General features: G+C 53.5%; 6 protein-coding genes across 12 annotated transcripts in view; 2 read left to right on the top strand and 4 right to left on the bottom strand.

The window, feature by feature from the left end:
- LIN37 (lin-37 DREAM MuvB core complex component) overlaps window positions 1-3,678 on the top strand; it is a 9,820-nt gene extending 6,142 nt beyond the window's left edge. For all 3 annotated transcript variants that reach the window (XM_069741738.1, XM_069741740.1, XM_069741739.1), the window contains exons 2-10: window positions 612-680; window positions 964-1,039; window positions 1,352-1,402; window positions 1,721-1,750; window positions 2,084-2,166; window positions 2,247-2,398; window positions 2,491-2,634; window positions 2,999-3,072; window positions 3,157-3,678. In XM_069741738.1, the coding sequence (XP_069597839.1) occupies window positions 647-680; window positions 964-1,039; window positions 1,352-1,402; window positions 1,721-1,750; window positions 2,084-2,166; window positions 2,247-2,398; window positions 2,491-2,634; window positions 2,999-3,072; window positions 3,157-3,238 (726 nt within the window). In that variant the 5' untranslated portion in view covers window positions 612-646 and the 3' untranslated portion in view covers window positions 3,239-3,678. The remainder of the gene's footprint in view (window positions 1-611; window positions 681-963; window positions 1,040-1,351; window positions 1,403-1,720; window positions 1,751-2,083; window positions 2,167-2,246; window positions 2,399-2,490; window positions 2,635-2,998; window positions 3,073-3,156) is intronic.
- A 209-nt stretch (window positions 3,679-3,887) lies between these two features.
- HSPB6 (heat shock protein family B (small) member 6) lies at window positions 3,888-10,451 on the bottom strand. Its single transcript, XM_069741741.1, has 3 exons — window positions 10,127-10,451; window positions 5,076-5,198; window positions 3,888-4,840 (listed from the first exon to the last, which is right to left on the bottom strand). The coding sequence occupies exons 1-3, from the start codon at window positions 10,310-10,312 to the stop codon at window positions 4,667-4,669; spliced, it is 483 nt and encodes a 160-aa protein (XP_069597842.1). The 5' UTR covers window positions 10,313-10,451; the 3' UTR covers window positions 3,888-4,666.
- A 5,088-nt stretch (window positions 10,452-15,539) lies between these two features.
- On the bottom strand, window positions 15,540-20,373 carry PSENEN (presenilin enhancer, gamma-secretase subunit). Its single transcript, XM_069742085.1, has 4 exons — window positions 20,091-20,373; window positions 17,416-17,526; window positions 16,103-16,207; window positions 15,540-15,842 (listed from the first exon to the last, which is right to left on the bottom strand). Exons 2-4 carry the CDS (start codon window positions 17,474-17,476, stop codon window positions 15,703-15,705), a joined length of 306 nt encoding a protein of 101 aa, XP_069598186.1. The 5' UTR covers window positions 17,477-17,526; window positions 20,091-20,373; the 3' UTR covers window positions 15,540-15,702.
- Window positions 20,334-34,841, top strand: U2AF1L4 (U2 small nuclear RNA auxiliary factor 1 like 4). Of its 2 annotated transcripts, none has more exons than XM_069742083.1 (8): window positions 20,334-20,476; window positions 25,633-25,720; window positions 28,714-28,780; window positions 29,126-29,178; window positions 29,675-29,773; window positions 33,120-33,253; window positions 33,337-33,432; window positions 34,246-34,841. In XM_069742083.1, the coding sequence occupies exons 1-8, from the start codon at window positions 20,433-20,435 to the stop codon at window positions 34,373-34,375; spliced, it is 711 nt and encodes a 236-aa protein (XP_069598184.1). In that variant the 5' UTR covers window positions 20,334-20,432; the 3' UTR covers window positions 34,376-34,841. The 2 variants fall into 2 exon arrangements, with proteins under 2 accessions (XP_069598184.1, XP_069598185.1); XM_069742084.1 differs by having other exon boundaries at window positions 20,335-20,476; window positions 29,129-29,178.
- LOC138651686 (G protein-activated inward rectifier potassium channel 3-like) lies at window positions 29,968-32,332 on the bottom strand. The gene is made up of 2 exons (XM_069742082.1): window positions 31,144-32,332; window positions 29,968-30,515 (listed from the first exon to the last, which is right to left on the bottom strand). The coding sequence occupies exons 1-2, from the start codon at window positions 32,258-32,260 to the stop codon at window positions 30,148-30,150; spliced, it is 1,485 nt and encodes a 494-aa protein (XP_069598183.1). The 5' UTR covers window positions 32,261-32,332; the 3' UTR covers window positions 29,968-30,147.
- A 5,994-nt stretch (window positions 34,842-40,835) lies between the features above and the next one.
- KMT2B (lysine methyltransferase 2B) lies at window positions 40,836-68,315 on the bottom strand. Of its 4 annotated transcripts, none has more exons than XM_069742081.1 (37): window positions 68,063-68,315; window positions 60,311-60,383; window positions 57,491-59,919; window positions 57,225-57,275; window positions 56,987-57,149; window positions 56,692-56,908; window positions 56,559-56,614; window positions 55,979-56,227; window positions 55,389-55,480; window positions 55,221-55,295; window positions 54,626-54,739; window positions 54,406-54,552; window positions 54,126-54,221; window positions 53,796-53,913; window positions 53,595-53,708; window positions 53,336-53,520; window positions 52,992-53,087; window positions 52,817-52,915; window positions 51,064-51,140; window positions 50,777-50,898; window positions 50,609-50,697; window positions 48,891-49,028; window positions 48,561-48,719; window positions 46,454-46,571; window positions 46,194-46,272; window positions 45,917-46,110; window positions 45,552-45,731; window positions 43,877-45,464; window positions 43,588-43,677; window positions 43,400-43,488; window positions 43,087-43,227; window positions 42,752-42,826; window positions 42,495-42,672; window positions 42,303-42,410; window positions 42,135-42,218; window positions 41,940-42,069; window positions 40,836-41,822 (listed from the first exon to the last, which is right to left on the bottom strand). In XM_069742081.1, the coding sequence occupies exons 1-37, from the start codon at window positions 68,297-68,299 to the stop codon at window positions 41,547-41,549; spliced, it is 8,526 nt and encodes a 2,841-aa protein (XP_069598182.1). In that variant the 5' UTR covers window positions 68,300-68,315; the 3' UTR covers window positions 40,836-41,546. The 4 variants fall into 4 exon arrangements, with proteins under 4 accessions (XP_069598182.1, XP_069598179.1, XP_069598180.1 ...); XM_069742078.1 differs by having other exon boundaries at window positions 45,552-45,734; window positions 55,389-55,534; window positions 68,063-68,310; XM_069742079.1 differs by having other exon boundaries at window positions 55,389-55,534; window positions 68,063-68,310.
- Window positions 68,316-68,541: the final 226 nt, after the last annotated feature.

Below are 68,541 nucleotides of genomic sequence, written 5' to 3'. Positions count from 1 at the left end.
TGTGATGTATACAGTGAAGCATGGTGGAGGCTCTGTGATGTATACAGTGAAGCATGGTGGAGGCCTTGTGATGTATACAGTGAAGCATGGTGGAGGCTCTGTGATGTATACAGTGAAGCATGGTGGAGGCTCAGCGATACTCAATAGTTTTGCTTCTTTGGATACTGGAAATCTGAATGTGACAATGGATTAGAATGTCAGAAATCCTAGGAGAATGCCTTCCTTGTGTGCGGAGCTGATGCTCTGGGGTAATGGAACTTTCCATCTAGCAATGATTCCAGCGCCTCACAGTCCAGCGATGTTTGGTGCCAGAAGACATCACAGAAGATTCTGGAGTGGGGGCCTAGTGTGGACCTGAAGGAGAAACTTTGGTCAGATGTGAAGAAGGCAGTGGACCTAAGAATATTAGTGACCTGGGGGCCAACGCCATGAGGGCTGGGCTCGGATTCCTCAGGAGCGGCCACAAGCCGGTGTCTGGTGACATCCCGTGTGCAGCAGGTTATAACAGCCAGAGGGGTCTATGCAATCCTGAAGACTCTGCTGCTGACGGGGAACAGTCAGGAGAGACGTTCTCTGCTGAATCTGAATATTTCCATTGTTCTCCTCTGTAGAATCTGACGCCCCAGGACGAGCGCTGCCGGCCGCCATGTCTCTGGCCAAGGTGAAGGTGGAGAAGACAGGTGAGGACGCTGCTCCTTCTTTTCCCCAATTCCCATTCCCTCGGCTGTGACGCCTCCCTATACAATGACACATTGTGACAAGTCTGCAGCTGCGGGACAGAAGATTGTCATTTATTTTTCGTGTCATGCCCCCTCTGAGCTCCGCCATCACCGCCAAAGCCTCGATACATGAGTTAAGAGCAGGACGAGGCTTGGCGATGAGCTGGTAAATTTCTTAAAGGGGATGTCCACCTGTCTCTGGCTTGTTGCTGTAATTGTGATATGTGTCTTCCTCCTCCGTCAGATCTGGAGGCGGCGAGCGCCCGCAGTCGCCTCGATGCCGTCTTAAAGGGGCTCCTGGACAGAAGTGAGGTGGACAGGTAAGGGGGGTGCCTTCATTATAGGATTCTATTACTGTGATATTAAAGGGGTTTACCACATTTATGGCTTTTATCACCTGGATGCTCTGCAGATTAGCTTTTTGGGGGTCCTCATCTTCTGGGGATGACTGATGACAGCACACGTCCTCAATATCTGCCAGGATTATGTAAAACATGGCTGCTACTCTAAAAGAACACAGCGCCCCCTCCCTGTCCGCAGGCCGTGTGCGGTACTGCAGCTCAGCCCCATTCGCTTCTATAGAGCCGAGCGTCATTGTGACGTAAACTTGTGATCTTTTTTGTGATTTGCAGAGAACAGATGGAAGATGAAAGTGGAAAATCATCTGCAGACCCCCAGTGCAAGTAAGCGACGCCATCTACACGCACCGCTGCGTCAGTCAGCGCTGATTGCGGTAAATCGAGCAGCAAAAAGTCACAAATTGGACATTTAAAAAAAAAAAGATATATATATGGTCCGATTCCCTTTAAAGGGTAAATAAAATAGAGCGGTGTGACTCCCCTCCTCCGCTGCGGCTCTCACCCCGGACACTTCTGCTTCTTTTTCCCACCCTCCGCACGGACAGGCGGAGGCGTTCATAGAGTGGCACAGTCGGCGCTTCCTCTTGGCGTTTCACAATTGTCTCGTGATCGGGTTCCTCTTTTGTTTTTTGTCTTTTCCAGAGACTCTTCTCCATCTGCTGCCGGAAAGAGGTAATTCTCCTGCGTCCTTGTGCAGCGTCTGGGGCTCCGTCACTGCGGCCGGCATCCTGCTGGAAAGGACATTAGAGCGGAGAGCTTCTCAGCCAATCCGCAGTGTTCTCCACAGTGCTGATTGGAGGAGAGGAGCTGATGGGCGTGGCTGTGCTCGTAATGTCCTTTTCAGAAGAACCCTAGACCGGGCGGATATATATAATATAGAAGGGTGCGATATATTGGGGTCTAAGCACAGTGTTCTGCCCCCACTATAGCAGGATATTGGGGGGGCCCTCAGTATTAACCCCTCGTGGTTTATGCTCTCTGTTCATTTCGTCCTGTGGTCACCAGGTCGTCCGTGCGCCCCTCGCACCATCGCCGGAAGAAGCGAAAAGAGGAGGACGGACTCCCGGAGGCGACGCTCCCCAGGAGCAGTGAGTCGGGAAGGGCGCCCCCCGGTGGCCAGCGCTGGTAGACGACATTAACCCCTTTATCTCCTCTCTCTCTCTCGCAGACACGTTCGTCATCCGCCTCTTTGACCGTAGCGTGGATTTGGCGCAGTTCTCGGAAGACACGCCGCTGTACCCCGTGTGCCGAGCCTGGCTCCGCAATTCTCCAGGGAGCAAAGTCCCCGAGCCACCGCTGACTCCACCGCCATCAGAGGAGGTACTGGCCGCAGGGGGAGGGGGGGTGGGTGTCTCCCTGCTGGGAGTTGTAGTTCTTCCACAGACTTATCGGATCCTTTCTCAAACCTTCAGGGCGACGTAGTAAACGGCAGCGCTCAGAACATCTACCAGATGCCGGCACCGTCCTCCTGCCCGGTGAAAGAAAGCGGAGAACCCATCAACCTGCGGATACCGTCGCCCCTTCCCTTTCAAGAGGTGCCCCCCATAATGGAACTGGTGAGTGCGGCCAGTATGGCGGGGGTCCGTACACCACACGTCAGGACTCCGTTGTTTCCATACGTAGAGATGGACAGAACTAATGCCCTACCCAAGGAGAGTGGGGGCCCCATTGGTACCCTTCAGGAGAATTACAAGTACTTATTAACTATTTTTGGGGGGCTGATCCTACACAGGCCGGAGTAAGGGGCGTATTGGCGGGCGTTATCAGGACACATATTAGCGGCCAGCAGGGGGAGCTCACGGCACACGCAGGACTCCATAATAATCCCTTCTCCCCGGAGCTCCCTCTAGTGGCGGCTGCAGGAAATGCAGACCAGCGGCAGCGCTCCCACCCGCTTTACTGTCTCCCCTCATATCTCAGAACGAAGATGGGACCCCCAGCATGTCAGCGCTCATCTACCAAAACATGCACCACTGGAAGAAGATCCGGCAGAGGTAAGAGGAGGCGGAAATATCGCTGCGCTCCCCGGACCCCTCCGTCCGTATTCAGAGATAATAAACTTTATTTGTATGCGCCAGGTGGAAGGAAGGGTCCTATCGAAACCAGCAGCGCTACGCCCAGAGCATGAAGATCCTGAAGGAGATGTACGAGCGGCAGTGACGCGGCGGCACCCCCTCCCCCGACGGTCCATCGCTGGCAGAGACGATGTTGGTCTGAATCCGCCGCTGCAGCCATGTGTGGAACTTCTTACCTTTTCTAATCTGCTGCGCCAAACCTAAAATGATTACCCCCTCCGGACCAGCGCTGTGTCTCCCACCACTCAGGTGACCGCTGCAGCCGATCAGATCGTCAGCCCTTCTCTATTCCGTCATTGGGGACGTTCATCTGCCCGAATAGAGAAACCAGACGAGGCCGCGCCGATCCGGGGGGGGTAAAGATGGCGGTTTATTTTATTTAGCGGAGACACTAAGAAGGTAACGGATGACCCCCTTAAAGGGGTAGTCTCAAATTTGGATGTTAGTCCCCTTATCTCTTTCTTTTGTGTTGTTTTGTTGTTTTTCTGCTTCTTTGTACGGAATGTGATAAAATACTGAATCCGACCGTCCTGGAGTCCGCGTTGCTGGCGTCGTTCTCGGCGGTTCTCCTACGTTGTGGATTACGATTTGGCCCAAACACGGATCGTTGGGGTCCGCGGCGGCCCAGATCCTGATGGAGAAACCCTGTAAAGCCGCCTTCATTCCTGCGTTCACCACCGGGGGGCGCCGCCGTCCTTCCCGGAACCAAACCTCAAAGAAGCAAATGACTCCGCCGCGATTAACCCTTTATTTCTGACCACCGTAGCGGTATTTTTTTTACATCTTTATTTCGGACGGCCCACCCGCTAACCTCTTCTGGGATTAAAGAGATCGTCCAGGACTAAGTTTATCTTACACAATTTAACCCCTTAAGTTGAAAGTTTTGCGCTTCCGTTTTTCCCTCCTCTCGTAACTTTATTATTACTGCATATGTTTTGTTTTATTTTCGTGCCCAGATGTAGTTTTTATTGATACCGGTTTGGGGCACATAAGACTTTTTGATCACTTCTTACATTTTTTTTGGGGGGGAGGTGCAGTCGTTTCAATTTTTCTTAATGGCGTTTTTAAGCTTTAATTTAACTTCTATGAGCAAATTTTTGTTTACAAAGTTTGAAAAACTTTTTTTTACATATTTTTATATATTATATATACGGTATATGTTGTTACATTTTATTAATCAATTTCTTTTTATCGCTCTACCTTGATACAGCAGTGTTTGTGAAAGTCACTAAGTCTGTCGGGTGTACCAAGATGGCGGCCGGCGGCTCCATCATCCATCACTAACCATTATTATTATTACAAATTTAGTCCCGGACGACCCCTTTAATTTACTTCTTCACCGGACAGCGGGCAGTAGAGCCTTCTCCGTCGCCTCCGTGTTTGGCGGCTGTGTATGTAAAGCATGCTGGGAATTTCTAGCCTTAAAGCCACAGGCGCGAGGGCATCTGTTAATTTGGGGTGCAGACACACTTTTGACCAGCAGAGGGCGCTGGCGGCGGCGGCGGTGCAGCTCTCACTGCCTGGCGATGGGTATGCTCCTCTCCTCCGTCTTGCTGCTGTCAGTCACGGGGGCCTGGATGGAGAGCAGACCCTCCGCAGAGAGCGCGGAGCTTATGGCCGCAGGGTTGACGGTCGCCGGGACCTTGTAGCGTCGGTGAAACTCCCGGGAGATGAAGCCGTGTTCATCCTGCGAGACAGAAGAGGCATTTAGTGCTCGGGGCTGTGGTATCGTCACAGCTGAAGGTTTGTTACACTGGGTCGGTGTCCAGGAGAGGAGAGAGTTCTGCTCTGGAGGGAATGTCTACAATGTAACAAAGCTCCAGCTGTGAGGTCAGGACGCAATCATCATTGGCCTCCACCAGCCGAGGAGGATGGGGCAACCTGAAAATGGTGGGGATTGTAGTGGTCAGCGGAAATGTTACCTGTCGCTCCTCGTGCCGGGCGTGAACCTCCACGTAATCTCCCACCACCTTCACCGTCAGCTCCTCCGGGGAGAAATGCTTCACATCCAGAAGAACCGAGAACTGGTCCTTGTCCAGCGTCACCTGAGGGAGAAACTGCGTCATCCGTGTACCCCCATAACAGTGCCATCCACAGATCCCCCATAACAGTGCGTCATCCACAGATCCCCCATAACAGTGCGTCATCCACAGATCCCCCATAAGTGCGTTATCCACAGATCCCCATAACAGTGCGTCATCCACAGATCCCCCATAACAGTGCCATCCACAGATCCCCCATAACAGCGCGTCATCCACAGATCCCCCATAACAGTGCGTCATCCACAGATCCCCCATAAGTGCGTTATCCACAGATCCCCATAACAGTGCGTTATCCACAGATCCCCCATAACAGTGTGCCATCCACAGATCCCCATAACAGTGCGTCATCCACAGATCCCCCATAACAGTGCGTCATCCCCAGATCCCCCATAAGTGCGTTATCCACAGATCCCCATAACAGTGCGTCATCCACAGATCCCCCATAACAGTGAGTCATCCACAGATCCCCATAACAGTGCGTCATCCACAGATCCCCCATAACAGTGCGTCATCCACAGATTCCCCATAACAGTGCGTCATCCACAGATCCCCATAACAGTGCGTTATCCACAGATCCCCATAACAGTGCGTCATCCACAGATCCCCCATAACAGTGTGTCATCCACAGATCCCCAATAACAGTGCGTCATCCACAGATCCCCATAACAGTGCCATCCACAGATCCCCCATAACAGTGCGTCATCCACAGATCCCCCATAACAGTGCGTCATCCACAGATCCCCCATAAGTGCGTTATCCACAGATCCCCATAACAGTGCGTCATCCACAGATCCCCCATAACAGTGCCATCCACAGATCCCCCATAACAGCGCGTCATCCACAGATCCCCCATAACAGTGCGTCATCCACAGATCCCCCATAAGTGCGTTATCCACAGATCCCCATAACAGTGCGTTATCCACAGATCCCCCATAACAGTGTGCCATCCACAGATCCCCATAACAGTGCGTCATCCACAGATCCCCCATAACAGTGCGTCATCCCCAGATCCCCCATAAGTGCGTTATCCACAGATCCCCATAACAGTGCGTCATCCACAGATCCCCCATAACAGTGAGTCATCCACAGATTCCCCATAACAGTGCGTCATCCACAGATCCCCCATAACAGTGCGTCATCCACAGATTCCCCATAACAGTGCGTCATCCACAGATCCCCATAACAGTGCGTTATCCACAGATCCCCATAACAGTGCGTCATCCACAGATCCCCCATAACAGTGTGTCATCCACAGATCCCCCATAACAGTGTGTCATCCACAGATCCCCATAACAGTGTGCCATCCACAGATCCCCTATAATGGTGTCATCCACAGATCCCCATAACAGTGTGCCATCCACAGATCCCCTATAATGGTGTCATCCACAGATCCCCATAACAGTGTGCCATCCACAGATCCCCTATAATGGTGTCATCCACAGATCCCCATAACAGTGTGTCATCCACAGATCCCCATAACAGTGCGTTATCCACAGATCCCCATAACAGTGCGTCATCCACAGATCCCCATAACAGTGTGTCATCCACAGATCCCCATAACAGTGCGTTATCCACAGATCCCCATAACAGTGCGTCATCCACAGATCCCCATAACAGTGTGCCATCCACAGATCCCCATAACAGTGTGCCATCCACAGATCCCCCATAACAGTGCGTCATCCACAGATCCCCCATAACAGTGCGTCATCCACAGATCCCCATAACAGTGTGTCATCCACAGATCCCCATAACAGTGCGTTATCCACAGATCCCCATAACAGTGCGTCATCCACAGATCCCCCATAACAGTGTGCCATCCACAGATCCCCCATAACAGTGCGTCATCCACAGATCCCCAATAACAGTGCGTCATCCACAGATCCCCCATAACAGTGAGTCATCCACAGATTCCCCATAACAGTGCGTCATCCACAGATCCCCCATAACAGCGCGTCATCCACAGATCCCCCATAACAGTGCGTCATCCACAGATCCCCCATAACAGCGCGTCATCCACAGATCCCCCATAACAGCGCGTCATCCACAGATCCCCCATAACAGTGAGTCATCCACAGATCCCCCATAACAGTGTGTCATCCACAGATCCCCATAACAGTGCGTCATCCACAGATCCCCCATAACAGTGCGTCATCCACAGATCCCCCATAACAGTGCGTCATCCACAGATCCCCCATAACAGCGCGTCATCCACAGATCCCCCATAACAGCGCGTCATCCACAGATCCCCCATAACAGCGCGTCATCCACAGATCCCCCATAACAGCGCGTCATCCACAGATCCCCATAACCGTGTCATCCACAGATCCCCCATAACGGTGTCATCCACAGATCCCCTATAACTGCGTCATCCACAGATCCCCCATAACAGTGCGTTATCCACAGATCCCCATAACAGTGCGTCATCCACAGATCCCACATAACAGTATCATCCACAGATCCCCCATAGCAGTGCGTCATCCACAGATCCTCCATAACAGTGCGTCATCCACAGATCCCCCATAGCAGTGCGTCATCCACAGATCCTCCATAACAGTGCGTCATCCACAGATCCCCCATAACGGTGTCATCCACAGATCCCCCATAACAGTGCGTCATCCACAGATCCCCCATAACAGTGCGTTATCCACAGATCCCCATAACTGCGTCATCCACAGATCCCCCATAACAGTGTCATCCACAGATCCCCCATAACAGTGCGCCAGCCACAGATCCCCCATAACAGCGCTTCATCCACAGATCCTCCATAACAGTGCCATCCACAGATCCTCCATAACAGTGCGTCATCCACAGATCCCCTATAACAGTGCGTCATCCACAGATCCCCCATAACAGTGCCATCCACAGATCCCCCATAACCGTGCCATCCACAGCTCCCCCATAACAGTGCGTCATCCATAGATCCTCCATAACAGTGTCATCCACAGATCCCCCCCATAACCGTGCGTCATCCACAGATCCTCCATAACAGTGCGTCATCCACAGATCCTCCATAACAGTGCGTCATCCACAGATCCCCCATAACAGTGCGTCATCCACAGATCCCCCATAACAGTGCGTCATCCACAGATCCCCCATAACAGCGCGTCATCCACAGATCCCCCATAACAGCGCGTCATCCACAGATCCCCCATAACAGCGCGTCATCCACAGATCCCCCATAACAGCGCGTCATCCACAGATCCCCATAACCGTGTCATCCACAGATCCCCCATAACGGTGTCATCCACAGATCCCCTATAACTGCGTCATCCACAGATCCCCCATAACAGTGCGTTATCCACAGATCCCCATAACAGTGCGTCATCCACAGATCCCACATAACAGTATCATCCACAGATCCCCCATAGCAGTGCGTCATCCACAGATCCTCCATAACAGTGCGTCATCCACAGATCCCCCATAGCAGTGCATCATCCACAGATCCTCCATAACAGTGCGTCATCCACAGATCCCCCATAACGGTGTCATCCACAGATCCCCCATAACAGTGCGTCATCCACAGATCCCCCATAACAGTGCGTTATCCACAGATCCCCATAACTGCGTCATCCACAGATCCCCCATAACAGTGTCATCCACAGATCCCCCATAACAGTGCGCCAGCCACAGATCCCCCATAACAGCGCTTCATCCACAGATCCTCCATAACAGTGCCATCCACAGATCCTCCATAACAGTGCGTCATCCACAGATCCCCTATAACAGTGCGTCATCCACAGATCCCCCATAACAGTGCGTCATCCACAGATCCCCCATAACCGTGCCATCCACAGCTCCCCCATAACAGTGCGTCATCCATAGATCCTCCATAACAGTGTCATCCACAGATCCCCCCCATAACCGTGCGTCATCCACAGATCCTCCATAACAGTGCGTCATCCACAGATCCTCCATAACAGTGCCATCCACAGATCCCCCATAACTGTGCCATCCACAGATCCCCCATAACAGTGCGTCATCCACAGATCCCCCATAACAGTGCTTCATCCACAGATCCCCCATAACAGTGCATCATCCACAGATTCCCCATAACAGTGCTTCATCCACATATCCCCCATAACAGTGCATCATCCACAGATCCCCCATAACAGTGCTTCACAGATCCCCCATAACAGTGCTTCATCCACATATCCCCCATAACAGTGCGTCATCCACAGATCCCCAATAACAGTGTGTCATCCACAGATCCCCCATAACAGTGCGTCATCCACAGATCCGCCATAACTGCATGATAACCAGATCCCCCATAACAGTACGTCATCCACAGATCCCCCCATAACAGTGCATGATCCCCAGCTCCCCCATAACAGTGCGTCATCCACAGATCCCCCATAACAGTGCGTCATCCACAGATCCCCCATAACAGTGCATCATCCACAGATCCCCCATAAGTGCATGATCCCCAGATCCCCATAACAGTGCGTCATCCACAGATCCCCCATAACAGTGCGTCATCCACAGATCCCCATAACAGTGCGTCACCCACAGATCCCCCATAACAGTGCATCATCCACAGATTCACATAAGTGTCATCCACAGATTCCCCATAACAGTGTGTCATCCACAGATCCCCCATAACAGTGCATCATCCACAGATTCCCATAAGTGTCATCCACAGATTCCCCATAACAGTGTGTCATCCACAGATCCCCCATAACAGTGCGTTATCCACAGATCCCCCATAAGTGTGTCATCCACAGATCCCCAATAACAGTGCGTCATCCACAGATCCCCCATAAAAGTGCGTTATCCACAGATCCCCCATAACAGTGTGTCATCCACAGATCCCCCATAACAGTGTGTCATCCACAGATCACCCATAACAGTGCGTTATCCACAGATCCCCCATAACAGTGTGTCCTCCACTAGAATGGTCGCCGTCGGACCCTGTAGTCAGTGACCCCACTGACCTCGGACAGCCTGGCTTCGGTCGGGGGGACGCTGGGGGAGCGGAGATAATACGGACTGATCATAGAGGTGAACAGATCGGACTCCAGGACGCCTTCCCCGAACCTCTGTCCCAGGATGCGGCTGGGGAAGAGCGGCGCAGCCACGAGGGGCCGGCGCATCCAGGGGTGATGGATGGTGATGTCCATGAGTGCGGTCCAGACTGAGCCCCGGAGACGCCGGCGGCTCTATATATATATATATATACCTGCCCCCCCCCGCGGACACAAAGAACGTGCTGGAATTATCCGGAGCATCACTGACACCGACAGGACCATGGAAAGTATCCAGGAGCCGGGAACGACAACTGCAAAAATAGCCACAGAAACAGTGACTCATCCCCAGCGCAGAGGATCAGACCATCCCGACTGCTGCATCGTCTATTACTCTCTGTTATCAGCTTATTCACAGTGCGGAAAACCCGATCATACCAATATCCTCATAACTGCCACCGTAAAGTGTTACTGGCCCTTTAAATTCTGATTTAGTGAGTGCAGCTCTGGAGTATAATACAGGAGGTAACTCAGGATCAGTAATGTAATGTATGTACACAGTGACTGCACCAGCAGAATAGTGAGTGCAGCTCTGGAGTATAATACAGGATGTAACTCAGGATCAGTAATGTAATGTATGTGCACAGTGACTGCACCAGCAGAATAGTGAGTGCAGCTCTGGGGTATAATACAGGATGTAACTCAGGATCAGTAATGTATGTACACAGTGACTGCACCAGCAGAATAGTGAGCACAGCTCTGGAGGATAATACAGGAGGTAACTCAGGATCAGTAATGTAATGTATGTACACAATGACTGCACCAGCAGAATAGTGAGCACAGCTCTGGAGGATAATACAGGATGTAACTCAGGATCAGTAATGTATGTATACAGTGACTGCACCAGCAGAATAGTGAGTGCAGCTCTGGAGTATAATACAGGATGTAACTCAGGATCAGTAATGTATGTGCACAGTGACTGCACCAACAGAATAGTGAGTGCAGCTCTGGAGTATAATACAGGAGGTAACTCAGGATCAGTAATGTATGTACACAGCGACTGCACCAGCAGAATAGTGAGTGCAGCTCTGGAGAATAATACAGGATGTAACTCCGGATCAGTAATGTAATGTATGTACACAGTGACTGCACCAGCAGAATAGTGAGTGCAGCTCTGGGGTATAATACAGGAGGTAACTCAGGATCAGTAATGTATGTACACAGTGACTGCACCAGCAGAATAGTGAGTGCAGCTCTGGAGTATAATACAGGAGGTAACTCAGGATCAGTAATGTATGTACACAGTGACTGCACCAGCAGAATAGTGAGTGCAGCTCTGGGGTATAATACAGGATGTAACTCAGGATCAGTAATGTAATGTATGTACACAGTGACTGCACCAGCAGAATAGTGAGTGCAGCTCTGGGGTATAATACAGGATGTAACTCAGGATCAGTAATGTATGTACACAGTGACTGCACCAGCAGAATAGTGAGTGCAGCTCTGGAGTATAATACAGGATGTAACTCAGGATCAGTAATGTATGTACACAGTGACTGCACCAGCAGAATAGTGAGTGCAGCTCTGGGGTATAATACAGGAGGTAACTCAGGATCAGTAATGTAATGTATGTACACAGTGACTGCACCAGCAGAATAGTGAGTGCAGCTCTGGAGTATAATACAGGATGTAACTCAGGATCAGTAATGTAATGTATGTACACAGTGACTGCACCAGCAGAATAGTGAGTGCAGCTCTGGGGTATAATACAGGAGGTAACTCAGGATCAGTAATGTAATGTATGTACACAGTGACTGCACCAGCAGAGTAGTGAGTGCAGCTCTGGAGGATAATACAGGATGTAACTCAGGATCAGTAATGTATGTGCACAGTGACTGCACCAGCAGAATAGTGAGTGCAGCTCTGGAGTATAATACAGGATGTAACTCAGGATCAGTAATGTATGTACACAGTGACTGCACCAGCAGAATAGTGAGTGCAGCTCTGGAGGATAATACAGGAGGTAACTCAGGATCAGTAATGTAATGTATGTACACAGTGACTGCACCAGCAGAATAGTGAGTGCAGCTCTGGGGTATAATACAGGAGGTAACTCAGAATCAGCAATGTAATGTATGTGCACAGTGACTGCACCAGCAGAATAGTGAGTGCAGCTCTGTGGTATAATACAGGAGGTAACTCAGGATCAGCAATGTAATGTATGTGCACAGTGACTGCACCAGCAGAATAGTGAGTGCAGCTCTGGGGTATAATACAGGAGGTAACTCAGGATCAGCAATGTAATGTATGTACACAGTGACTGCACCAGCAGAATAGTGAGTGCAGCTCTGGGGTATAATACAGGATGTAACTCAGGATCAGTAATGCAATGTATGTGCACAGTGACTGCACCAGCAGAATAGTGAGTGCAGCTCTGGGGTATAATACAGGATGTAACACAGGATCAGTAATGTATATACACAGTGACTGCACCAGCAGAATAGTGAGTGCCGCTCTGGGGTATAATACAGGATGTAACACAGGATCAGTAATGTATGTACACAGTGACTGCACCAGCAGAATAGTGAGTGCAGCTCTGGGGTATAATACAGGATGTAACTCAGGATCAGTAATGTAATGTATGTACACAGTGACTGCACCAGCAGAATAGTGAGTGCAGCTCTGGGGTATAATACAGGATGTAACTCAGGATCAGTAATGTAATGTATGTACACAGTGACTGCACCAGCAGAATAGTGAGTGCAGCTCTGGAGTATAATACAGGATGTAACTCAGGATCAGTAATGTAATGTATGTACACAGTGACTGCACCAGCAGAATAGTGAGTGCAGCTCTGGGCTATAATACAGGAGGTACCTCAGGATCAGTAATGTAATGTATGTACACAGTGACTGCACCAGCAGAGTAGTGAGTGCAGCTCTGGAGGATAATACAGGATGTAACTCAGGATCAGTAATATAATGTATATACTCAGTCACTGCACCAGCAGAATAGTGAGTGCAGCTCTGGAGGATAATACAGGATGTAACTCAGGATCAGTAATGTATGTGCACAGTGACTGCACCAGCAGAATAGTGAGTGCAGCTCTGGAGGATAATACAGGAGGTAACTCAGGATCAGTAATGTAATGTATGTACACAGTGACTGCACCAGCAGAATAGTGAGTGCAGCTCTGTGGTATAATACAGGAGGTAACTCAGGATCAGTAATGTAATGTATGTACACAGTGACTGCACCAGCAGAATAGTGAGTGCAGCTCTGGGGTATAATACAGGAGGTAACTCAGGATCAGCAATGTAATGTATGTGCACAGTGACTGCACCAGCAGAATAGTGAGTGCAGCCCTGGGTTATAATACAGGATCAGTAATGTAATGTATGTACACAGTGACTGCACCAGCAGAATAGTGAGTGCCGCTCTGGGGTATAATACAGGATGTAACTCAGGATCAGTAATGTAATGTATGTACACAGTGACTGCACCAGCAGAATAGGGAGTGCAGCTCTGGAGGATAATACAGGATGTAACTCAGGATCAGTAATATAATGTATATACTCAGTCACTGCACCAGCAGAATAGTGAGTGCAGCTCTGGAGGATAATACAGGATGTAACTCAGGATCAGTAATGTATGTGCACAGTGACTGCACCAGCAGAATAGTGAGAGCAGCTCTGGAGTATAATACTGGATGTAACTCAGGATCAGTAATGTAATGTATGTACACAGCGACTGCACCAGCAGAATAGTGAGTGCAGCTCTAGAGTATAATACAGGATGTAACTCAGGATCAGTAATGTAATGTATGTACACAGTGACTGCACCAGCAGAATAGTGAGTGCAGCTCTGGTGTATAATACAGGATGTAACTCAGGATCAGTAATGTAATGTATGTACACAGTGACTGCACCAGCAGAATAGTGAGTGCAGCTCTGGGGTATAATACAGGATGTAACTCAGGATCAGTAATGTAATGTATGTACACAGTGACTGCACCAGCAGAATAGTGAGTGCCGCTCTGGGGTATAATACAGGATGTAACACAGGATCAGTAATGTATGTACACAGTGACTGCACCAGCAGAATAGTGAGTGCAGCTCTGGGGTATAATACAGGATGTAACTCAGGATCAGTAATGTATGTACACAGTGACTGCACCAGAATAGTGAGTGCCGCTCTGGGGTATAATACAGGATGTAACTCAGGATCAGTAATGTAATGTATGTACACAGTGACTGCACCAGCAGAATAGTGAGTGCAGCTCTGGGGTATAATACAGGATGTAACTCAGGATCAGTAATGTATGTACACAGTGACTGCACCAGCAGAATAGTGAGTGCCGCTCTGGGGTATAATACAGGATGTAACTCAGGATCAGTAATGTAATGTATGTACACAGTGACTGCACCAGCAGAATAGTGAGTGCAGCTCTGGGGTATAATACAGGATGTAACTCAGGATCAGTAATGTATGTACACAGTGACTGCACCAGCAGAATAGTGAGTGCCGCTCTGGGGTATAATACAGGATGTAACTCAGGATCAGTAATGTAATGTATGTATACAGTGACTGCACCAGCAGAATAGTGAGTGCAGCTCTGGGGTATAATACAGGATGTAACTCAGGATCAGTAATGTAATGTATGTACACAGTGACTGCACCAGCAGAATAGTGAGTGCAGCTCTGGGGTATAATACAGGATGTAACTCAGGATCAGTAATGTAATGTATGTACACAGTGACTGCACCAGCAGAATAGTGAGTGCAGCTCTGGAGTATAATACAGGATGTAACTCAGGATCAGTAATGTAATGTATGTACACAGTGACTGCACCAGCAGAATAGTGAGTGCAGCTCTGGGGTATAATACAGGAGGTAACTCAGGATCAGTAATGTAATGTATGTACACAGTGACTGCACCAGCAGAATAGTGAGTGCAGCTCTGGGGTATAATGTCAGGTGATGTATATAGTGACTCCGCTGTTTAGATGTCTGTGTTGTCACCTTCAGAGCAGCTGTGAGATCTGTGTATCTTTTCCGCTTTGTGACCTATCAGATATCATGGACCCCGGAGGACGCTGCAGATTATTTATAGCCGTTGACGATGTTTCCATTGCCAGTCACATTTCATGAGCCCCTTCTCCTGAGCTGCGATTCTGCCTGTAGGGGGCAGTACAGGCACAGACATATGGGGGATTAGCGATAATCTGCAGTGACCTCTCCTGTGGTCATTTATAGGATCTGAGCTGATCGCTGCCTCCAGAGCGGCACCTGTGGGGGGAGCGCGAGTAGAGACCCTTCCAGAATGTATAAAGCCCCCCGCGTCCTCCGCTCACTGCTACAAACATTATGAAGAACACCGACCATCGGACTGAACATTTTATTGGAGAAATATAACAGATTGGCTCCGGGGAAGGTCAAGCCCCGGGTCCGGAGCTGCTTCATTGGTCTCTGTTAATGCAGTGGAGAGCGAGGTCCGGAGCAGGAGAGAGTAGATCCGCGTGGTTCCGGTGGTCCCGGGTGTGGACGTCAGGGGATGCCCAGGGGTATAGTGAAGGACAGGTAGTCACCGGTGGCGCCCCAGCTGGCCCGATGTGTCTGGTAGATGCTGATCCATGTGGTGAGGATGGCCACCCACACCATGAGGCCAAAGGCCGAGCGCTTCACATCTGCAGGGGGAACAGAGGATAAGCGGGGAGACCACCAGTACAGCCAACACTAAACCCCCCGCAGGAGTGAACACCGGCCCCCCAGGGTCCTGGATGGTGCATCTACCTAATCATTCCGCAATTCCTTAATATTACTGGATACATCAGAGGATTTGCCGCTCATTCAAAAGTGAAGTGACAACATCTGGGGGAGCGATAATGGACCCCCAGGAAATAGTTACTAAAAAACAGCCCCCTTATGGTCACAGCCCGACACTCACAGCTCTGGATCTGCGGCTGCTCCGTGTACTCCGGCTTCAAGAACGCTTCCTTAAAGAACCACGTGACGTTAACGAGCCACAGGAACGGCAGCAGAGCAAAGCCCCCTGCAGAGACAAGGTGAAAGGGTTAACAGTGTCCGTCAGTACCAGGACCCCGCTGGAGGCATGTGATGGTGCCAAGGGGAGAAAGCAGAGAATAGACCACCTGACACCTGGTCCCAGGACAAAGAGGACCAAGCACCAAGAACTGGACGCTCAACCTCCGGCCGCCAGGGACTGGACGCTCAACCTCTGGCCGCCGGAGACTAGACTCTCAACCTCCAGCCACCGGAGACTGGACCCTCAACCTCCGGCCGCCAGGGACTATACCCTCAACCTCCAGCTGCCGGTGACTGGACGCTTAACCTCCGGCCACCGGGGACTGGACTCTCAACTTCCGGCCGCCGGAGACTAGACTCTCAACCTCAGCCACCGGAGACTGGACCCTCAACCTCTGGCCACCGGGGACTGGACCCTCAACTTCCGGCCGCCGGCTTCTGGACGCTCAACCTCCGGCCGCCGGGGACTGAACGCTCAACCTCTGGCCGCTCAACTTCCGGCCATCGGATGCTCAACCTCCAGCTACTGGACCCTCAACCTCCGGCCGCCGGGGACTGGACGCTCAACCTCTGGCCGCCGGAGACTAGACTCTCAACCTCCAGCCACCGGAGACTGGACTCTCAACTTCCGGCGGCCGGCTACTGGACGCTCAACCTCTGGCCGCCGGAGACTGGACCCTCAACCTCCGGCCGCCAGGGACTAGACTCTCAACCTCTAGCTGCCGGAGACTGGACGCTTAACCTCCGGGCGCCGGCTACTGGACGCTCAACCTCTGGCCGCCGGGGACTGGACCCTCAACTTCCAACTACTGGACACTCAACCTAAGGCTGCTGGGGACTGGACGCTCAACCTCCAGCTACAGGACTGAACCCTCAACCTTCGGCAGCCGGGGACTTGACGCTCAACCTCCAGCTACAGGACACTTACCTGCTGGCCGCCAGGGACTGGACGGTCAACCTCCGGCCACTGGGGACTAGACGCTCACCCTCCAGCCACCTGGGACTGGACGCTCAACCTCCGGCTGCCGGGAACTAGACCCTCAACCTTCAGCTGCCAGGGACTGGACCCTCACTCTCTGGCCACAGGGGACGGGACGCTCAACCTCCGGCCGCCGAAGACTAGACCCTCAACCTCCGGCAGCCGGGGACTGAACAGTAAACCAAAGGCCACCAGGAAAACGTATAGACTTGTGTATTGTGCAGCTTTGATCTCACCCAGGTAATATTTTCGGCACAGCTGCAGCTTCTCCTCGTTGGGGACGCGCTCCAGGTTCATTGTGCTGTCGGAGAGATCGGATCTTCACACGTTTGGTCACGATGTCGCCTCTAAAGGGAAGAGATGAGAACATGGGCACTTATATCTATACAGATTTGTATTCTATTTCTGCTGGGCCTCCCACAAGTCCATGATGCCTCAGGATTCGGTACAAACTGCTCATCCTGAGCCACCTGGTTCATAAACTGAAATCTCGAACTGTCCAGCCATAATAAGGCCGTCTCTCGTGCCTTTGGGCTTGTAGAAGCCGGGTGGTGGCCGGTAGAAGTTCATCTCCGAGAAATAGATCTGAATATTCCTCAGCGTCGCCTGCAATAATGGACCTGAGACACAAGGGGTTAAAAGCGTCTGAGACCACCCAGATATGAAAGGCCGGTAATGATTTAGCGCAGAGTGGATGAGGAAGAGGCCGCGTCTGTGCACTGAGGTATTTGCCGCTCGGTCCCCCGTTCTTCCCAGGGCCGTATTTGGCAATGTTTAAGATACGGTTCAATGTCGGAGAATCTCGGGCACAGCGCGCCTGCGGGATTAACCCTTCTGTCATCGATACTCATCTCCACTGTCAAGATCAGTCTGGCGAAATGTATCAGATAGAATTGGAGGAAGTTGGAGGATGCAATAGAAAGTAGACGACCACAATTCGGGCCAATGGTGCAGCAATGCCGCCAGCGGCCCCCAGGACGCAGCCCGTCGACAGGTGCATCGGGCAGATATCCCAGCCCTTTAAGGGGAACTGTCAACAATATCAACCTCTCTCCTCTTCTCAGAAACCGTACAGCTGTAAAGGGGATGCCAAAATGCATCCATCATAACGAGATCTAATGCTGTGTGTTCTGGGCGCCCGCCGATGGGCTGAATTCTAGTGGTCCACTGACGAGCTGTCGGCATGGCTGCACCATTGGTCCGAACTGTGCGCGCTCTGAACCTGCAACAGCAGCTTTACCTCTGCAGTATCGGAGGAGCGCAGGGACCCAGAAGCCGGCCAGATCTCCTGAACAGCGTTTATAAACTCTATAATAGATTGTAAGCGCACTGCTCCTCTGCCTCCTGCTTGCTGGAGAACTGTGCCTTTGATGACTGACGGTTTGTGGCCGGCAGCATGGTTAACCTGGTCCGGACACTGTTGCAGTATCGGAGGAGCGCAGGGGCCCAGAAACCGGCCGGATCTTCAGAACAGCGTTTATAAAGTCTATAATAAACATTGTAAGCTCACTGCTCCTCTGCCTCCTGCTTGCTGGAGAACTGTGCCTTTGATAACTGATGGTTTGTGGCCGGCAGCACAGTTAACCGGGTCCGGACACTGTTGCAGTATCGGAGGAGCGCAGGGGCCCAGAAGCTGTCCGGATCTTCAGAACAGCGTTTATAAAGTCTATAATAAACATTGTAAGCGCACTGCTCCTCTGCCTCCTGCTTGTTGGAGAACTGTGTCTCTGATGACTGACGGTTTTGGCTGGCAGCACGGTTGACCTGGTCCGGACACTGTTGCAGTATCGGAGGATCGCAGGGGCCCAGAAGCCGGCTGGATCTTCAGAACAGCGTTTGTAAACTCTATAATAAACAGTTTGTAAGCGCTCTGCTCCTCTGCCTCCTGCTTGCTGGAGAACTCTGATTCTGATGACTGATGGTTTGTGGCCGGCAGCACGGTTAACCTGGTCCTGACACTGTTGCAGTATCGGAGGAGCGCAGGGGCCCAGAAGCCGGCCGGATCTTCAGAACAGCGTTTGTAAACTCTATAATAAACAGATTGTAAGCGCACTGCTCCTCTGCCTCCTGCTTGCTGGAGGAGAACTGTGCCTCTGATGACTGATGGTTTGTGGCCGGCAGCACGGTTGAGCTGTTGATCACATTGTTGATCACATTCTGCAGCATCGGAGGAGCGCATGGGCTCAGAACCTGTCGGGATGGGTAGGGGACCTTCAGAGCAGCACTTTCAAGCTTTAGAGCAAATAGCTGGTAAGCTCTACCCTATTACCTTGGAAACCGACCTCTTTTGATAGACCGCAGCGGTGGCTGGTAACCTGGGCAACGAGCAGTAAATTATAGAATTAAAATTCCTTCTGTTCTTGAGAATGGAGAAACTTTGTAGTTTTTCCAAGCACTTTGCAATTTTAACCCCTGTAACCCCGGAGTACAGCAGTTTGAGGCAGCGGTAGGGACCGGCGAGTCCCCGCGTCCCTCAGTGGAGCCGCATTCATCGATGGCCGGTCCTGGAGCGCAGGATGGGGGGATTCGGGGGTCCTGGACGGTGAATAGTTACAATGGGCTCGTCTGTGCCCTGCGCTCAGCGTCACCACGGACGGACGCACAAAACGTGTCCCTGGGGGTCACATCACCTCGAGAGACGCGGCCCAGCGCAATCCGGGAGGCTGCCACTCACTGACAGCAAGCAGCGGTACAACGAGGGCTGTGGACACAATAACAGGGAGAGACCGGCACATGGCCCCATAGAAGGCAGCAGTGAACTGTCAGCTCCTGGGACAAGCGTTACCACGGCAACAATGACCCATAAGGTGCCAACAGCTAATGTGGACACTGTCTGCTGGGGCATGCTGGGAACTGTAGTCCCCCCCCCCCCGCGATTATCGTCGATATTACACGATAGCTCTCCGCTCACCCTCCTATTATCCTCTTTCTCCAGACCCAGGCCTCGAGAATGTCGGGAAATGTAGTCTCGGAAAGCGTCAGAATTGAGTGCGCATGCGCAACCGGAAAACAGCTGCAAAGCCTATCGGGAGTTGTAGTTTTATCCAGATATTATGAAGTGGAGTGAAGATATTCAGAGCGCAGCGCGAGGGAGCGGTACACGGAGTCCGCGGAGGGAAAATGTGAAATGTTCCGTATCTAAGCGGAATCCGCGGACGGCGGCGGAGAAAGAGGCGGGAAGCGGAAGCGGAAGTGACGTCTCCATAAACAGGAAGTCGGTGGGTGAGAAGGGGGAGGAGACAATCCGTGGAAGATGGCGGAATACTTGGCCTCGATTTTCGGGACTGAGAAGGATAAGTAAGCATGGGGCCCCAGAGGAGGGCGAGAGTGGGCTGCAGAGGGGCCACTGGGGGCGAGAGTGAGCTGCACGGGGGCCACTTAGTGCACGGGAGCCCGGAGGAGGGCGAGAATGAGCTGCACGGGGCCACTGATGACACGGGGCCCCGGAGGAGGGAGGGAGCGGCCTACAGAGGGGCCACTGAGGACACGGGACCCCTGAGGAGGGAGAGAGTGGGCTACAGAGGGGCCACTGAGGACACGGGACCCCTGAGGAGGGAGAGAGTGGGCTACAGAGGGGCCACTGAGGACACGGGACCCCTGAGGAGGGAGGGAGCGGCCTACAGAGGGGCCACTGAGGACACGGGACCCCTGAGGAGGGAGAGAGTGGCCTACAGAGGGGCCACTGAGGACACGGGACCCCTGAGGAGGGAGGGAGCGGCCTACAGAGGGGCCACTGAGGACACGGGACCCCTGAGGAGGGAGAGAGCGGCCTACAGAGGGGCCACTGAGGACACGGGACCCCTGAGGAGGGAGAGAGTGGCCTACAGAGGGGCCACTGAGGACACGGGACCCCTGAGGAGGGAGGGAGCGGCCTACAGAGGGGCCACTGAGGACACGGGACCCCTGAGGAGGGAGGGAGCGGCCTACAGAGGGGCCACTGATGACACGGGGCCCCTGAGGAGGGAGAGAGTGGGCTACAGAGGGGCCACTGAGGACACGGGGCCCCGGAGGAGGGAGGGAGCGGCCTACAGAGGGGCCACTGAGGACACGGGGCCCCGGAGGAGGGAGGGAGCGGCCTACAGAGGGGCCACTGATGACACGGGGCCCCTGAGGAGGGAGGGAGCGGCCTACAGAGGGGCCACTGATGACACGGGGCCCCTGAGGAGGGAGAGAGTGGGCTACAGAGGGGCCACTGAGGACACGGGACCCCTGAGGAGGGAGAGAGTGGGCTACAGAGGGGCCACTGATGACACGGGACCCCAGAGGAGGGAGAGAGTGGGCTACAGAGGGGCCACTGATGACACGGGACCCCTGAGGAGGGAGAGAGTGGGCTACAGAGGGGCCACTGATGACACGGGACCCCAGAGGAGGGAGAGAGTGGGCTACAGAGGGGCCACTGATGACACGGGACCCCAGAGGAGGGAGAGAGTGGGCTACAGAGGGGCCACTGATGACACGGGACCCCTGAGGAGGGAGAGAGTGGGCTACAGAGGGGCCACTGATGACACGGGACCCCGGAGGAGGGAGGGAGCGGCCTACAGAGGGGCCACTGATGACACGGGGCCCCGGAGGAGGGAGGGAGCGGCCTACAGAGGGGCCACTGAGGACACGGGACCCCTGAGGAGGGAGAGAGTGGGCTACAGAGGGGCCACTGAGAACACGGGACCCCTGAGGAGGGAGAGAGTGGGCTACAGAGGGGCCACTGAGAACACGGGGCCCCGGAGGAGGGAGAGAGTGGGCTACAGAGGGGCCACTGATGGCACGGGACCCCTGAGGAGGGAGAGAGTGGGCTACAGAGGGGCCACTGAGGACACGGGACCCCTGAGGAGGGAGGGAGCGGCCTACAGAGGGGCCACTGAGGACACGGGACCCCTGAGGAGGGAGAGAGTGGGCTACAGAGGGGCCACTGATGGCACGGGACCCCTGAGGAGGGAGAGAGTGGGCTACAGAGGGGCCACTGATGGCACGGGACCCCTGAGGAGGGAGAGAGTGGGCTACAGAGGGGCCACTGAGGACACGGGACCCCTGAGGAGGGAGGGAGCGGCCTACAGAGGGGCCACTGAGGACACGGGACCCCTGAGGAGGGAGAGAGTGGGCTACAGAGGGGCCACTGATGACACGGGGCCCCGGAGGAGGGAGGGAGCGGCCTACAGAGGGGCCACTGAGGACACGGGACCCCTGAGGAGGGAGGGAGCGGCCTACAGAGGGGCCACTGAGGACACGGGACCCCTGAGGAGGGAGAGAGTGGGCTACAGAGGGGCCACTGAGGACACGGGACCCCTGAGGAGGGAGAGAGTGGGCTACAGAGGGGCCACTGATGACACGGGACCCCTGAGGAGGGAGAGAGTGGGCTACAGAGGGGCCACTGATGACACGGGACCCCAGAGGAGGGAGAGAGCGGGCTACAGAGGGGCCACTGATGACACGGGACCCCGGAGGAGGGAGGGAGCGGCCTACAGAGGGGCCACTGATGACACGGGGCCCCGGAGGAGGGAGGGAGCGGCCTACAGAGGGGCCACTGAGGACACGGGACCCCTGAGGAGGGAGAGAGTGGGCTACAGAGGGGCCACTGAGAACACGGGACCCCTGAGGAGGGAGAGAGTGGGCTACAGAGGGGCCACTGAGAACACGGGGCCCCGGAGGAGGGAGAGAGTGGGCTACAGAGGGGCCACTGATGGCACGGGACCCCTGAGGAGGGAGAGAGCGGGCTACAGAGGGGCCACTGATGACACGGGACCCCAGAGGAGGGAGAGAGTGGGCTACAGAGGGGCCACTGATGACACGGGACCCCAGAGGAGGGAGAGAGTGGGCTACAGAGGGGCCACTGAGAACACGGGACCCCTGAGGAGGGAGAGAGTGGGCTACAGAGGGGCCACTGAGAACACGGGGCCCCGGAGGAGGGAGAGAGTGGGCTACAGAGGGGCCACTGATGGCACGGGACCCCTGAGCAGGGAGAGAGCGGGCTACAGAGGGGCCACTGATGACACGGGACCCCTGAGGAGGGAGGGAGCGGCCTACAGAGGGGCCACTGAGGACACGGGACCCCTGAGAAGGGAGAGAGTGGGCTACAGAGGGGCCACTGAGGACACGGGACCCCTGAGGAGGGAGGGAGCGGCCTACAGAGGGGCCACTGAGGACACGGGACCCCTGAGGAGGGAGGGAGCGGCCTACAGAGGGGCCACTGAGGACACGGGACCCCTGAGGAGGGAGGGAGCGGCCTACAGAGGGGCCACTGAGGACACGGGACCCCTGAGGAGGGAGAGAGTGGGCTACAGAGGGGCCACTGAGGAGGGAGGGAGCGGCCTACAGAGGAGCCACTGAGGACACGGGACCCCTGAGGAGGGAGGGAGCGGCCTACAGAGGGGCCACTGAGGACACGGGACCCCTGAGGAGGGAGGGAGCGGCCTACAGAGGGGCCACTGAGGACACGGGACCCCTGAGGAGGGAGAGAGTGGGCTACAGAGGGGCCACTGAGGACACGGGACCCCTGAGGAGGGAGAGAGTGGGCTACAGAGGGGCCACTAATGACACTGGACCCCTGAGGAGGGAGAGAGTGGGCTACAGAGGGGCCACTGAGGACACGGGACCCCTGAGGAGGGAGAGAGTGGGCTACAGAGGGGCCACTGATGACACGGGACCCCTGAGGAGGGAGAGAGTGGGCTACAGAGGGGCCACTGATGACACGGGACCCCAGAGGAGGGAGAGAGTGGGCTACAGAGGGGCCACTGAGGACAAGGGACCCCTGAGGAGGGAGAGAGTGGGCTACAGAGGGGCCACTGATGACACGGGACCCCTGAGGAGGGAGAGAGTGGGCTACAGAGGGGCCACTGATGACACGGGACCCCAGAGGAGGGAGAGAGTGGGCTACAGAGGGGCCACTGATGACACGGGACCCCTGAGGAGGGAGAGAGTGGGCTACAGAGGGGCCACTGATGACACGGGACCCCTGAGGAGGGAGGGAGCGGCCTACAGAGGGGCCACTGAGGACACGGGACCCCTGAGGAGGGAGAGAGTGGGCTACAGAGGGGCCACTGAGGACACGGGACCCCTGAGGAGGGAGAGAGTGGGCTACAGAGGGGCCACTGATGACACGGGACCCCTGAGGAGGGAGAGAGTGGGCTACAGAGGGGCCACTGATGACACGGGGCCCCGGAGGAGGGAGAGAGTGGGCTACAGAGGGGCCACTGATGACACGGGACCCCAGAGGAGGGCGAGAGTGGGCTGCAGAGGGGCCACTGTGGGCGAGAGTGAGCTGCACGGGGGCCACTTAGTGCACGGGAGCCCGGAGGGCGGCGAGAATGAGCTGCACGGGGGCCACTGATGACACGGGGCCCCGGAGGAGGGAGGGAGCGGCCTACAGAGGGGCCACTGAGAACACGGGACCCCTGAGGAGGGAGAGAGTGGGCTACAGAGGGGCCACTGATGACACGGGACCCCGGAGGAGGGAGGGAGCGGCCTACAGAGGGGCCACTGAGAACACGGGACCCCTGAGGAGGGAGAGAGTGGGCTACAGAGGGGCCACTGATGACACGGGACCCCAGAGGAGGGAGAGAGTGGGCTACAGAGGGGCCACTGAGGACACGGGGCCCCGGAGGAGGGAGAGAGTGGGCTACAGAGGGGCCACTGAGGACACGGGGCCCCGGAGGAGGGAGAGAGTGGGCTACAGAGGGGCCACTGATGACACGGGACCCCAGAGGAGGGAGAGAGTGGGCTACAGAGGGGCCACTGAGGACACGGGACCCCGGAGGAGGGAGAGAGTGGGCTACAGAGGGGCCACTGAGGACACGGGACCCCAGAGGAGGGAGAGAGTGGGCTACAGAGGGGCCACTGATGGCACGGGGCCCCTGAGGAGGGAGGGAGCGGCCTACAGAGGGGCCACTGATGGCACGGGACCCCAGAGGAGGGAGAAAGTGGGCTACAGAGGGGCCACTGATGACACGGGGCCCTGAGAAGGGAGAGAGTGGGCTACAGAGGGGCCACTGATGACACGGGGCCCCGGAGGAGGGAGGGAGCGGCCTACAGAGGGGCCACTGATGGCACGGGGCCCTGAGAAGGGAGAGAGCGGCCTACAGAGGGGCCACTGATGGCACGTGGCCCTGAGAAGGGAGAGAGTGGGCTACAGAGGGGCCACTGATGACACGGGGCCCTGAGGAGGGAGAGAGTGGGCTACAGAGGGGCCACTGATGACACGGGGCCCTGAGGAGGGAGAGAGTGGGCTACAGAGAGGCCACTGAGGACACGGGACCCCAGAGGAGGGCAAGAATGAGCTGCACGGGGGCCACTGCTGGCACGGGGCCCCTGAGGAGCGAGGGAGTGGGCTACAGAGAGGCCACTGATGACACGGGGCCCAGGACAAGACTCAGTATATGGAGCGCCTGTGTGTTGTGGCCAGTGATGGATTAGTTGGATATTTGGGCCTTTTTATAACCGTCTCCCCTTTGTCTGTTCTTCAGGGTCAACTGTTCCTTTTACTTCAAGATCGGAGCGTGTCGCCACGGAGACCGCTGTTCCCGCCTCCACAACAAACCCACCTTCAGCCAGGTGAGGACCCTGGGGGCCGCACACTTTCTTCTGGAGGTGACCTGCGGGCCCCATACACAGCAGATAGCAGTCAAGCGATCGCTCGGCTCCTGTGTTCTGTACGAGAGCCAACAACGGACATTTCTTGTCTCCTGGAGAGCAGCAGGATCGTCACTCAGAGATTGGAGACATCTGATCCTTCTCTCCCCGACCTCACCATGCGGCCCCCCACATTGGGGCTTTAGGCTCCAGTCATGTCTGCAGCAGGGAATTAGGCTTTGTGTTTGTTCCTAGGCAACAGATATCACAGATGCACCTGATGGACCCTACTGACTATTATGGGGTCATAATCGTGGCGTCCAATGCTTTACTGGGTGAATTTCTCCTCTGGCTTCATCCTATAGAACAGACTGGAAAGAAATTTATTGCATCCAGTCAGCGTGCCGCCGTGTGACCGCCGGTGTGACGGTGGCAAGCGTGCCGCCGTGTGACCGCCGGTGTGACGGTGGCAAGCGTGCCGCCGTGTGACCGCCGGTGTGACGGTGGCAGGCGTGCCGCCATGTGACCGCCGGTGTGACGGTGGCAAGCGTGCCGCCGTGTGACCGCCGGTGTGACGGTGGCAAGCGTGCCGCCGTGTGACCGCCGGTGTGACGGTGGCAGGCGTGCCGCCATGTGACCGCCGGTGTGACGGTGGCAGGCGTGCCGCCATGTGACTGCCGGTGTGACGGTGGCTGGTGTTACCGCCGGTTTGACAGTGATTGCGGACCCTGCTCTCATACCTGGACAATCCCCCTGAATTTGGGGGGGGGGGGGTGCTATATATGTGGTGGGTTTCTATAGGTGTCTCTATAGTACATTTAAAATTAAAAACTCTAAAATTCAGAAATCTCTGCTCTTCTGAGGTCGGTCTCACTCACCCGATTACGGATCGGTCCCAGGTCTCCTCCTGAGGTTGTGATGTTCAGGTCGGACGACCTGCGGACGCTCTGTGCATCGTGGGGCGGCTGAGATCATGTGATCACTTTCATGCATACTTAGCAGTGTATTAGTCAGGGTTGTACAGGTCCTTCTCAAAAAATTAGCATATAGTGTTAAATTTCATTATTTCCCATAATGTAATGATTACAATTAAACTTTCATATATTATAGATTCATTATCCACCAACTGAAATTTGTCAGGTCTTTTATTGTTTTAATACTGATGATTTTGGCATACAACTCCTGATAACCCAAAAAACCTGTCTCAATAAATTAGCATATTTCACCCATCCAATCAAATAAAAGTGTTTTTTAATAACAAACAAAAAACCCATCAAATAATAATGTTCAGTTATGCACTCAATACTTGGTGGGGAATCCTTTGGCAGAAATGACTGCTTCAATGCGGCGTGGCATGGAGGCAATCAGCCTGTGACACTGCTGAGATGTTATGGAGGCCCAGGATGCTTCAATAGCGGCCTTAAGCTCATCCAGAGTGTTGGGTCTTGCGTCTCTCAACTTTCTCTTCACAATATCCCACAGATTCTCTATGGGGTTCAGGTCAGGAGAGTTGGCAGGCCAATTGAGCACAGTAATACCATGGTCAGTAAACCATTTACCAGTGGTTTTGGCACTGTGAGCAGGTGCCAGGTCGTGCTGAAAAATGAAATCTTCATCTCCATAAAGCATTTCAGCCGATGGAAGCATGAAGTGCTCCAAAATCTCCTGATAGCTAGCTGCATTGACCCTGCCCTTGATGAAACACAGTGGACCAACACCAGCAGCTGACATGGCACCCCACACCATCACTGACTGTGGGTACTTGACACTGGACTTCAGGCATTTTGGCATTTCCTTCTCCCCAGTCTTCCTCCAGACTCTGGCACCTTGATTTCCGAATGACATGCAAAATTTGCTTTCATCAGAAAAAAGTACTTGGGACCACTTAGCACCAGTCCAGTGCTGCTTCTCTGTAGCCCAGGTCAGGCGCCTCTGCCGCTGTTTATGGTTCAAAAGTGGCTTTACCTGGGGAATGCGGCACCTGTAGCCCATTTCCTGCACACGCCTGTGCACGGTGGCTCTGGATGTTTCCACACCAGACTCAGTCCACTGCTTCCTCAGGTTCCCCAAGGTCTGGAATCGCTCCTTCTCCACAATCTTCCTCAGGGTCCGGTCTCCTCTTCTCGTTGTACAGCGTTTTCTGCCACATTGTTTCCTTCCAACAGACTTACCATTGAGGTGCCTTGATACAGCACTCTGGGAACAGCCTATTTGTTGAGAAATTTCTTTCTGGGTCTTACCCTCTTGCTTGAGGGTGTCAATGATGGCCTTCTTGACATCTGTCAGGTCGCTAGTCTTACCCATGATGGGGGTTTTGAGTTATGAACCAGGCAGGGAGTTTATAAAAGCCTCAGGTATCTTTTGCATGTGTTTAGAGTTAATTAGTTGATTCAGAAGATTAGGGTAATAGGTCGTTTAGAGAACCTTTTCTTGATATGCTAATTTTTTGAGACAGGTTTTTTGGGTTATCAGGAGTTGTATTCCAAAATCATCAGTATTAAAACAATAAAAGACCTGACAAATTTCAGTTGGTGGATAATGAATCTATAATATATGAAAGTTTAATTGTAATCATTACATTATGGTAAATAATGAAATTTAACACTATATGCTAATTTTTTGAGAAGGACCTGTATATAGCAGGGTGGCATCTGTGGTAGTTTTGGGGTCTTTGTTTGGTAACATCCGGTCACATTTGAGCTGAGATTCCCCCTCGACAGTGAAGACGTCGGTCAGAATGAAGAACAATCCCAGGACTCAGAAAGCTCCGAGCAGCAACAAAGGAGCTCGGGCGTCTTACACAGCGCAGTGGTTGCTTCATTTTAGGACCCCAGCAATAGTGTGTATAGACTTCCCCTTTAATAAGTAGTGCCTTAAGATGAGGTAGCGGGGGCATTCTGGCCCCTCATCGGCATAAGGATGTGATTTCAGACACAATGCATCTTCTCGGCTGACTGTTTAGTTTTGTCTTTCAGACGATCGTCCTCTTGAACCTTTACCGGAACCCGCAGAACACGGCACAGAGCGCCAACGGCTCCCACTGTGAGTCCCGCCATCATAATACTAATGTACCTGCTCTGAAAGGGGCCACAAGAATTGCCTCTCCCAGCAACCAATGCGGCTGGGACCGACCACGTGGGCTCCAATAATGCTGACGTAGAGGGGGCAATTGCAGCCACGACTACGAGGGACAAGCAGAATAGTGTTGCATCTACCCCACTAACTGGGGGTCACTTAGTTTATATTCTGCAGGCCTGACTCTTAAAGGGGTCTCCCAATATTAATTATCCTGTGGATAGATCGGTGATGGTCGTCCATCTGTGTAGTCTCTGGGTGTGTCGTCCCCTTGTGTGCAGTGACAATGATTTCCATCTCTTCTCTCTTAAGCAGCGCTCGTCAGTGATGTGGAGGTGCAGGAACATTACGATGACTTCTTTGAGGTGAGTGGGACCTTCTTAAGGCTTTATACCCACTGAGTTATGGCTGAGGAGGACTCCTGTGGGCATGCCGGCAACTTTTCATTGTTTTGGGTTTTTTAACACTAGGACTACTGGACTCGTGAACCCTGACTAGAACTACTGCAAGTAAGTAGTCAAAATCACTATACCAGTAGTCCTAGTGTTAATCATAAACTATTGGGGTCTGAAGCCGCCTGAACATCGGTCCGATCACTTATTCACTGGAAGCCTGGACATATGAGCAGCGGGCCGTTCTTACGTCGCAGTGCACATGTCCATTTTTTTTAGCATTTTTTTTTTTTAATGCGCGTTTTCAGGCAGGTTACACAGTAGAACAGCCTGAAAAAGCCTTTGTGTGTGCATGTAATCTAAGGCTGGTGACACTACTGCTCCCAGCATGTCCGGTCAGCGACTATCTGTATAAGCCAGGGGAGTTGCAGCTTCGTGACCTTGTCTGATTATTTCTCCACTCTCGCAGGAAGTGTTCACCGAAGTGGAGCAGAAATACGGAGAGATCGAGGAGATGAATATCTGCGACAACCTCGGCGATCACCTGGTGGGAAACGTCTACGTCAAGGTAACGTCTCGCTGCTGCTTGGGAAGGGACTGGAGGGGGGACTAGGCATGCAAATGGGACGGTGGAGACCCAATACAAAAAAAAAGTAAGGGACCTAGTGAGCGCTGTGGCATGGGACACCCCCAGATTCTGCTGCACAAATGTTGATGTCGGGATCTACACTGCACTCCTGCTAGAAATTTAAGAGTTAATTAAAAAATATTCTTTATTTTTCCTTTTGATGCTAACCAGTCCATGTATATCGCAGTCCGCGGCGGTGTCTCCGTCCTCTGCTGCTCACAATCTACATAGCGCAGCCCGGTCTATAGCGGAGCTGCGCTCATTACACCCTATGTAATTACTGACGCCGAGCGTTCGTCGCTGGGGAGGGTGACTCACAGGTTGTAGTCGCTGCCGTTGAACTCGGAGCTGTGCTCTTCGGTGATGTTTCCGATGAGTCTTCCGCTGCGTTCCTCCCGGGTTTCCTCATCTTCCTCGTCGTCGCCCTTGTCCGTCATCGTGTGTCTGCGGCCGGTTAAGAAGTCTCCGTTCTCCCAGTAGAAGCTGACCTCCGAGCCCTCCAGCTCCTTTATCTCCTCCATCTCCTTAGCGCTGCAGCGAGGAAGCTGAACCTCGAACGTCTTGTGGAAGCGCTTGTAGTCCACCCGGAAGGCCCCCTTCTCCAGGGTCATGCAGGGCTCGAAGCGATGGCCCCAGATGATCTCATTTTCCAAGTAGGAGCTTTTCGCTTGACAAGTCATCCCTGCGATGGGATAGGGAGAAGGATTCGTGTGAAACGGGGGGGTCCTAACAAAGTACAACTACAATACTGGGGCCCCTGAACTGACCCTCAGAGATCTCAATGGTGATCTACATTGGGATCATTTAAAGGGGATGATATTGATGGCCTGTTATTGTGATGGATCATCCACATCAGATCAGTAGGGGTCAGGAACCAGATGCTCCCACCAATCTCCTGTTAGGGGTCACATGATACTCGAAAAACACCATCTCATACCCTGTGTAGTGCCCGTTGCTGCGACAGCAGTACAGAAAACACGGTGTACAGACCACCAGACTTCCACCCGTATGATATTGATGACCTATCCGGAGGATGGTTCCTCAAAATGGTCGCCCCGGACAACCCCTTTAAACCATAGTTGGTGGTATCTTTCAGGAATATGTCTATATGAATAACACCCCCAATAACCTGTGAATATAAACTTGCCTGCAGTAATGGGGGTTACCGTTCTGATCTAGTGGGAGGGTTAAAACGAGTTGTTGCCCAGTTTGGAGACTGAGCTGGATGTTGGGGGGTCGCTATATATAATGCATACACCCCAGAGGGCAGGGTTGTATTGGGGGACACATGAGGGGGGTTGTCTACTTGCCTGTGGCCTCCACGATCCCCTCCAATATGACGATGATCTCGAATTGCTCCTGAAGCAGCTCCTGCGGCCCCATCTCCCAGAAGGGGCTATGGTGGTCGATCAGGTGGCAGATGACCTGCGGCTCCACCAGGAACAGTCGGTCTTCTCCGGTGTCGTAGCCGAGGTTGATCTCTGACTGCTCCAGAGGAAGGAATTCCCCTTCGCACGTCTGCCGTGACTTGATGAGCTTGGCCCTTATTTTGGCGTCCACCATGTGGCTGTCCCGGAGGTCGCCGATGCGGAACATGAGACAAAGCTTTTCATCTCGCGGGCAGACCACGCAGTTCCGGCTGAAGATCAGCGTCTGCGCGCGTTTCTTTGGTCGCGAGATCTTGACAAACATGCAGCCCACCATGAGGGCATCGATCATGGAGCCCACGATGGACTGGGCCATTATGAGATAGACGCCTTCCTGGCAGTTGGTGGTCACCATTCGGGAGCCGTAGCCAATGGTGCGCTGGGTTTCTACGGAGAAGAGGAGCGCTGCTGTGAAGCTGTCCACGTTCTGGAAGCAAGGAGCCCAGTTCTTGTCATCCGGGTGGAGCAAATCTTGGCGCAAGAGCGCGTCCAGGTAGTAGATGGTGGCGAAGAGCAGCCACGTGACGACGTAGCACATCATGAAGACGAACAAGAACCAGCGGTACTTCAGGTCCACGATCGTGGTGAAAATGTCCGATAGGAAACGAGCCTTTTCGTGAATGCGGCCCAAGTTGACCTGGCACTTGCCATCTTTGGCCACGTACCTCTGCCGCTCCCGCCGGGTGGATGTCTTGCCTTGGTGGAGTTCTGCTTCCATCAGCTTACGCCGTTGTTTAGCCGGTCGCTCGGGTCCTGTCAGGGGGGCAGAAAACGACCCACGTGGTTGAATGTTAATGTATCGAGGTTCATGGGTGATATCGGGCACACTGGTGGCTTGCTGAGGGTACCAGCGAGCGCTGGCTGCTCCGCCATCTCTCAGGGACGATCGGCGGTACTTGGGAAGATCCTCCGATATGCAGACGCTTTGTCGCGGCAGCATCGGGTAGGAATGTCCGACGGCGGCAGTGCTCACGTGACGTTTGTAGGCGCTGCGTGGCATTATATCTGGGAGTGTCAGCGGAGAGGCCGGCGGTGCTATCGGCTCTGCTGCACATGTTGGTGCCACCACACATTCTGGCTGCAGAGAGAGACAATTAACATTTATGATCTTGTAGGATTTCTGAGGTCTCTCGCTTTGTAATATTTTAGGCTTCTCACCTTCTGGGGAAAGCTTCGGTACCGACCGGTGTCTGTGGCGGGTCGGGGAAGGAAAACCAGAACTTGCTTGGGGGGCTGCCCCATTCCAGAACGCAGCCCGTTAGCTTCCCGGCCGCCTCCTTTGTCTGTGTCGCAGCCCTCCGCATCGGCCATTGTGATGCTGACTGTGGAGTTGGGCAATGGTGGAGTGTGAACACCGCACTGATATTCTGTCCGTGTCATTGAGCCTGTGGGTATAAGAGAAATGTATATGTATGGTGGCATGTAGACAGGAATAACGGCTTCTGGCAATAGTGGGGGGTCCTGTTGGCGGGTCTGAGTGTCAGTGATGGGCTGGGACTAGTCAGTTTCCTTGAAGGCCTGTAGCCGCCCCTGGTCGGGGTGTATATTCCCTGTGTCCAGTGTGCCCCCCACCCCTGGTCAGTGTATACGGTATGTGTGTGCCCCCCACTACTAGCATTATATATTCTATATATCAGCGATTTGTATTCGGGGGCTTCAGTACCTGTTTGTGTCCAGCGTCTCCTTCGTCCATCTGCCCCAGATCTCGGTGTCCAATCCTATTTACCATAAACCGGATTAGGCACGGCTATATTAAGCTGCCGGCGGGGAGGTGACGCTCGTCCACCTCTTCTATTTCCCACAGTTCCTCACTTCGCTCCTTCATTGATTCTTTCGCCCTTTTTTTTTTTATCTGACAGTTTCGCCGAGAGGAAGACGCAGAACGTGCCCTGGTGGAGCTGAACAACCGCTGGTTCAACGGGCAGGCGATCCACGCCGAGCTGTCGCCGGTCACAGACTTCAGGGAGTCCTGCTGCCGGCAGTATGAGATGGGGTGAGTGCCGCCAGCTCCTCGAGTCTCCTGCTTCACCTCCGACGTTCTGACCCGTAACGTTTTGTCCTTCTCTCCCCCGACAGTGAATGTAACCGCGGCGGATTCTGCAACTTTATGCATTTGAAGCCGATCTCCAGCGCGCTCCGGAGGCAGCTGTACGGCCGAGCCCGTAACCGACAGTGAGTACCTGGATGGACCCGAGGCTCCGTCCTGTGTGATGGACGTCTGCGGATAGATGGGAGCGGAGCTCCTATATACGGTCACTGGCTGCGAGGGGTCCCCCGACCATCTTTGTGGGGAGATCCCTAAAAGGACACATCATAGCAGGGAAAGTCTATTTTCCTCCCTGCCCTTAGAGGGCTCCCCGGTGCCTCTCCATTCATCGGGCGGTGAGAGTCACTGATGATGGTGTTGGCAAGCGCCTGCCTGGACGTGCGCACGTCAGATTCTGGTCAACAGGGCAGATACACAACACGTCATGGCTGGCACCTGTTGTCTCCCGAGGTCATGTGGCTGGAAAACTAATATACATTTGGGGGTAACACCTTTTATGTAATCAGCTGCTGATCCCCAGGACCCCGCCTGCCATAACAACCACCCCCATCAGCACCCTGCGATACCAGCACAATGATTGCCCAGTGCAGATGCCTAAGGACTGAACGTAGGGTGTAATGTCACACATGAGGAAGGGGTTAATGTCAATGTGTGAGCGAGCGGATGTAGACAACCCCTTTAAGGCTACGTGCACACTGAGGTTTGGGGTTGTTTTTGTTTTTTTTATAAAAACTCTTCCAAGTCCCCCCTCAAAAACTTGTGTGTTTCACTTCTGATGCCTTAGTGTGCACGTACTCCTGGGATTATTGATGGCCGATGTCTTTGGACCCTGTGGTCAGGATTGCTCCCCAGTCGCAGGATTCGGCAGATAATTCTGAGATTTGTTGCAGATAACCTAATTCGTGACCTCACGCCTCTGTACGTGTTCTCCATTACAGGGCCAGGGCCGGATCTCCGCCCAGACATCACTCGCCAAAGCGCTTCCCCGACAGGCCTCGGCACAACAACAGAGATGCTGGTGGCCGCCGCCGCTCGCGCTCACCGAGGCACCGACACGGCCGCTTCTAAAGGGTCAAGAAGATGAAGAGGAGCCACAGTCTCCTGGCACCAAACTGTCCGTAGTCCTCACCTTCCAGCAGACGGGGTCAGGCCCGGTGTGGGGGGTTTAGGCAGCGGTGCTTGGTCTCTGCCCAGCAGTTATAGGGGACCAGGAATCGCCCACCATATTGGATAGGACTCCTACATTAAAAATGCCGCCTAGCCAGCAGGGAGGCCCCCGGGCTTCTGCAAGGAGGACCCCTATTCCTGACTACTGTCTGTGGCGGCTTTTTAACGTACAGATCCCTTTTATGCCCCCCGTCCCTCTTTTGTATTTGTCTGCCAGTCGTAGTGTCCGAAGCACCGAGCCATCCGAGGTTTCTTTCCTTTGCTGAACTTTCTCTCGGCCTCTGTCCTCCATGATGTCTGTGCTCATTGATGATGCAGCCTCCCTTTTTATTACATTATTGGTTTAATAAATAGTTAATCCCCAGAATCACCGCCATGCGCTTTTCTTTACTGACGCCGGGGGCACCAAGCTTAGATTTCTTTATCAGTCGCTGGATAAAGAGCACGGAATAAGTGAGGAGGGGGCAGATCGGGCACATTTCTGAAAACGGTATGACCCACCGCATTGTGGTTATTAAAGGGGCGCAGTCACTTTCCTCGTCGAGAAAGGTGAGCATGGTAGGCGGCCATTAAACTCTCATCACCACCAGACAAAAATGACATTCACGGAAAGTGACTGCTCCTGTGTCAGCGGCTTCCTAAAGCACAAACCATCAGCTAAGAAAACTGGGAGTTGTAGTTCTGCAGCAGGTGGGGGGTGTAACACTGGAGAGCAACGGTACCACCATCTATTCTATACAAAGCACAAAAAGGTACTTTTTTTTTTTTTTTTTTTTACTAAAGGGTAAAACACAAAAGGGTACTTTTTTACAGTATAGGTGAAGTAATAACTTTTTACAGATCATTATCAGATTTGTCTTCATTCCTATATAATAATTTCCTGGATTTTTTGCAGACCATGCTCCTTTGGAGTACAGATGATGGCAGTGATGGAGGAGCAGCACCTGTGTTTCACTAACGCTGCATTTACAGATTATCGTGATGGAGTAGTTTCATGATTATTTTGCGGTGTAAACAGGCGGCCGCCGCTGTGAGTAAAGCGCTTGTTCATTGGGTTTAATCATTGTTCTCGGCAGTATATAGTCATATAAACAGGACTTGGGCTGCCATAGTTCTCGGCAGCACGTGTGCACAGATCGCTCACTGTACATTGTGTTCCGCGGTCTGCTCTGTGAATAGGCGTGTAACATTTACGGACTGGTGGTCCGTGTAAACAGGCAGACTCCAGGGCTCAGCTGATGCAGAAGATTGTTTTCACAACTATGGGGGATGATACCGTGTCTGACCCATCACTGCACTCCAGTTCGGTATGATATGAAAGCAGCAAATAGGCTGGGGTAAGACCAAGATGGAGCAAGGAAATTACAGGCTCGTGAGCCTTACTTCTATACTAGGAAAGATCTGTGAACACATTAGTACACAGCATGCAGGTTAGAATACAGTAATTAACCAGAGCCAGCATGGCTTTGTACCAAACAAGTCATGCCAGACTAATCTCTCTATGATGGAATCACTGACTGGGTGGATAAAGGAAATGTGGTAGATATAGTATATCTCAATTTCATCAAAGCATATGATAAAGTATCTCATACTATCCTTATTGAAAAAATGACCAAGTGTAGGATTGACAAGGCTACGGTTAGGTGGATTCATAACTGGCTCAGTGATCGTACTCAGAGTGGTAATAAATGGTTGCACATTCAATTGGAAGTGTTTCAAATTGTGACCACAAGGCTCTGTCCTGGCCCCAGCATTACAAGTGGGGTACCACAAGGCTCTGTCCTGGCTCCAGTGTTGTTCAGTTCCCTTATCTAGATCATTTATAAAAATGTTGAAGGTAAACTGATCATATTTGCAGATGATGTAAAGCTAGGAGGGATAGCGAAGACTATTTAGATTTGAGAGTCCTCAGTGGTTGATACCTTTTTTATGGTGAACTGAAAAGATGGTAAATTGCAAGCTTTCGAGACTACTCCGGTCTCTTTATCAGGCAAAGACTAAAAGGAATTCTGAAGAATCACATTTATGCACAAAATAGCACAGAAAAAAAACAACAAACCATGGATAAGACAGGTGACATGAAGCAGAATAACCATGAGTGATAAACAGTTATGTCCATAAATGTTGGACCAGTTCTTAGATAAGGATTGTTTTATCGTCCTCTGATTGGAGTCGGGGTCTGGTTCTGTTGTGATGATCCCTCATAGTCTGAGGGGCAAGTTCCTTAGATGATGTAAAAAGACATAAATCCATGCGACACATTCATTCCTACATTAAGACTGTCAAAGGTCATCATCAGTTTATATTCCCAGACTCTCCTGTCTTTCTGCGATTTGAAGTTACCTTTTAACACAAGTAATTTCATGTCCATAATGTTATGATTTGGGAGACAGAAATGTATTGCCACAGGTAGATCCATTCTTTTTTTCTCTTATTGTGTGGCGGTGAGAATTCATCCTTGTCCTCAGTTTCCGCCCTATCTCCCCCACATACAGACCCCCAGTTGGACATTTAGTACAAATAATTAGGTACACCACATTAGAAGTGTCGCAGCTGAAAGTACCTGGGATCTTGTAGTCTTGATGTGAATTGGGGATCTTTATCTTGTCCGTGGTCATTATAAATGGACAGGTTTTACATTTTTTTCTGATTGCAAGGAAAGGTATCTGCAGCTGTTGGAGAGGACAGGGAGCTCTTGACAATGATGCTTCTTAGATCCCCATTTCACATCAGGACTACAAGATCCCAGGTACTTTCAGCTGCGTCAATTCTAATGTGATGCATCTATTTGTACTAAATGTCCAACTGGGGTCTGTATGTGGGGGAGACAGGGCAGAAACTGAGAACAAGGATGAACTCTCATCGCCATACAATAAGAGAAAAAAGAATGGATCTACCTGTGGCAATACATTTCTGTCTCCCAAATCATAACATTATGGACATGAAATTACTTGTGTTAAAAGGTAGCTTCAAATCTGAGAGACAGTATGGGAATATAAACTGATGACGACCTTTGACAGTCTTACTGCAGGAATGAATGTGTCGCATGGATTTATGTCTTTTTACATCAACTAAGGAACTTGCCCCTTAGACTATGAGGGTCATCACAACAGAGACCCTAATCAGAGGACAAGAAAACATTCCTTATCTAAGAACCGGTCCAACATTTATGGACATAACTGTTTATCACTCATGGTAATTCTGCTTCATGTCACCTGTCTTATCCATGGTTTGTTTTGGGGGTTTTTTCTGTGCTATGTTGTGCATAAATTTGATTCTTCAGAATTTCTTTTAGTCTTTTCCTGATAGAGACCTGTGTTGTCTCGAAAGCTGCAATTTGTTACCATCTTTTCAGTTAGCCATTAAAAGGGAACAACCACTGAGGATTCTCAATTCTATCTACTGGCTAACACGGTGCAAATATATATATCTTTCCCGTAGAGAAGACAGAGGAAGGATCTAGATAATCTTAGACAATAAGCAGCAACTAATAGAATGGTATTTAACAGGGATACATGCAAGATGCTATATCTGAGCAAGAAAAACAAAAAGATCTATAAATTGTGAGGAATAGAACTAAGCAACAGCAGGTGTGAAAAAGACTTGGATATACTAATAGATCACAGACTGCACATGAATCAACAATGTGGTGCAGCAGCAAATAAGGCAAACACAGTTCTAGGATGTATAAGAGAAGCATAGAGTCTAGATCACGTGAAGCATACATGCTAGCCACCTTAGGGAGAGACCCAAGTTGGGCTAAATGTAGCGGGACAAAAGAGACCGAAAAGCCCTCTACTTAAAGGAAATACATAGTGGATGCTTTCCTGAAACGGAAAGTACTTGCAAGCAGCATAATACAAAGAATAGCAGGTTTACCCAGAATCCTTTGCAGTAGGCGGAGCTATGCAAATCATCTTTCCACCCCTGTCTAATCCACAGCGCTTGGAACCGCCAAGCGTGCAATGCTGCAGATTAGTTTCTAAATTTACACAGCCAACCAATTCCTACCTGTGGACACGTGTTTCGGGCTTTAGGCCCTCATCAGCACAGGGCTGGAATTGGTTGGCTGTATGGAGTGGGGCTCGGTGAGCAAGCGATACATACATGCTAGCCACCTTAAAAGGTGGCTTAAAAGGTGGCTAGCATGTATGTATCGCTTGCTCACCGAGCCCCACTCATACAGCCACCCAATTCCAGCCCTGTGCTGATGAGGGCCTAAAGCCCGAAACACGTGTCCACAGGTAGGAATTGGTTGGCTGTGTAAATTTAGAAACTAATCTGCAGCATTGCACGCTTGGCGGTTCCAAGCGCTGTGGATTAGACGGGTGGAAAGAGATGATTTGCATAGCTCCGCCTACTGCAAAGGATTCTGGGTAAACCTGCTATTCTTTGTATTATGCTGCTTGCAAGTACTTTCCGTTTCAGGAAAGCATCCACTATGTAGATCACGTGAAGTAATTCTTCCTCTACTCCTCCTTGGTCAGGCCTCATCTGGATACTGGGTCCAGTTCTGGGCTCCACATTGTAAAAAATACATTGAAAACTGGAGCAAGCTCAGAGAAGAGCGACCAGGATGGTGAACGGACGGCAGAGTATGTCCTATGAGGAACGGTAAAAGGATCTGGGAATATTTAGCTGCAAAAAAAGACGACTAAGAGGAGACTTAATAGCCGTCTACAAATATCTGAAGGGCTGTCACAGTGTAGAGGGATCATCCTGATTTGCACATGGAAGCACGAGAAGCAAAAGGAATGAAACTGAAAGGGAGAAGATACAGATTAGGTATTAGGAGGGTGATCAATGAACGGAGGTGGTGAGTTCTCCTTCAATGGAAGTCTTCGGAGGCTGGACAGACATCTGTCTGAGATGGTTTAGTGACTCCTGCATTGATCCGGGGGTTGGACACGATGACCCCGGAGGTCCCTTCCAACTCTAACATTGTAAGCTTCTAAATTATGAAACCGCAATTACTAGCTGCAGGAGTACAGCTTTATCACAAAATTGTTGAGAATTTGGGTACATGTATTCCCGCGATTATATAGGAGCCTTTGGGGGAGAGGGAGGTTAGGGCAGCTTTTAAACTACTTGATCAAAATTAAACATTTTTTAGATAATTTTTCTTTTTCTTGTAATGGAATTTTTTGGTCTTCTGGATATTGGTTCAAAAATGACTCCAGAATACTCTAGAGCAGAGGCGGGCAAGGGGTCACATGAGAGACTGACTGATCTGAAGGCCAAAATTAAGTCTGCTCAGTATTATTACAATATACAGTTATGTTCAGATCACTTAATATTGAGCCAAATTAAGTATGACCCCCCCATAGCCCTCCTACAGTACACACCGCATGAGCCCCCCACATATCCCTCCTGTATACAGCGCGAGCCCACACACATCCCTCCTGTATACAGCGAGAGCCCACACACATCCCTCCTGTATACAGCACGAGCCCCCACACATCCCTCCTATATACAGCACGAGCCCCAACACATCCCTCCTGTATACAGCGCGAGCCCACACACATCCCTCCTGTATACAGCGAGAGCCCACACACATCCCTCCTGTATACAGCACGAGCCCCCACACATCCCTCCTATATACAGCACGAGCCCCAACACATCCCTCCTGTATACAGCGCGAGCCCACACACATCCCTCCTGTATACAGCGAGAGCCCACACACATCCCTCCTGTATACAGCACGAGCCCCCACACATCCCTCCTATATACAGCACGAGCCCCAACACATCCCTCCTGTATACAGCACGAGCCCCCACACATCCCTCCTATATACAGCACGAGCCCCAACACATCCCTCCTATATATACAGGCACATTTTCTCCATTCCCGTCCCTCTGACTCCACACATTGGACACGATGTAGTGACGTCATCACACTGCCAGCGACCCCGTCCTCCACCGACGTATTCAGCGCTGTCTGCATCCTGAGGACGGTGGTGCCATCAGATGTGGGCAGGCCGTTGGCCGGTGTTTTTAGCCTTTTTGGGGGGGGGGGGGGGGGGGCAGACTGGAGCATGCACACGGCCGGATGTGGTCCGCACTATGCCCAGCTCTGCAGTAAAGCCTCCGCACTGGATACATGTTTACATCACAAGGATGACGCAGTGTCAGGCCGACAAAGCAAGAGATGGCGATCCGACAGGTGGTCTCCGGTATGGTAGCAACGAGTACTGACGCGGTCGCTGGAAGGTCTGGCACCTCCGTACACTCAACTGCTAGATCTGCCGATCCCCCGGCCATGTGTGCGGCGTTCATCCGAAATAACCTGGTGACAAGCGCTATCCCCCCACCTCCATCGCACCGATGGACGCCCCAAAACTTCTTCACCCAAAACACCAAAATGGCAAAATGTTCCTTTTATTTAAAACGCTAAACAGGTGAGACATGAACCATTGTTCTCCAGCAAGTCCTTAAATAAAAAAAAGTGCATAGAAAAAAAAAAACAAAACACCGTCCTTACAAATCTTTATACAAGTATGTACAAGTCTGCGCACGCCGTCCGCAGCTGATATTCTCAGGACGGCGTCACGATCGCCGCTCGTCCCCCCGGAAGAGAGAAAAGAAAAAAAAAAAATCAAGAGAACGCCATGATACAATGCAGATGGGAAAATCGGGGGACGTTAACCTTTTCAGGTCTGGGAAGGTCATTAGCAGCAAAAGGAATAAAAAATGATTGTCACCCCCAAAAAACAGGAACTCGTGTTTGTTCCTTGGCTCCCCGACATTTGGATCGGTCATCATCCGATGGGAGTGATCTAAGAAAAAGCACTGGTTAAAAAGAGAGAGACCACCTACTGCCCCCTAGCTGTGAGACGCCATTCGGGGGAGAGGAGGGCCAACAACCTGGAAGCAGCAGCGAGCGAGGGAGGAATCTAGAGAGGACCCTGAGAGGAAGGAGAGGAGCTGCCCTTCAGGACAGAGGGTAAAGTGCGGTTTCCAGTGCTGCTCGCCTCTGCGCAGAGAGAAGCACCATTGATCTTTCTCAGCCCGGTCAGGGAGGCTCGGTGGTGGTCCGCCATGGGAAGTGCCAGCACCTCCGCAGCCGGCTGGCCTCAGTTGAGGAATCGGCGACACTTCTTGGCACCGCAGTTACAGTGCAGCTTGCTGCTGGCATCCTCGATGGGGAACTTGTAGTCGTAGGTCAGCTCCTCGCCGCGGTAAATGCTCCGGAGGGCGAAGATGACGATGTGCTTCTGGCCTTCCACATGGATCACCCTGGAGTAGCAGTTGGGCTCGCACGAGTGGTTGATGAATCTCGCCGCATTCCCGTGCATCGTGGCGTCCACCACGTCAAAGTCATCGATGCGGAACATGTAACAGCCGATGCCCTGGAACAGAAGGTAGCGGGTCAGTCTCCGCCGCCGCGATCCTCTCGACGTTCGTGAACATTTATGCTTCCATTGACAGGAAACAGGAAAGCCGCCATATTGGCGCTGCTGCTTTACCTTGCTATCGTAGTACTTCTCCCGCTTGTCGGTCAGGACGGCGCGGATCACGTTGCCGGAATACTCAATGACCATTTCGCCGGCATCGATGTTCCTTTTACAAAACAGCCCCCGGCCGTGAATGGCGGACCTGAAGGAGGAGACTGTCAGGACACGGCGAGGTCGCGTGGTGCAGACAGCCGGACCCCCACTTACCTGTAGACCCCCACCGCTTCTTTGGACGTTTTCTTCAGGTGCCTGAACCTCATCGCCATGGGGAGATCCAGACTCGTTGCTCGTCTGAAAATACAGCATTCAAAAGGTTAAGGTGTGCGTACAAAAACAAGTGACCCCCTTCCCGGCAGAGCGGCGCCATCCTAGTACCTGGTGGACTTCAGCTGCACCTCTTCCTCCTCTTCCTCGTTTGCATACAGCTCCGGCAAGTTACGGTGCTGCGACGCCAGGAAATTGAACATGTCAAATGTGCTCTTCCTGTCCGGAAAAAATATAAAATGAGAAAAATCTAAATAGACCAACGCACCAAGTATGGGGGAGATCAGCGGCGCCTGCACGTACCGGACATAGAACTCGCTCCGCGCGCACCCAGACGCGTTGATCAGCAGCTCTTCCTCCTCTACCTCCTGCGGATGGAAGAGGAATTTGTACCCGCGGCAGCGCTCGGCTCCGATGAGCTGCTCCAGGAGGAAGAGGACGGCGTCGTGCTGAACTCCCAGCATCCGTGATCCGCTCAGACCTAGAGGAGGAACGCTCAGTACAAAGGGCACCGCTGGTCCCATGATGGCGACCCCAGCCTGACAACCACCCCCTCTCACCGTAGAATGACAGCTGCCGGAGCCTCCCGACACCTCGCGCCTCCTGCACCTTCTCCACCACCCTCCTCCACGCATCTGAATGGGAAGAAGTCAAATCTGAAAACCAAAATCCTCCATCTCTATTCAGCAGCTCAAACTATGGAGGGGCGCGGGGTCTGACAACTCCCTGCAGGTGTCACCAATGCAATTTATGGAGGAAGTTGTCAGTGACTGAAAATTACAGAACAGTCAGCAGATCACTGCTCAGCCATGGACAGCGGAAGAAGTCTAAGAGGGGGCTGGGCTGGGGACCCCCTTAAGCTCAGCATTATGGGTGGTCTCATCGCTGCCCGTACCTTCAGCGCTGTCGGACTGGGTGTAAAAGCCGTCCTCGCTGATGATCTCGAAGCGCAGGTGCGGGCTGCCTCTCTTCACTAACAGTTTCTCCTTCTCCTCCAGAAATCGGTCCTCAAAGTTGTCAAAATTGGGGGAGAAATCTGTAAAGATGGAGACAGAAGACCCCCAATAACTCCAGCAAAGTGGTGGCAGCGACAACTCTTCTAAGAGAGATGACCTCAGCTATCCTGTCATCCAGCTTTCCCAGAACCAGACTTATCAGTTACAGGAGAGGACGGTGCTGGATATTGGGGACCCCGCACTCCCCGTTACCTTCCGCGTGATCGGAGACCGGAGACTCTCTTGCCGATTCTGACATTGGAAATTCGGTTTTCACATCCACAGTGAGGTCAAGAAGAAGCCTAAACCATGGTGAAAAAAAATAAAAGTTCAGACCCAAACAAGTGGCCCCGACCCGACCCCGAGGCAGCACAACCCCGACCCTGAGCAGCAGGACTCACCCATTCATGATCATAAAGGGATCTTCATTATCCACCAAGTCCAGGTCCACAATCTCCTGCACGAACGCTTCACTCATCTTACGCTTTGGTCTGTAAAAGAAACCAGTAGTGAATGCAAAATATACCTCAAACCTGCTGAAGACTCGTTACAGTGTATCAGTGAAGCCAGGAGGAGATTACCTGCACCGATACACGGTAACAAACCCTCAACTGAAAGTATTCAGGAGCTGAAACCTGAAGAATAGTGAGTGCAGCTCTGGAGTGTAACGCTTTACCATCGGTCACGTACCTTGTGTTTCTCGTCTTCTCAAATGCGCAGTTGTAATTCATGATCACGGCCTGCGTTAACGCCTGCGAGTTCGGTATTTTCAGTTTATCACACCAGTCAACTTTGAGCTTCTTGCTGGCAGAGGTGCTGGCGGCATCGATGGCCGCTCTCTTCATGCAGATGGGTGGTAATTGGACTGGCTTAGGTGGGGCTGGCTGTAGGAGAGGCAGCTGTACCTGCAGCTGGGGTTGGGATGGCTGTAGGAGAGGTAGCTGTACATGCGGCTGGGGTTGGGCCGGCGGGAGGAGAGGCAGCTGTACCTGCGGCTGGGGTTGGCCTTGGGAGGTTGGAGCAACGCTGAGTAGTCCTCCATTCATAGAGAGACCCTGCAGAAGACACGTCTGAGAGATGCCAGAGATTGTGGGGGCCATCATGTTCTGCGGCCCCGCCATCATGTTCTGTGGCCCCAGGGTGAGCTGCCCATTCCCCCCCTGCAACAGGTTTAACATTGGAACAACTCGCAGCGTCCATGTCGGTGCGGGGGCTGTCTGGAATAAAACGGTGCCAAGGTTTGGGTTCGGGGGCTGCACAGGAGGTGGGAGCTTGGCTGCGGCTGGCTGAGGAAGACAAGGGATGGGAACCTTGTTTGTGATCTTCGGGGCCACTTTACTGGGCCGGGCAGGGGCCACCCGTGTGATTGTGACACAGTCGGATTTAGTAAGGTCCTGTAGCAGCGGAGAATTTCCCGCCATGTCCGAGCTGCTGCCCGCCACGTTTATCACCAACGGACCGGCCGGCTTGTTGAATGATATGTTCGATCCAGAGTTATTTCGGGGGCCGGATGCCGGTTCGGTGGTCAGGCACAGTGGGCCATTAGGGGGCATGGCCAGTAGTGGACGACACACTCTTTGCACTTGTGGGGGGTCCCTGAGCGGCGGCGGTCCCTGCTTTACACAGTCTGTGCCATTGGACAGTGAGGGAGCCGTCATCCCGTTGAGGACGATGGCAGAGCTGGTGGCGGCCACCTCCTGCTGCACCGCGGGGAGCCCTCCTGTCCCAGACACTCCTGCTGCTTTCAGCACAAACTCCACCAGATCTGACGGCAGGTGGGTGGGGGTCTTACCGCTGCCCCGAGGACCGCTGCGGCTTTGGGATGTGTCCTCACTGTCCGTACTGTCGTGGATGCCGTCCAGCTGTTCAATATGTCCGGACATCGCAGACAACATCAGTGGGCTTAAAGGTTCGTGGGACACCACCGTCCGAGTCAGCCCATAGTACTGGTCGCCCGCTTCCTCCTCGGTGCTGCTTCCACCCTCAGATTCATCCACCAGCACCTCGGAGCCTGCAGTCAGCGGAGTTCTGCACTGAAGCGGACCGGTACCCACCTCGGACGTGTCGCCCGTCGGCAGCGGAATCTCGCTCTCAGCGGATGACCGGCGGATAGCCGGCACAGAGGAGCTGGAGGGGGGCAAGCTGGGGAGCAGCGCAGAAGACTGACGGGTGGATCTGGGTGACGGTAGCGGGAGGCGCCTGGACCTACGATGAGGCGTCACATCAGGATCGTGGACCTTGAGGATGTGGTGGGATAACGGGGAAGACGACAGACTCCCTGAAAACCGCAAAATAAAGTTATAAGCAATGAGGAAATCCTGGGAAGGGGAGAGGTCAGCCCCACGTAAACTGGGTCAGAGCTCACCTGGGGACGGCAGCGGGCGGGAAGAGCCACCAAGCGGCCGCCGTGTTGGAGAGAAGTTTGGATTCTTCATCCGTGCACCACAGAAGGAACGGGGGGCAACTGCGGAGGTGATGGGCTCTGAAGGGGGCGGCTGAGAAACCAGGGTCCTCTCTGGGGTGGGAGGACTGACGGAGACCACCTCTGCTGGCAGAAAACATAAAGGTCAGGTCTCTGCTCATCATTGTCCTCCACATCAATGGCGGCCCTGCTATCCTCCTCGTTAGGGGGTCCCCCCTCTCGTTACACAGGGCTGGTAATTGGGGGCCGGCAGTGAATGACTCCTACGTACAATGAGACACCGTGTGTTCACCATATCCCTCACTCACCATGACGGTGCTGCCCCCTGCTGGGGCAGTTATCTGGGACCTGTCCTGGGCTGTGGATGATGGTCCTGTTGTCCTCCGGGCCGTCCAGTCCTTCCGGAGGAAGATCCCCCTCTTTAGGCCGATGCTCGACCACCCTGCATTTGTACCAGCAGCGTCGCTGGGCGTCCTGCGTGCTCCAGTACAGGCGAGAACATCTGGGGGAGAAGGACACGATGGATGGAGGCGTCGGACTAAACGACCACAGATCCAACTAGCAGACGAGCCGCAGGACACTTACTGGTAGCCAACGGGGAAAATCTTCCCTTCAGACACGGATAAATCTGACAGCATGCCCAGCGAGTCTATCTTCATGGAGCCTTAGAAGGACAAAGCGGAAAGCAAATAGTTAAATACTTACAAAGACGACATGGGGATACAGGGAGTGGAGCCCCCTAGTGGCGAGGTTACGTAATGCAGAGCATTGCACTTTCTCCGCGCTGACATTGTGTCCCAGTCTCCCGTCACCCTCGGAGCTGCACTCGCAATTCTGCCTCTTACCGATCATCATGTGGATGTCCTCCGTCTCCAGTCCCTGAAGAAACTTCCTCCTAAAGTTGATTCCGTCGAAGTCCACGTAGACCCTGCGCAACACGTCAAAGGAGTCGGGGGCGACAGTCTGAGCGTAAATACAGAGCAGACAGTTAGCGCCAAAGACCTGTGCATCCCCCCTGCCCTCCACCACTGCACCGGGTACACAGGACCCCCATACTCTACACTTCAGGGTCTCATCCACCACCATAGACCTGTACATCCCCCCTGCCCTCCACCAGGTACACAGGACCCCCATAATCTACACTTCAGGGTCCAATCCACCACCACAGACCTGTACATCCCCCCCCCATGCCCTCCACCACTACACCGGGTACACAGGACTCCCATACTCTGCACTTCAGGGTCCAATCCACCACCACAGACCTGTACATCCCCCCCATCCCCTCCACTACAGTACCGGGTACACAGGACCCCCATACTCTGTACTTCAGGGTCTCATCCACCACCACAGACCTGTACATCCCCCCCATGCCCTCCACCACTACACCGGATACACAGGACCCCCATACTCTGCACTTCAGGGTCCAATCCACCACCACAGACCTGTACATCCCCCCCATCCCCTCCACTACTACACCGGGTACACAGGACCCCCATACTCTGCACTTCAGGGTCCAATCCACCACCACAGACCTGTACATCCCCCCCATGCCCTCCACCACTACACCGGGTACACAGGACCCCCATACTCTGCACTTCAGGGTCCAATCCACCACCACAGACCTGTACATCCCCCCCATGCCCTCCACCACTACACCGGGTACACAGGACTCCCATACTCTGCACTTCAGAGTCTTATCCACCACCACAGACCTGTACATCCCCCCCCCCATCCCCTCCACTACAGTACCGGGTACACAGGACTCCCATAATCTACACTTCAGGGTCCAATCCACCACCACAGACCTGTACATCCCCCCCATGCCCTCCACCACTGCACCAGGTACACAGGACCCCCATAATCTACACTTCAGGGTCCAATCCACCACCACAGACCTGTACATCCCCCCCCATCCCCTCCACTACAGTACCGGGTACACAGGACTCCCATAATCTACACTTCAGGGTCCAATCCACCACCACAGACCTGTACATCCCCCCCATGCCCTCCACCACTACACCGGATACACAGGACCCCCATACTCTGCACTTCAGGGTCCAATCCACCACCACAGACCTGTACATCCCCCCCATCCCCTCCACTACAGTACCGGGTACACAGGACTCCCATAATCTACACTTCAGGGTCCAATCCACCACCACAGACCTGTACATCCCCCCCATGCCCTCCACCACTACACCGGGTACACAGGACCCCCATACTCTGCACTTCAGGGTCCAATCCACCACCACAGACCTGTACATCCCCCCCATCCCCTCCACTACAGTACCGGGTACACAGGACTCCCATAATCTACACTTCAGGGTCCAATCCACCACCACAGACCTGTACATCCCCCCCATGCCCTCCACCACTACACCGGGTACACAGGACCCCCATACTCTGCACTTCAGGGTCCAATCCACCACCACAGACCTGTACATCCCCCCCATCCCCTCCACTACAGTACCGGGTACACAGGACCCCCATAATCTACACTTCAGGGTCCAATACACCACCACAGACCTGTACATCCCCCCCATGCCCTCCACCACTGCACCAGGTACACAGGACCCCCATAATCTACACTTCAGGGTCCAATCCACCACCACAGACCTGTACATCCCCCCCATGCCCTCCACCACTGCACCAGGTACACAGGACCCCCATAATCTACACTTCAGGGTCCAATCCACCACCACAGACCTGTACATCCCCCCCCATCCCCTCCACTACAGTACCGGGTACACAGGACTCCCATACTCTGCACTTCAGGGTCCAATCCACCACCACAGACCTGTACATCCCCCCCCATCCCCTCCACTACAGTACCGGGTACACAGGACCCCCATACTCTGTACTTCAGGGTCTCATCCACCACAGACCTGTACATCCCCTTCACTACAGTACCGGATACACAGGACCCCCATACTCTACACTTTAGGGTCTCACCGTCCCGTCCAGCAGACTCTTGTGTTTCTGACAGAACATCTTCTTGTCGTCCTGGAAGCTGCAGTGCGTCGCTCGGGCGCACATGAAGTGGAAGTTACTCTGGCACGTGGACAGGCAGCAGCCGACCGTGGCGCCAATCTTCATGCAGTGCTCGCAACGCTGCAGAAATAAGAGGAGAGTTATGGAAGAACATGGGAAGGAGAGAGGAAAGCGGAGGAGCCGTCCAGCCTCCTGGAAAGAAGCGCAGCCAGTCACTGACAGCAAGCAGAGGAATGGGACGCTTCCATATCTGATGGAATGATCGCGGGGTTATAGTAAATGTGCGCTTACCAGCTGCCGGCCTCTCGCCACGGCGGCATGCACGTTCTTCAGGGAGCCGTCGTCCTCCTCAAACACCTCGGCCGACCAGATGGCGCAGTTGATGTGAGTCCACTCGTTCTGGCCGATATAAAGGAGTCTCCCGGCGTCCTAGGAGGGAAGGGTGGGGAAGATGGGCGACAGCCGCGAGGTACAACGCCCGAGGTGACAGTGGCTGTAATGTCGGGGTCCTGGGTGGCAGCGGCTGTAATGTCGGGGTCCTGGGTGGCAGCGGCTGTAATGTCGGGGTCCTGGGTGGCAGCGGCTGTAATGTCGGGGTCCTGGGTGGCAGCGGCTGTAATGTCGGGGTCCTGGGTGGCAGCGGCTGTAATGTCGGGGTCCTGGGTGGCAGCGGCTGTAATGTCGGGGTCCTGGGTGGCAGCGGCTGTAATGTCGGGGTCCTGGGTGGCAGCGGCTGTAATGTCGGGGTCCTGGGTGGCAGCGGCTGTAATGTCGGGGTCCTGGGTGGCAGCGGCTGTAATGTCGGGGTCCTGGGTGGCAGCGGCTGTAATGTCGGGGTCCTGGGTGGCAGCGGCTGTAATGTCGGGGTCCTGGGTGGCAGCGGCTGTAATGTCGGGGTCCTGGGTGGCAGCGGCTGTAATGTCGGGGTCCTGGGTGGCAGCGGCTGTAATGTCGGGGTCCTGGGTGGCAGCGGCTGTAATGTCGGGGTCCTGGGTGGCAGCGGCTGTAATGTCGGGGTCCTGGGTGGCAGCGGCTGTAATGTCGGGGTGCTGAGTGACGGCGGCTGTAATGTCGGGGTGCTGAGTGACGGTGGCTGTAATGTCGGGGTGCTGAGTGACGGTGGCTGTAATGTCGGGGTGCTGAGTGACGGTGGCTGTAATGTCGGGGTCCTGGGTGACAGCTGCGTGGTACAGCGCCCGGGGTGGCAGTGGCTGTAATGTCGGGGTCCTGGGTGGCAGTGGCTGTTATGTCGAGGTGCTGAGTGACGGCGGCTGTAATGTCGGGGTCCTGGGTGGCAGCGGCTGTAATGTCGGGGTGCTGAGTGACGGTGGCTGTAATGTCGGGGTGCTGAGTGACGGTGGCTGTAATGTCGGGGTGCTGAGTGACGGTGGCTGTAATGTCGGGGTCCTGGGTGACAGCTGCGTGGTACAGCGCCCGGGGTGGCAGTGGCTGTAATATCGGGGTCCTGGGTGGCAGTGGCTGGTATGTCGGGGTGCTGGGTGACAGTGGCTGTAATGTCGGGTCCTTGGTGACAGTGGCCGTAATGTCAGAGCCCTGGGTGGCAGCTGCGTCGTACAGTGCCCGGAGTGACAGTGGCTGTAATGTCGGGGTCCTGGGTGGCAGTAGCTGTAATGTCGGGGTGCTGGGTGGCAGTGGCTGTAATGTCGGGGTGCTGGGTGGCAGTGGCTGTAATGTCGGGGTCCTGAGTGGCAGTGGCTGTAATGTCAGGGTCCTGGGTGGCAGTGGCTGTAATGTCAGGGTCCTGGGTGACAGTGGCTGTAATGTCAGGGTCCTGGGTGGCAGTGGCTGTAATGTCGGGGTCCTGAGTGGCAGTGGCTGTAATGTCGGGGTCCTGAGTGGCAGTGGCTGTAATGTCGGGGTCCTGGGTGGCAGTGGCTGTAATGTCGGGGACCTGGGTGACGACCACAGCGATGCGCTGGGGGCATAATAGAAGACACCCAGCTGTCCCAGAATGACAGCAGAGGATTAATGCGGCCGTGTCTCGTTACCTTGGGGTCGTCGTCCCCGTACTTCGAGCAAAGGGCGCACTGCCGCGAGTCTTTCTCCAGGTCTCGCTCCGTTCCAACGTCTTTCTTGACTGAAAAGAACAAAACCAGGAATAAAAGAAACGAAGGAATGACGAGTGGCGCCCCCGGCGGGAGGTAACGAGGTGGTACCTTTCTCGAGGGATACTGGCTGCGGTTTGATGCCGTTACTCTGGGAGCCATCTTCTCTCTCCCGCCAGTGGGCGTAAGTATGATCCGGATAGGGGGGCACCACTGCGTGAGGAAGGAGCCCCCTGTAAGAGCAGAAGCATGTCAGTGCGGGCCAGGCAGGAAAGGGTTACACAGCGCGGACGCAACGGAGCCGGAAAGCGCAGACGCAGTTTAGGAATGCTCGCTCCATGCTATTACCGCAGAAACTACCTAAATAATGAGAAGGAGCTCAGACAGTAGACACTCACTTGTTTCCAGATTTGTTGTTTTTCTCCCAATATTTAGAGTCCTCGACATTAAACCAAGTAAAATTTTTCTCAATCAGCTACAAAATAAAAATGAAGAGAACATTAAAGAGAATAGTGAATGCAGCTCTGGGGTATAATACAGGATGTAACTCAGGATCAGTAATGTATGTACACAGTGACTGCACCAGCAGAATAGTGAGTGCAGCTCTGGGGTATAATACAGGATGTAACTCAGGATCAGTAATGTAATGTATGTACACAGTGACTGCACCAGCAGAATAGTGAGTGCAGCTCTGGGGTATAATACAGGATGTAACTCAGGATCAGTGATGTAATGTATGTACACAGAGACTGCACCAGCAGAATAGTGAATGCAGCTCTGGGGTATAATACAGGATGTAACTCAGGATCAGTAATGTAATGTATGTACACAGTGACTGCACCAGCAGAATAGTGAGTGCAGCTCTGGGGTATAATACAGGATGTAACTCAGGATCAGTAATGTAATGTATGTACACAGTGACTGCACCAGCAGAATAGTGAGTGCAGCTCTGGGGTATAATACAGGTTGTAACTCAGGATCAGTAATGTAATGTATGTACACAGTGACTGCACCAGCAGAATAGTGAATGCAGCTCTGGAGTATAATACAGGAGGTAACTCAGGATCAGTAATGTATGTACACAGTGACTGCACCAGCAGAATAGTGAATGCAGCTCTGGGGTATAATACAGGAGGTAACTCAGGATCAGTAATGTAATGTATGTACACAGTGACTGCACCAGCAGAATAGTGAGTGCAGCTCTGGAGGATAATACAGGATGTAACTCAGGATCAGTAATGTATGTACATAGTGACTGCACCAGCAGAATAGTGAGTGCAGCTCTGGGGTATAATACAGGATGTAACTCAGGATCAGTAGTGTATGTACACAGTGACTGCACCAGCAGAATAGTGAGTGCAGCTCTGGAGTATAATACAGGATGTAACTCAGGATCAGTAATGTAATGTATGTACACAGAGACTGCACCAGCAGAATAGTGAGTGCAGCTCCGGAGTATAATACAGGATGTAACTCAGGATCAGTAATGTAATGTATGTACACAGTGACTGCACCAGCAGAATAGTGAGTGCAGCTCTGGAGTATAATACAGGATGTAACTCAGGATCAGTAATGTAATGTATGTACACAGAGACTGCACCAGCAGAATAGTGAGTGCAGCTCCGGAGTATAATACAGGATGTAACTCAGGATCAGTAATGTAATGTATATACACAGTGACTGCACCAGCAGAATAGTGAGTGCAGCTCTGGGGTATAATACAGGAGGTAACTCAGGATCAGTAATGTAATGTATGTACACAGTGACTGCACCAGCAGAATAGTGAGTGCAGCTCTGGGGTATAATGCAGGATATAACTCAGGATCAGTAATGTAATGTATGTACACAGTGACTGCACCAGCAGAATAGTGAGTGCAGCTCTGGGGTATAATACAGGATGTAACTCAGGATCAGTAATGTAATGTATGTACACAGTGACTGCACCAGCAGAATAGTGAGTGCAGCTCCGGAGTATAATGCAGGATATAACTCAGGATCAGTAATGTAATGTATGTACACAGTGACTGCACCAGCAGAATAGTGAGTGCAGCTCTGGGGTATAATACAGGATGTAACTCAGGATCAGTAATGTATGTACACAGTGACTGCACCAGCAGAATAGTGAGTGCAGCTCTGGAGTATGATGCTTACCTTGATGTACAAGGCTTTCACAGCTTCCCCATCTTCATCCAATTTGCCGCTTTTCGTGGTTTGCTGGATAATCCACACCAAGTCATCGTTGAACGTGGCCTGAGCAGATGATAATGAGGATGGATTGGCTGCTGAGGGTTTGGGGGCTGGGAGTGACGCACGGCCTGATACTCACTATGGAGTTGTAGTACCCTTCCTCTAGCAGGTGGCTCAGAGACTCGAGGTCGCAGGGATTATGATGGCACTTCCCCTGGTTGTCTCCGGCTTTACACTGTAAGGGGTGAGATGACATGATTACACATGGCGGCCTCCTCTGGATGGCGCTCTCGAGCTGTACACATCTACTGCATCTATTATAACATTTTTTATATCTCTACTCGTTGTCATTCAATGACACTCGGTCCTGGTCGTGCGATGGACGCGTCATAGTGCCGATATCGGACTTTTCGGTGGATCCGTGCCCTTCACATGACCAGGACGGTTCCCGCTACGTGACAGTCAGGACGCAGGAAACCTCACCTGCACGCATTGCATCATTGGGGCGGAAATCTCGGAGGACATTAGTTCCTGCAGAATCTCATGGAGGCCTGCGGTGAGTTCGGAGAGCATGGCCTCCCGCCATATTGCACTTGTGTCGCCCAGGCACGGGGGGCAGGTGTAGACCACGCTGTCCGGCAGGTTAGACAGGATCTCGTATCCCTCATCTGGAATGGTAAGGACATATACGGCAGATGTCACAGAGCAAACCCCAGATCCCTGCACCCAGGGGGGCACTCACCGGAGAGACCCTCACACCTGGAGTGCACCCACTTTACACATTTAACGCACTGGATCATTTTACTCTCGTAGTCGTTTTCTTCGTAGCAGCGATTGCAGATTGGGCAGAAATTTCCTGTAGGGAAAAAAAAATAGGAGACCATGGATTCACCATCCAGATACAGAATCGGAGGAAAGAGAAGCTGGGGGTCCACAATCCCACCTTTATTGTACAGGCTGGAGCATTCGGTGCACAGGTTACCACCTTCTGCTAGTTCCATTTCTGCGTTCACAGCAGGAGACACTCCGCAGCTCTTACAACGAATGCAGGATGAGCAGAGCTGCAACCAAAGAAAAAGCTCAGTGCCGTCATACTGAGCAGCAGGACGCATATGCTGCAGGACGCCACCAGGGAGAGCTAGAGTATAAATCTGTATGTAGTGAGCTCCCCCTAGTGGTGGCTGTACATACATATATGTATTGAGCTCCACCTGGTGGTAGCTGCAGGTAGACACTTATTAACCCTGTGTGTATGCCGGGTTTGGGGACTTACCCAGCGTTTCCTGCTGCGCGGTAGGTTGACAGGATACCTTGGACCCAAACAGTTAAGGTGATAATTTGTCTGACACAGTTCACACTCCAGTAAAGGCTGAAGGGAAAAAAATATATATAAAAACATATGTAGTAATGTTCTATTACAGGGCTGGTCAAAAGAAGACGCAGTGAAAAGCAGAGATCTAGAAAAATGATATGTGAAAGTTGGAAAACTTTTGATTAGACCCATTGTGACGGAGTGATCTGGCGCCAGAGCGCCCGTGACGAGGACCCCGCACCTTTTTGGCCTTCCCCTTGCGTCCGCACACATTGCAGAACTTGCATCGTTGGCAGCACCAGCCGTCCTCCTGCTCGGGTAGAGGCCGCTCGGACTCCTCCAGGCAGAATGTGTGGAAAGGTTCACAGCACACCTGACAGTACAAGAACTGCGGAGAAGGAAGAGTCAGAGGGGAGGCATAGAACCAAGGACAGGGCTCATCGGTGGGGCGGGCACCGTACCTGGTGATGCCCGCGGCTGGCACACAGCAGGCACACGTGAGTCGGAGTTATGGGTACAGAGGTCAGGATGCTGAGTCCCCCCATCAGCCACACGTTCTGCAAGTCACAGTCCTCCTGAAAAACAAGAGCAGCGACATTCAGCCTCATACAGGGGAGCGGGTGCAATGGGGGCGAAGGGACCCCCATACAGAGGAGCGGGCACATTGGGGGGGGTAAAGGGCATCACACAGAGAGGAGTGTCTGCAATGAGGAGAGAAGGGCACCCCATAAAGGGGAGCGGGTGCAATTGGGGGGGGGGGAAGGGTACCCCGAACAGAGGAGAGGGCACATCGTGGTGTAAAGGGCGCCACATAAAGAGGAACAGGCACAATTGGGGGGGGGGGGGGGGGTTGGGGGAAGAGAAGGGCACCCCATAAATGGGAGTAGTCACATCAGGGAGTAAAGGAGGGAGAAGGGCGACCCATACAGGGGAGCAGGCACAATGGGGGGAGAATGGCACCCCATAAAGGGGAGCGGGTGCAATGGGTGATGAAGGGCACCCCATACAGAGGAGCAGGAGCATCAGGGGTCACCATTTCCACATATTGAGCAGCACCTTGAAGTCCACGCGCAGGCGATGCGTTCCATCAGAAGACTTGATCTTCGTTGATGATCCGTTCAGCATAGAGTCCTGGGAGGTGAAAACAGCGGACGGTTAAAGTGACGACGCCGAACCCAGAGAAGAAAAGGCGGCCACGAGCGGCGGAGGCTGCGTGGGACTCACCGGCTTCGGCCCGGACCTGGCTCGGAGGATCAGGGGCTGCTGCGGGGTTCTGCGGGGTTTACTCTGCTCCTCCGAGTCCTGGGGAAGCAAATCTGTGACATGAGAAGAAACAGATTTTTTTCCCCTAGAAATCACGTTGTTACTCTCTATGTGTGGGGGACAAACAGAGCAAATTAGCAGCAGACACTCGCTAACACGTCAGAGGCTCTAACAATACACGGGCCGAGCCAACCGCGCGCCTCCGGGCTTAAAGGGGCACTCCGGCGCCAGCCACGCGATCAATGCTGATGCCTGGAGAGTCCCTTTAAATAGATTTATCCCGAGAACTTTTGCAACTTTCTAAAATACTTTTGAACTGAAACTTTAATAAACTTAGCGCGTCTTGGAATTTGCACAAGTTTTCTGGCACGGATTATAATAAATTGACGCCCCCTCCCCTCCGACTACAAGAACTCACTGACAACAAGCGGAGATCTTGATGAGTAATTTAGGAAGCTGGTTGGGGCCGGGGACGCGTGCGGTCGGCTCCGCCGTGGTTACTAGGTGCAGGACGCGGGCAGTAAGGAGCAGGAGGCGGCGCTCGCTCTTACCAGACTCCCGTCTCTGCTTGCGGGGGATGCTGGGGCTCGGTTCGTAGTCTGATTCTTCGGAGTCGGGGAAGAGGTCGTAACAAGGGCGCTGCTTCACGCAGCGGCGGGTGGATTTGCGTTGGGTCGTCTGTCCGACCTCCAGGCGGTCGGAGGCTTCGGTGTCTTCGTTGCGGATGGAGTCGGTGAAGTAGTCGTCCGATTCGGAGGCGGTGTCGCGGGTCGGCGGGAGGTGTCGGATCGCTTTCCGTCCTGTATTGGGGGGGGGGGGGGGGATGTAGTCATTATCAAGGTCTTCACTGACAACTTATGACGGCACACACCGCCGATGAGTTAACTTTCATATCGATACAGCGCCTCTAAAATTTAATTATTAACCCCTGCTTGCTGTCACTGAATGTAAACCTAATTGTTTGCATCCTAGTCGTGGTGAAACAATGTGTCAGAGGATAGAGTACCGATCCGGGTGATACACTGCTGCAAACTGTCAGAGCAAAAGATAAATAATGACCGAATACAACGATGACAGCCCCTCAGCTAGTCTCTGGCTGGAGCCAGCAGAGATCTTCCCCCCGGCGCTCACCTTTGTGTGCGAGCCTCTGCAGCCGGCGGGCTTCGATCACGTCACACCTCTTGTACCTAGGAGAGAGAGTGCGGACATGAGAACAGGCGGGCGAGATCAGCGGCGTCCGGGGCCGTCTCTCCAGAGCACTTACACGCAGCATTGCTTCTTAGTATTGGGGCCGCCAAATTTGGTTTTGTCCAGGCAGTTGATGCAGGTGCCGCAGTCGTCCACCACCGTGCAGCCCTTGCACTCGCCGCAGCGGGTCATGCGGATCTTGGCCCTGGACATGGCCTTGGGTCTGCGCGAGGGCGGCTGCTTCGCTGGCTTGGATTTCACAACGGTGATGGCCTCCTCATCGGAGGAGTCGTCTGTAATGGCAGATACGAGGGTGAGCGCCTGCGGACATTGGATAAACACTACAGGGTACAAATGAGGGGGGTCCTCACCTTCCGGAGCCGCGGGGGTCACGGTGACCTCCCTCTCACACAGCGGCAGGGCGCTGAGCCGCGGGATGTCCTCGGGAATCATAGCGCGGGGCTGCCCTAGGGCCACGGCGGGGTGTCTGCACACGTGCTTGATGCGGGGTCCTTGCAGAGGGGAATCCTGGCCCTGCGGGGAAAGACCACCGTCAGTCTGCGGCAGAAGCGACCATCAGTCCTGACCTCATGGGGGGCAAAGCGTTACCTGAGCAGCTGGAGACGTCGCGCCATCATCACCCTGAGACGAATCAACAGCCTAAAAAAAAAAAAAAATAAGAACGTCCAGACGTGAGTGTGATCCTGAAATCCTGTGCTGCCAGCTACCCAACCCTTGCACCAAGATCAACATACTCCTCTCCCAAAATACTCTGTGCTGCTTTTTTTTTTTTTTTTTACATTGCAACTTTCACTTCCTGATCTCCCACTATGTAAGCGACTGTAGGTGAGGAGACCCCCGGGTTTGGCCCTTACCAGGTCCACGTTCTTCTGCTTGTCTATCTTGAAGAGTTGTATTTTGGCCTTCTCCAGGAGGCTGATGACCTTCTTATCGGTGCCGGAAAGGCTAATTTCGTTGGGTGGGAATGTGGCGGCGTTTTCCCGAGACCCCACACCGGACATCAGATGGGCCTTCACCACCACCTTGCGCCCTGTGGCCTGGGCGTTGTGCAGAGTCATGGCTCCGATCTCCAGGGCTTTGCTGGATGCATCCAGTAGGTCGCTCTGCTGCAGGCTGCCGCTCGGCTTCTCTGATTTCAAGCTTGAGGCATCTACGGCTTCGGTCTTGTCCAGGTTCACCACCATGTTGCCAGAAAGGGAGTCCACAAACAGAGGGAAAGCCAAATGGTTTGCTCTCCTCCCGGAAGACTGCAAATCACTAGGTTTAGTCAGAGCCGACACCAGGACTTCTGGAGAAGAGGCAAGTGTGGTGGTGGAACCGTGGTCGCTCGCCTGCAGGCGGCTCGTGGTGGCCTCCGTGTCGTGGAGGGAGACAGACTGGTAAATCTTCAGGTGCGCGGCGCTGGGTGTAAACTGCGGAGCGCGGAGGAGAGGAGAACGCTTGGCAGTCTCTAGCTTGGGAAGAACGCTGGATGAAGGAGGTGAAGACGGCGTTGGAGCGGGCGTGCTGTTCTTTAAGGTGTCCTCCGAAGAGGTTGGAGACTGCAGACGAAAGAGAGGTTGAGTAGATATCGGCGCCTCCTGAAGCTCCGAAACGTTGGACGACCTCCAGCAAAACGTCGGAGCTCGGAGGATGTTTTTGCGAACACTTTCAGAAGGAGCGGCGGAAGTAGAGGAGACAGTCTGGGGGGAGTCGGTGTTAGGCAACGTTGGAGGTAGGGAGTTCAGGTGGTCGTCTTCATTAAAAAGACTAAACCGAGGGTCAGAAGGAGGAAGATGAGTGTTGGAGAGCACCTGCTTCTCCAGCTCCGCCATGGTGAGGAGCGGCTTGGACTGGACCTTCTTAGTTGGGTTCTCGGCGCCCGGCAGCTCCGAATCCTCTATGAATCTGCGAGGCATTTTAATGACGCGGGAAGGTCTGCCGCTCGCTGCCGGCTTTAGGAAGCCCTCATCGTCATTACTGGGGGTCTCCACATTGGCAGCAGGAGCTTCTAGTTTAGCCTGGGCCTTGGCCTCTGCTTGCATCATCTTAATCATCAGCCTTTTCTGAGCCATGCGCTGCGCCTTCTGTGCTCGCTTCAACCTTTCCTTCTCCTTTCGCAGAAGCTTAATCTTTAATATCGGAATAGGCGGCTCAGACTTGTCACCTAAAGTGCTCTGCCCGTTCGCTGGGGCTGCAATCAGAGTCGTCACCATTGCCGATGACTCTTCAGCCTCCGATTCAAGACCTTTGTCCTTGGACTCTGCAATCTCTTCCTTCTCGTCGTCGTTGGCGGCTTTGTCTGAGGTTTCGGTGCCATCTTGGCCGTCGTTCTCGGTTTGATCAGTGGTTTCTTCCCTTGTAGGTGCGGTTTCTTCTGCGGAGGACACAGAAGACTGCTTACAGTCAGTTGTTGGATGATCGGGGTCGATCAGTAGTTTTTCTTCCTCCTCAATGTTGTCTTCATACGTTGGCGTTTCTACCATTGCTTCTTCCGATTCCCTTTCCTGTCGACATCCTCGGCGCAGCTTCCACTTCACCTTGGGGACTTCACGGCTCCTCAGTCTTCTCGGTTTCGTTACCTCTTCGGCCACTGGAGCCCCTTCGGACCTCTGCTGTTTGACCTTTCCTCTCCTGGATTTACAAGTTTCCTGACTTCTTGCTTCTCCTGGACTGCTGACAATGGGTGGAGACATCTCATCCAGAGTCTTCATCGAAGAGGAAGTCGACGTCTTCATATTGGCGTCTGCCGGATCTAAGGAGCGTCCTTCAGGAGGTTCGCTGCTACTACTCTCCCCAGCAGATGCATCCGGGAATCTGTCTACTTCTAAGACGCCTGCTTTACATGGACGCGGCGCCGTCTGAGCCTGACGTCTAGGACCGGTCTGCTTTCCGTTGCTCTTCTGAAGCCTGATGCGGACAGGAGGAACGGAGGAGCAATTCACGGTCTTAGTGAGATCGTTGGGAAGTGACTTTCTCTCAGGGTAGATGAAAATGCGAGGAGGTAAAGAGGCGACGCCGTGACCGACGGGGGATTTGGGGGTGTCCTTTGCAGAACACAGTATAGTAGGAGAGTTCAGACTGTACAGAGAGGGGTCCAGTTGTGTCAGATGCACCCGCACGATCTTCTCAGGGGTGTAACTCTGCTTAATATTGTGCAGTGCCAGGCTGGTCTGCGGCCTGACGGGCGTGGTGGTGGGGCCCTCTCGCATCACACACGGTGCAGGGGGACTGGCGGGACTCGCTGGCGTGGAGAGACACTTCACAGATGGAGCGCAGAGGGACGAGGATTTAGATCTTGGACCTAAAAGAGGAAAAAAATAAATGTAATCAATTATCCTAATTGCAGAAATATGAAACGTAACCCCTTCCCGAAATCTGTGGGTGCACGGAGAGCTCTCAGACGTGACCACAGCTGGCTCCGATCGCTGCAGGGAAGAGACCCAGGCAATGCCCCATGGGAAAAGATATGCAAATTAGCCTTCCACAAAAGTCTCCAGCACCACCTACTGGTGGATGCTCCTTGTACATCAATGTCCGACCCACAGAGGAGCCACAAAGACCGGGGTCGCTGCCCCTCGTCAGGACAGAACAGGGGGCTGGCTGACACCAAATCAGCCTCTCCTCAGCCGGAAATGGCCGATAACAGGGAACAGTAGCGGGCCGAGGATTAATAATTCTAAGGGTCTCTTTACCTTTATTTGAGCGCAGGGCGAAGCGCAGAGCACTCTGCTTGGACTCCTCGTCGCTGAACCCCTCAAACTCCCCCTGAAAAGACAAAATAGAGATTCGTTTAGAGAGGCCGCAGTCTCTTTAAGAGAAGCCCCCCCTCCTACTCCATCATCACAGGGGGCCAATAGCCCCCCACGCCATCATCACAGGGGGCCAATAGCCCCCCACGCCATCATCACAGGGGGCCAATAGCCCCCCACGCCGCCATCACAGGGGGCCAATAGCCCCCCACGCCGCCATCACAGGGGGCCAATAGCCCCCCACGCCGCCATCACAGGGGGCCAATAGCCCCCCACGCCATCATCACAGGGGGCCAATAGCCCCCCACGCCGCCATCACAGGGGGCCAATAGCCCCCCACGCCATCATCACAGGGGGCCAATAGCCCCCCACGCCGCCATCACAGGGGGCCAATAGCCCCCCACGCCATCATCACAGGGGGCCAATAGCCCCCCACGCCATCATCACAGGGGGCCAATAGCCCCCCACGCCATCATCACAGGGGGCCAATAGCCCCCCACGCCGCCATCACAGGGGGCCAATAGCCCCCCACGCCATCATCACAGGGGGCCAATAGCCCCCCACGCCATCATCACAGGGGTCCTATAACCCCCCACACCGCCATCACAAGGGGCCAAAAGCCCCCCACGCCGCCATCACAGGGGGCCAATAGCCCCCCACGCCATCATCACAGGGGTCCTATAGCCCCCCACACCGCTATCACAGGGGACAAATACCCCTCCACGCCATCATCACAGGGGACAACTAGCCCCCCACGCCATCATCACAGGGAACCAATACCCCCCGCCATCATCACAGGGAACCATTACCCCCCCACCCCATCATCACAGGGAACCATTACCCCCCCCCACCCCATCATCACAGGGAACCAATACCCCCCCACCCCATCATCACAGGGAACCAATACCCCCCCCCACACCCCATCATCACAGGGAACCAATACCCCCCCCCCACCCCATCATCACAGGGAACCAATACCCCCCGCCATCATCACAAGGGTCCTATAGCCCCCCACACCGCTATCACAGGGAACCAATACCCCCCCCCACCCCATCATCACAGGGAACCAATACCCCCCCCCCACCCCATCATCACAGGGAACCAATACCCCCCCCACCCCATCATCACAGGGAACCAATACCCCCCCCCCCACCCCATCATCACAGGGAACCAATACCCCCCCCCCACCCCATCATCACAGGGAACCAATACCCCCCCCACCCCATCATCACAGGGAACCAATACCCCCCCACCCCATCATCACAGGGAACCAATACCCCCCCACCCCATCATCACAGGGAACCAATACCCCCCCCACCCCATCATCACAGGGAACCAATACCCCCCCACCCCATCATCACAGGGAACCAATACCCCCCCTGCCCATCATCACAGGGCTGCCCCCCTCCCCACCCCATCACAGGGGGCTGCCCCCCTCCCCACCCCATCACAGGGGGCTGCCCCCCTCCCCACCCCATCATCATCATCCCATCCCAGGGTGATGCCCCCCTCCCCACCCCACCCCATCCCAGGGGGCTGCCCCCCTCCCCACCCCATCCCAGGGGGCTGCCCCCCTCCCCACCCCATCACAGGGGGCTGCCCCCCTCCCCACCCCATCACAGGGGGCTGCCCCCCTCCCCACCCCATCACAGGGGGCTGCCCCCCTCCCCACCCCATCACAGGGGGCTGCCCCCCTCCCCACCCCATCACAGGGGGCTGCCCCCCTCCCCACCCCATCATCATCATCCCATCCCAGGGTGATGCCCCCCTCCCCACCCCATCACAGGGGGCTGCCCCCCTCCCCACCCCATCATCATCATCCCATCCCAGGGTGATGCCCCCCTCCCCACCCCATCCCAGGGGGCTGCCCCCCTCCCCACCCCATCACAGGGGGCTGCCCCCCTCCCCACCCCATCACAGGGGGCTGCCCCCCTCCCCACCCCATCACAGGGGGCTGCCCCCCTCCCCACCCCATCACAGGGGGCTGCCCCCCTCCCCACCCCATCACAGGGGGCTGCCCCCCTCCCCACCCCATCACAGGGGGCTGCCCCCCTCCCCACCCCATCACAGGGGGCTGCCCCCCTCCCCACCCCATCACAGGGGGCTGCCCCCCTCCCCACCCCATCACAGGGGGCTGCCCCCCTCCCCACCCCATCACAGGGGGCTGCCCCCCTCCCCACCCCATCACAGGGGGCTGCCCTGTAACGGACCCCCAGGTACAAGGTGCACAGAGACAATACAGGTTCTCTGACCCAGAACACACCTGGTCACTAACAGTAAGAGGTCTCGGAAACTGAACTGAAAACTGCCTTCACTTGACAATTGGTCGGACCCCCGTAGAACCTATATGATGTGGCTGCCGCTCTGGTACTAGGACGCCCCTCTCATTGAGGTGGTACAGTTGGGCTCTGCTGTGCAAAAAGACTAAATGGGGACGTCGCGCAAAATCAGATTTAATTTTTGGAACCATTGGTGGTCCCTGAGGACAGACCCCGGTAGATCCCTAGTATGTAATGGGAACATCCCACTAGGACCAGAAGCCCCCCTAAAGTGAACGCCGCCTACAGTGAGATCAGTCAGGACAATAATCAGATATAACCCTCCCGTCACCAACTACTGGGCCTTAAAGGGGCAGCGCACATTAATACACGGCCCACAGGAGAGCATCATTATTACATGGACCCTTTTACAAGGGGTGACGCTCTATTCTGGAACGATCCACATGAGAAAAACTCCATATAGCGGTCCGATTCACTGACAGCAAGCGGAGGTGGTAGAAAAGCCAAGCAACTGAAAAAGTGGCAGCGACCTCTTTTAGAAGATCTTATTCGATGCTGAACAGATTTAACCCTTTAAGGCCGACAATGGTCATTAATATCATCATCCCATGCTCCATCGGTGTAGAGGACAAAGTGCAAAAAAATAATAAAAATCGATTTGTTAAAATAACAAAAAAATAAAAATAAAATCAAGAAATGGATCTTGATATAAGTGGATTTCTTTTGCAGGCGCAGAATAAAGGCAAATTCCCGAAGAATAAAGCTGCACGATCGACCGTCCTGGAGAACTCGCTCAGTGTGACAGATCACTGGTAAAATAAAAAAAAACTAAAAAAAAAAAAAACCTCTTTCTTCCACATTGACACTGCAAAACAATGCAAGTATTGTGTAATGTGGGTTAAAGGGTCTAAAAAAAATGCAATTTCCCGCAAAAAGAACTATAAAAAAAATTAGATGTACTACGGCTAACTCTGCTCATCCTGAGCCTTCTGGTTCATGCAGAGAAGGCTAGAACTACCGAATATCCCCCATCTTCTGGAACTCTCTGCCCCAACACGTCCGACTATCAACCACAGTCGGATCCTTCAGACGGAACCTGAAAACTCATCTCTTCAGGAAAGCCTACAGCCTGCACTGACCCCGCTGCTGCCTCATCACTATCGAAGCTACCGCCTCACCGACACCGGAGCTACCGCCTCACCGACACCGGAGCTACCGCCTCACCGACACCGGAGCTACCGCCTCACCGACACCGGAGCTACCGCCTCACCGACACCGGAGCTACCGCCTCATCACTATCGAAGCTACCGCCTCACCGACACCGAAGCTACCGCCTCACCGACACCGGAGCTACCGCCTCACCGACACCGGAGCTACCGCCTCACCGACACCGGAGCTACCGCCTCACCGACACCGGAGCTACCGCCTCACCGACACCGGAGCTACCGCCTCACCGACACCGGAGCTACCGCCTCACCGACACCGGAGCTACCGCCTCACCGACACCGGAGCTACCGCCTCACCGACACCGGAGCTACCGCCTCACCAACACCGGAGCTACCGCCTCACCGACACCGGAGCTACCGCCTCACCAACACCGGAGCTCCTGCAACCCTCAACCTACTGTCTCCTTCCCCATAATCCTGTAGAATTTAAGCCCGCAAGGGCAGGGTCCTCGCCCCTCTGTATCAGTCTGTGATTGTTAGTTTGTTTACTGTATGTGATATTTGTAACTTGTATGTAACCCCTTCTCATGTACAGCACCATGGAATCAATGGTGCTATAGAAATAAATAATAATAATAATAATAACTACAGACTGCAGAATTTATCAGCGCACAGTCATGGCGGCCATCACTGGGCGTCATCCGGTACCAGCCATGATGGAGATCAAGATAACGTCTAAGAAACTGAAGAGTGAGAAATTTCACAATGGAGGATGACGCAGAGGAATACAACAGGAGAATATGGACAACTCCCATCATCCGCAATCTACAGGGATCACAGAAAACATCATCCAAACCACAAACCAACAGAGGAAGTCATAAGGGCACAAATCAGCGAGAAAACCCTCCTGTACATATCCAGCAACCAAGATAACTGACCGGACAAAAACTCAGATTACACCAAAGACAGATACACCCTGTATTATACCCCAGAGCTGCACTCACTATTCTGCTGGTGCAGTCACTGTGTACATACATTACTGATCCTGAGTTACATCCTGTATTATACTCCAGAGCTGCACTCATTATTCTGCTGGTGCAGTCACTGTGTACATACATTACATTACTGATCCTGAGTTATATCCTGTATTATACCCCAGAGCTGCACTCACTATTCTGCTGGTGCAGTCACTGTGTACATACATTACATTACTGATCCTGAGTTACCTCCTGTATTATACCCCAGAGCTGCACTCACTATTCTGCTGGTGCAGTCACTGTGTACATACATTACATTACTGATCCTGAGTTACCTCCTGTATTATACTCCAGAGCTGCACTCACTATTCTGCTGGTGCAGTCACTGTGTACATACATTACATTACTGATCCTGAGTTACATCCTGTATTATACCCCAGAGCTGCACTCACTATTCTGCTGGTGCAGTCACTGTGTACATACATTACATTACTGATCCTGAGATACATCCTGTATTATCCTCCAGAGCTGCAGTCACTATTCTGCTGGTGCAGTCACTGTGTACATACATTACATTACTGATCCTGAGTTACCTCCTGTATTATCCTCCAGAGCTGCAGTCACTATTCTGCTGGTGCAGTCACTGTGTACATACATTACATTACTGATCCTGAGTTATATCCTGTATTATACCCCAGAGCTGCACTCACTATTCTGCTGGTGCAGTCACTGTGTACATACATTACATTACTGATCCTGAGATACATCCTGTATTATACCCCAGAGCTGCACTCACTATTCTGCTGGTGCAGTCACTGTGTACATACATTACATTACTGATCCTGTATTATACCCCGTTGGGCTCTCCCTCCGTTGCCCTTCACTTGCTGGCTGCCCAGTTCTTGCTATATTGTCTCTTTATTTTGGGAGCCTTCTGTCTGGATCACCTTCTAGCTGACGCATGTTCCCCTCTTTTGCTCAGGACAGGTGACAGCCGTGCTCCTTCTTCCTATTTGGGGTAATTATTTGGCCGTATTTGCATGTGCCCTACTCATTACATACCAGGAAAACTGCATCCGCTGCCCACGTCATGCAAAACTTTCACAACGTGCGTCGGTACGTCGGCCTGACGCATTGCTACGGACCCGTATTGACGCTAGTGTGAAAGCAGCCTAACAGGGAGCAGTAGAGGACAGTGGCTGATAACAGAGGGCAGGAGATGCCAGTGGCTAATAACAGAGGGCAGGAGATGACAGTGGCTAATAACAGAGGGCAGGAGATGCCAGTGGCTAATAACAGAGGGCAGGAGATGACAGTGGCTAATAACAGAGGGCAGGAGATGACAGTGGCTAATAACAGAGGGCAGGAGATGACAGTGGCTAATAACAGAGGGCAGGAGATGACAGTGGCTAATAACAGAGGGCAGGAGATGACAGTGGCTAATAACAGAGGGCAGGAGATGACAGTGGCTAATAACAGAGGGCAGGAGATGACAGTGGCTAATAACAGAGGGCAGGAGATGACAGTGGCTAATAACAGAGGGCAGGAGATGACAGTGGCTGATAACAGAGGGCAGGAGATGACAGTGGCTGATAACAGAGGGCAGGAGATGACAGTGGCTAATAACAGAGGGCAGGAGATGCCAGTGGCTAATAACAGAGGGCAGGAGATGACAGTGGCTAATAACAGAGGGCAGGAGATGCCAGTGGCTAATAACAGAGGGCAGGAGATGCCAGTGGCTAATAACAGAGGGCAGGAGATGACAGTGGCTAATAACAGAGGGCAGGAGATGACAGTGGCTAATAACAGAGGGCAGGAGATGACAGTGGCTAATAACAGAGGGCAGGAGATGACAGTGGCTAATAACAGAGGGCAGGAGATGACAGTGGCTAATAACAGAGGGCAGGAGATGACAGTGGCTAATAACAGAGGGCAGGAGATGACAGTGGCTAATAACAGGGAGCAGGAGATGCCAGTGGCTAATAGAGGGCAGGAGATGACAGTGGCTAATAACAGAGGGCAGGAGATGACAGTGGCTAATAACAGGGAGCAAGAGATGACAGTGGCTGATAACAGAGGGCAGGAGATGACAGTGGCTAATAACAGAGGGCAGGAGATGACAGTGGCTAATAACAGAGGGCAGGAGATGACAGTGGCTAATAACAGAGGGCAGGAGATGACAGTGGCTGATAACAGAGGGCAGGAGATGACAGTGGCTGATAACAGAGGGCAGGAGATGACAGTGGCTAATAACAGAGGGCAGGAGATGACAGTGGCTAATAACAGAGGGCAGGAGATGCCAGTGGCTAATAACAGAGGGCAGGAGATGCCAGTGGCTAATAACAGAGGGCAGGAGATGCCAGTGGCTAATAACAGAGGGCAGGAGATGCCAGTGGCTAATAACAGAGGGCAGGAGATGCCAGTGGCTAATAACAGAGGGCAGGAGATGACAGTGGCTAATAACAGAGGGCAGGAGATGACAGTGGCTGATAACAGGGAGCAGGAGATGACAGTGGCTGATAACAGAGGGCAGGAGATGACAGTGGCTGATAACAGAGGGCAGGAGATGACAGTGGCTAATAACAGAGGGCAGGAGATGACAGTGGCTAATAACAGAGGGCAGGAGATGACAGTGGCTAATAACAGGGAGCAGGAGATGACAGTGGCTAATAACAGAGGGCAGGAGATGACAGTGGCTAATAACAGAGGGCAGGAGATGACAGTGGCTGATAACAGAGGGCAGGAGATGACAGTGGCTAATAACAGAGGGCAGGAGATGACAGTGGCTGATAACAGAGGGCAGGAGATGACAGTGGCTAATAACAGAGGGCAGGAGATGACAGTGGCTAATAACAGAGGGCAGGAGATGACAGTGGCTAATAACAGAGGGCAGGAGATGACAGTGGCTAATAACAGAGGGCAGGAGATGACAGTGGCTAATAACAGAGGGCAGGAGATGACAGTGGCTAATAACAGAGGGCAGGAGATGACAGTGGCTGATAACAGGGAGCAGGAGATGACAGTGGCTAATAACAGAGGGCAGGAGATGACAGTGGCTGATAACAGGGAGCAGTAGCTTGCCCTGAGGGCCCCGATAACCCCTCACACTGGGGTCCCCCCGTCTGCCCTCCCCCGCCGTATCTGCACACAGCGGATTAGATACATTGGATACACTGTGCACAGACACCTCGGATACATTGTATCGCCGCCCGCCCGCCCGCTCCTCCCCGGTCCCCGCCGCCCGCCCGCTCCTCCCCGGTCCCCGCCGCCCACCTCGGCGCTGTCACTGTCCCGGCCGCAGGCCCCCGCCAGGCGCTGCATGTTGAGGTGGAGTTCGAGGATCCGGAGGTGAACGGGGTCCACGGTCTCCGCCGCCACTCGTCCAGTGCTGGGAAACGGCACCCGAACTCTGTCCGCCCGGTTCCCGCTCCTTCCCACCCACGGCCGGCCGGGAAAGCGGCCCCGAACCGAGCCCGAGGCTCCGGGACCAGCCGAGGCCGCAGCCGCCATCTTGATCCGCTCTGGGAACTACAATAATAATGCTCACAGCGCCTGCGCCAATGTCTCTGCCGCCTCTAGGCTCGGGGAATCCTGGGACATGTAGTCCTAACGAATTGGGATAAGAGCACGGCTCAATAAGATTGAGGACTGCAGTTCCCAACAAACACCGCGCTCGAAGTTACGGGGTGCGGCTGAAAAGGAGCGCAGGGGGTGGCGGGAAATGTAGTCATGTCCGAACGGCTTCGATTTCT

This window comes from Ranitomeya imitator, chromosome 10 (assembly GCF_032444005.1).
Source record: "Ranitomeya imitator isolate aRanImi1 chromosome 10, aRanImi1.pri, whole genome shotgun sequence".
Taxonomy (NCBI): Eukaryota; Metazoa; Chordata; class Amphibia; order Anura; family Dendrobatidae; genus Ranitomeya; species Ranitomeya imitator.
This window is presented reverse-complemented; position numbering and strand designations above follow the sequence as displayed.

What these genes read in the sequence shown, in the direction of transcription:
- HSPB6 (XM_069741741.1), bottom strand. Translation starts at nt 10,312, where the DNA reads ATGGACATCACCATCCATCACCCCTGGATGCGCCGGCCCCTCGTGGCT. An exon ending in CCGAAGCCAGGCTGTCCGAG is followed by an intron (nt 5,199 to 10,126) that starts GTCAGTGGGGTC and finishes TTTCTCCCTCAG; the next exon opens with GTGACGCTGGACAAGGACCA. An exon ending in CCCGGCACGAGGAGCGACAG is followed by an intron (nt 4,841 to 5,075) that starts GTAACATTTCCG and finishes TCTGTCTCGCAG; the next exon opens with GATGAACACGGCTTCATCTC.
- PSENEN (XM_069742085.1), bottom strand. Translation starts at nt 17,476, where the DNA reads ATGAACCTGGAGCGCGTCCCCAACGAGGAGAAGCTGCAGCTGTGCCGA. An exon ending in GTGCCGAAAATATTACCTGG is followed by an intron (nt 16,208 to 17,415) that starts GTGAGATCAAAG and finishes TTGTCTCTGCAG; the next exon opens with GGGGCTTTGCTCTGCTGCCG. An exon ending in GCAGCCGCAGATCCAGAGCT is followed by an intron (nt 15,843 to 16,102) that starts GTGAGTGTCGGG and finishes TTCCCCCTGCAG; the next exon opens with ATGTGAAGCGCTCGGCCTTT.
- U2AF1L4 (XM_069742083.1), top strand. Translation starts at nt 20,433, where the DNA reads ATGGCGGAATACTTGGCCTCGATTTTCGGGACTGAGAAGGATAA. An exon ending in TTCGGGACTGAGAAGGATAA is followed by an intron (nt 20,477 to 25,632) that starts GTAAGCATGGGG and finishes TCTGTTCTTCAG; the next exon opens with GGTCAACTGTTCCTTTTACT. An exon ending in ATTACGATGACTTCTTTGAG is followed by an intron (nt 29,179 to 29,674) that starts GTGAGTGGGACC and finishes CCACTCTCGCAG; the next exon opens with GAAGTGTTCACCGAAGTGGA.
- LOC138651686 (XM_069742082.1), bottom strand. Translation starts at nt 32,260, where the DNA reads ATGCCACGCAGCGCCTACAAACGTCACGTGAGCACTGCCGCCGTCGGA. An exon ending in GGGGATCGTGGAGGCCACAG is followed by an intron (nt 30,516 to 31,143) that starts GCAAGTAGACAA and finishes ATCCCATCGCAG; the next exon opens with GGATGACTTGTCAAGCGAAA.
- KMT2B (XM_069742078.1), bottom strand. Translation starts at nt 68,299, where the DNA reads ATGGCGGCTGCGGCCTCGGCTGGTCCCGGAGCCTCGGGCTCGGTTCGG. An exon ending in CGCCCTGCGCTCAAATAAAG is followed by an intron (nt 59,920 to 60,310) that starts GTAAAGAGACCC and finishes TTCCTCTTTTAG; the next exon opens with GTCCAAGATCTAAATCCTCG. An exon ending in GAGAAGACGAGAAACACAAG is followed by an intron (nt 43,678 to 43,876) that starts GTACGTGACCGA and finishes TTTCTTTTACAG; the next exon opens with ACCAAAGCGTAAGATGAGTG.